General features: G+C 40.0%; 3 protein-coding genes across 5 annotated transcripts; 1 reads left to right on the forward strand and 2 right to left on the reverse strand.

The window, feature by feature from the left end:
- Positions 1–6,531: 6,531 nt before the first annotated feature.
- pou2f3 (POU class 2 homeobox 3) lies at positions 6,532–36,074 on the forward strand. The gene is made up of 13 exons (XM_047379454.1): positions 6,532–6,665; positions 6,843–6,899; positions 18,040–18,068; positions 21,818–21,919; positions 25,583–25,688; positions 26,010–26,098; positions 26,687–26,863; positions 27,173–27,314; positions 27,559–27,692; positions 31,145–31,309; positions 32,202–32,244; positions 32,404–32,512; positions 32,943–36,074. The coding sequence occupies exons 2-13, from the start codon at positions 6,851–6,853 to the stop codon at positions 32,983–32,985; spliced, it is 1,188 nt and encodes a 395-aa protein (XP_047235410.1). The 5' UTR covers positions 6,532–6,665; positions 6,843–6,850; the 3' UTR covers positions 32,986–36,074.
- A 459-nt stretch (positions 36,075–36,533) lies between these two features.
- slc37a2 (solute carrier family 37 member 2) lies at positions 36,534–50,590 on the reverse strand. The gene is made up of 18 exons (XM_047379917.1): positions 50,065–50,590; positions 48,165–48,246; positions 47,651–47,741; positions 47,279–47,357; positions 47,057–47,192; positions 45,567–45,643; positions 44,676–44,842; positions 44,549–44,586; positions 44,328–44,468; positions 43,168–43,258; positions 41,747–41,809; positions 41,221–41,306; positions 40,327–40,375; positions 39,421–39,494; positions 39,259–39,337; positions 38,852–38,949; positions 38,620–38,684; positions 36,534–36,930 (listed from the first exon to the last, which is right to left on the reverse strand). Exons 1-18 carry the CDS (start codon positions 50,121–50,123, stop codon positions 36,915–36,917), a joined length of 1,491 nt encoding a protein of 496 aa, XP_047235873.1. The 5' UTR covers positions 50,124–50,590; the 3' UTR covers positions 36,534–36,914.
- Positions 50,591–61,952: 11,362 nt separating this feature from the next.
- Positions 61,953–70,533, reverse strand: ccdc15 (coiled-coil domain containing 15). 3 transcript variants are annotated; one of them, XM_047378570.1, is made up of 10 exons: positions 70,122–70,526; positions 67,756–67,902; positions 65,786–65,896; positions 65,152–65,268; positions 64,910–65,029; positions 63,738–63,857; positions 63,558–63,661; positions 63,232–63,423; positions 62,396–62,544; positions 61,953–62,317 (listed from the first exon to the last, which is right to left on the reverse strand). In XM_047378570.1, exons 1-10 carry the CDS (start codon positions 70,296–70,298, stop codon positions 62,268–62,270), a joined length of 1,287 nt encoding a protein of 428 aa, XP_047234526.1. In that variant the 5' UTR covers positions 70,299–70,526; the 3' UTR covers positions 61,953–62,267. The 3 variants fall into 3 exon arrangements, with proteins under 3 accessions (XP_047234526.1, XP_047234527.1, XP_047234528.1); XM_047378571.1 differs by having other exon boundaries at positions 64,910–65,026; positions 70,122–70,524; XM_047378572.1 differs by lacking the exon at positions 67,756–67,902 and having other exon boundaries at positions 70,122–70,533.
- Between the last annotated feature and the right edge of the window lie 697 nt (positions 70,534–71,230).

Below are 71,230 nucleotides of genomic sequence, written 5' to 3' on the forward strand. Positions count from 1 at the left end.
CATTTTATCTTTTAACAACTGCTTCTATTTTTCTATTTAACATAAATTATTTACTGCCCATCCACAAGCCAGATAGTTTTTCTCTCAATTTCACTGAAGTTGTGACAATGACAACAAAAGTTTTTCTGTTCCTCAATTTCCTATAACGCAGGTGTCCTCAGTTTGCTTTCATACTTTTCTGTTGCCCTTTAAAACTGAATATACTCTTTCTTCATTTCCAACTCTCCTATGCAGAAAAACAAATAATACAGTTTGGTCCTCCACATATTTCTTCATATCCAAACATGTACCAATGCATAATTTTCTTGGAGTTTGATAAAAGTTGTGCTATTAAGACTGATGTGAGCAATATGAATCTCTGCTCCTTGATGCATCCTTTCTGTTTTTGTCTCATCAAATAATTTTTCCTTCTGATTTGATTAAAATTCAACTTGTATTTCTCTACTTTTTTATGTCTTGAGTGAATGTTTTATTTGTTTTTTTTTTTACTTTGTCAGAAAGGCTTTGTACTTTACTGCCACCTCCTAGACAGCACCTAGAATCACAGATAAAATAGTGGTCGTAATCTGGCTAGATTCTAAGTTATTTTACAAAGCTCACGTTACCAACAATTAGAGAAAATACAACAAGGATGTTACCAAAATGTTATACATATCCAAAACTGATTAAAAAAAGAGAAGAAAGAAATTGGTCTGTGAGGCTGCTAAGATCCTGACAGCAACACTGAAGGAGCTGCAGGGGTTTCTGGTTAGTCTCCTGTGTCCTTCATGTGTCTGGACTAAAGAGTAGGGTTGTAAGACACAATTATTTTCTTCCAGACCCGACCAAAATCTCCCAAAACATTGTGGTCTGATGAAACCAAACAGGAACTTCTGGGCCAAAGTTCTGCTAATGTATGTTTGGTGCAAAACAAAATGGTGGTTGTTTCATCATAGGGTTGGGGTTGCTTTTTTTTTTTTAGATGAAACTAAGGTTTTGTAAAGAAAGATGATATGTTTTCAGACATTTTTGCTCTAAAACCTTTTGTTTTCTGTCCAAAAGCTGAGAATGAAGAGGGGTTTCATTTTCAAGTCTCACAGTGAGTCCAAACATACCTCAAAACCAACAAGAATGGTTTCATGGGAAGCAAAAATAAGGTTTTGGATTGACTTATCCAGAGTCCAGAACTAAATCAGACAGAAGATCTGTGGGGTCACCTTAAGAGGGCTGTAGAAAAGAAATGTCTTTACAACCTGATAGATTTGGAGAACCTTTGCAAGGCAGAGTGAGCAAATATTGTCAGATCAAGATTTATGGTGCTGGCAGACTCCAACGAAGAAGACTGGATGCTGGTGATGAATAAATAAGTGCTTTAACATAGCTTAGGGTGTGCACACTTCTGTAGCTGAGTCATTGCACCTTGTTAATTTTTTCCATTTTCCAATTCAAACAGAGGTTTCTGTTTTTCAGTTGAATAAATAGAACATCTTTTTTTTTTGTGTGGTCTCTTATTTTAACGCCACATGAACCTGGCATTTTAACAGGGGTGTGCACACTGTGGGAGCCACTGTACACGCTCGTACTCGTACTTGTCGTCTTCTGCTTTATCCGGGACCGGGTCGCGGGGGCAGCAGACTCAGCAGACTCAGCAGAGACGCCCAGACGTCCCTCTCCCCAGACACCTCCTCCAGCTCCTCCGGGGGGAGCCCAAGGCGTTCCCAGGCCAGCCGGGAGACATAGTCCCTCCAGCGTGTCCTGGCCCTCCACCCGGTGGGACGTACCTGGAACACCTCCCAAGGAAGGCGTCCAGGAGGCATCCGGTATAGATGCCCGAGCCACCTCAACTGGCTCCTCTCGATGTGGAGGAGCAGCGGCTCTACTCCGAGCCCCTCCCGGATGGCCGAGCTCCTCACCCTATCTCTAAGGGAGTGCCCGGCCACCCTACGGAGGAAGCTCATTTCAGCCGCTTGTATCCGGGATCTCGTTCTTTCGGTCATGACCCAAAGTTCATGGCCATAGGTGAGGGTAGGAACGTAGACCGACCGGTAAATCGAGAGCTTCGCTTTTGGGCTCAGCTCTCTCTTCACCACAACGGACCGGCACAGCGCCCCCATTACTGCAGCAGCCGCACCGATCCGTCTGTCGATCTCCTGCTCCATTCTTCCCTCACTCGTGAACAAGACCCCGAGATACTTGAACTCCTCCACTTGAGACAGGAACTCCCCTCCAACCTGAAGAGGACAGGTCACCCTTTTCCGGTCGAGAACATTGGCCTCGGACTTGGAGGAGCTGATCTTCATCCCAGCCGCTTCACACTCGGCTGTGAACCGCCACAGCGCATGCTGTAGGTCTTGGTTAGAGGGGGCCAGCAGGACCACGTCATCCGCAAAAAGAAGAGACGAAATCCACTGGTCCCCAAACCCGACCCCCTCCGGCCCTTGGCTGCGTCTAGAAATCATGTCCATAAAAGTTATGAACAGGACCGGTGACAAAAGGCAGCCCTGCTGGAGTCCAACATGCACCGAGAACAGGTCCGACTTAGTGCCGGCAATGCGGACCAAACTCCTGCTCCACTTGTACAGAGACCGGATGGCCCCTAATAAAGGGCCCCTGATTCCATACTCCTGAAGCACCCCCCACAGGGCATCACGAGGGACACAGTCGAATGCTTTCTCCAGGTCCATAAAACACATGTGGACCGGTTGGGCAAACTCCCATGAACCCTCGAGTACCCTGTAGAGGGTATAGAGCTGGTCCAGTGTTCCACGGCCGGGACGAAAACAACACTGCTCCTCCTGAAGCCGAGGTTCGACTATCGGCCGGACTCTCCTCTCCAATACCCTGGCGTAGGCCTTACCAGGGAGGCTGAGGAGTGTGATCTCCCTGTAGTTGGAACACACCCTCCGGTCCCCCTTCTTATGACGGGGGACCACCACCCAGTCTGCCAGTCCAGAGACACTGTCCCCGACCGCCACCCAATGTTGAAGAGGTGTGTCAACAATGACAGCCCCACAACATCCAGAGATTTGAGGAACTCAGGGTGGATCTCCACGGTGGCCAGGCTATAAACAGCCTGGCCACCACGGAGCTTTTTAACCACCTCGGTGACTTCAGCCTGGGTGATGAAAGAGTCCAACCCCGAGTCCCCATCCTCTGTTTCCACCACGGAATGCGTGATGGCAGGATTGAGGAGATCCTCGAAGTACTCCTTCCACCGCCCGATAATGTCCTCAGTCGAGGTCAGCAGCCTCCCACCCCCACTATAAACAGTGTTGGCGAAGCACTGCTTCCCCCTTCTGAGGCGCCGGACGGTTTGCCAGAATCGCTTCAAGGCCAACTGGTAGTCCTTCTCCATGGCCTCACCGAACTCCTCCCAGGCCCAAGTTTTTGCCTCCACTGCACACTTGGCTTCACGGTACCCGTCAGGCACCTCAGGAGTCCCACAAGCCAACCACCGCCGATAGGTGTGGGTACACTGTACACGCTTATAGGTATTTATCCAGTACTTTAGATGTTTTTTGCACCGTTGTTAAGAAACGTTAAATGCAAAGTTCGACTCAATCTCCAAACAAGAACTAACATGTAAAACTGTCGTGAAATACACCAAATGAATCAAATCGCCATATATGAGATCTGGACACGACAAGATGTTAATGTGTATAGCCCTTTTCAGCAATGAGACAAGTCAAAGCGCTTTACATGATGAAAACATCAGAAAAATGCACATAAAAAGCACATTGCAGCAGTTGGATTAAAGACTGAAATTAATGATTAATGTTAGGTTCTGGAGATGCATACTTGAACCAGAAGACCTGAGTGGTCTGGAAAGTTCAAACAACAGCAATAGATCTCTAAAGTATTTTGGTGATAAGCCATTCAATGACTTACAGAAGTATTTTAATGTCTATTCTCTGAGACATAGGGAGCCAGTGTTAGGACTTTAGAACTGGGTTAATGTGCTCCGCTTTCTTAGTTCTAGTGAGGATGCAGGCAGCAGAGTTCTGGACCAGCTGCACCTGTCTGATTGACCTTTTTGACCTGTGAAAACACTGTTGCAGTAAATTTGACTAAATATAAACACGTGAATGACAGCCCAAAACAACTGTAGTATACTTAAAATTTCCGGTTTGACTCAACGTGTTAAACAGTCACTTCTCAAGAAAATGGTCAATAGTTACGTTAGACATGGATTCTCTCTAAAAATAAATCAGCAGTCTAGAGAAGAGTGATCTTTGGCGCAGGAGCCTTTTGAATTCATTTGTTTTTTAGATTTTTTTTTTGCTGTAGCTTCAACTCCAGTGTCCTTCTGATAGCAGGTATTATTATTATTGCTCTTTTGATGTCTGTTTTTTTTAATCATTTGAGTTCTTAACTTTATTTTAGACGTAGATACAGTTAAGCCCAAAATCAGTCCTGACTTGGATCTGATAGAGATTAGGGTGATGACAAGGAGGCATTCCAACGCTCAAAGGCCTGGCGTTTAACATCAAAGATAAGTAATCAAAAAGCTTGACGGTATTCATAAGAAGTGTTTAGTTTCTGTAATGCAAACAAAGACTTTTCCATTGATTATCAAGTATGTATAAAATGTAAATATGAACAGATAACTTTTACATTGTTTCATTGTCTTTTGAGAGATAACTGCCTCGTCTTTGTCAGAAACAAAATTGAATGAAAATGATTTTTAATGTAAATCCTTGTAAGGTTTCTTTATCATTTCAGATTTTACTTTATATGTTGACCCCAGGGAGCAAACCAAAACTGTATTATACAAGACAAAAAAACATCCAAAATCAGTCATAAAAAACCCACAACTCCACCCCTAACCCTAAAAGATTAATAAATAATAAAAAAGCGTAATTTAAGAAAGACAGAAACTACCTAGAAATTTACAGCAGACTGTGGTGAAACAGAAAAATATCTTGAAATTTTCCAAATTTAATGTGATCCGTCCTCTAGGCTGAAGAGAACAATAATATTTAAAGTCATAATCTGCAGTATTAGAGGTGTGCATATTACTGCAGAAGGCAGGGGGCTTCTGGGGCATCTTTACCAACATTTTGTCACACTGTTACAGAGGAAGACAAGAAAAAACATAAAAAACATAAAATGAACAAATGTCAGGAAAATCCTACCAGGAGCTGAACCTCATTTAGTGTTGGTCAGATTCTTGATAGTTGATGCAGGTGAATCAAAGGTATTCATTTAAGGGTATGCCCACTTATGTAACCTGGTTATTTTAGCTTTTATATGTTTCTACATTTTCCCCTTTTTCCACATGTGATTGTTTTTCAGTTGAATATCACATTAAAGGCAGAAACAAATTGGAAATAATTCATCATGGTCTCATTTTACCGGGGGTGTGTACACTTTCAGATCTACTGGAGCTGCTATAAGAAGCTGAAAAAGCAGCTGCTTAAAACACAATGATTGGTTATTTTAAAGGTCTTGTGGTTATTCATAATCTGTTAATCTGATTCTGCCATGAGGCAGCAGGTTAGGCAGATAGGTTCTTCCAAAGTTGATGCAGATGGAGACTTTTTATTTTGAATTAGGGGAACATTTTTACAGACAAATTGAAATCTTTTTACAGTAACTTCGAGGTAAATAGGACCAAATCGTTTAACTCAAGGTGCACCCAAATTGGCTTTCAATTAAAAGATTAAACTTGGCCAAAAACAGCAAGCATTTTCTAAGAAAGAGTGACCCAAAACCTGTTCTTATCTGTCTCATTTTTAACTCTAGTTTTCAGTCGAGCCCAAAAGAACTGGATCCCTTTCTTTTAATTAGGCAAACATACAAAACCCGATTTAACGATTTACATGTTGCATTCCAAAAAAAGAAATCTGACTACGTTATTTCTGTAATTAAAATGTTGCATGCTTAGATTATTGTTGAGCAGATTAAAAAAAAAATCCTAACATAATTTTTGTGATTTCTTTTTTATTAATTATATGTTTTCAGCCCGCAAAAGCTTTGGACCTGACGATTTCGGCCCACAGTCTAAAAAGCTTGGACACCCCTGTTCTAAATACTAACAAGGGTAAACATACTGATATAGCACAGTTCGTTAAGATGTCCAATTAAAAACCATCCTTTCAGATTTTTGTTTAAAAAAGTATATCTTTATGAAATTTTGAAATTTCACACTTTCAATAAAAAAAAGCCTAGACTATAATTATAAATCATTCTGTTGCCATTTACATGTTTACAGTGTCTGTAGTGTCCGACCTTCTTATTTGGAAAAAGGGTTGTATGGAAATCAGCACTGACAATTTTACAGAGATGAGCTGCTTCTCGCAATCACTGAGCTATCTCAGTTGGCAGGAATAATACAAACATCACCTTGTTATCCAAAGCACCCCGAGGATGACTCCACTCAGCCTTTTTTGGATGGACACACACACACACACTCACACACACACACATGAACGCTGTATATTTGCAGTAACCCTATTGTTGTTTTATGCAAACGGTCTGAAGCTGGATAGGACGCACAGAGGCATATGCAAATCGGCTTATCAGGCGGCGGAGGGTGCTCTGCAGAGTGAACGCTTCTCCACTTAGGAAAATGCTGATGAGCAGCTGTGGATTTCCAAAACTTTTTAACCCAACACTCTTGTCCTCTTGAATAAACTGAAGAAGACAGAAAGGTGCGACAGCAGCTCCAAAACTTTCTAGCCAAGGTAAGTCCTTCTTCAGAAAGTATGTTTATGAATATTACAAATAGGGTTTGTGCAGCAGTTTGGAGGGGAGGGCGCATTAGAATAAACTCAAGATCATTTTCCTGGGTGGCCTGAGTGCTTCATTGTCCAGGTAAAGTTCCAATCCTGTAGGAAAATCAGCTATATTTATCATTACAGATATTAAGATGAGCTCAGACCCGGTGGAGCAGTCAGAAGCTTCGGCTGACCAGACAGGTAAGGAAATTTCACCCTCAACAGAAGGTAAATCTGAATATCAACACACAGATGTGAGTCAGGAAAACTGCTGTGTTTGCTCTGAAACTGCTTGAGTTTCTGCACGAAGGCAACTTTGTTCATCACTGTTTACAAATCTGAAAAGTTATGTTTGGATTTATTCTCTTCAACTGGTCGCTAAGTTGTTTATTTTGAGGTGTAAAAAGTTTTTTTTTTATAGATGATCTGTGAGTACATCTGTCGGGAACGTTTTTGGTTTGATCTTTTGCTCTCTTCGGATCCTCACTGCTGAAATATTTGCAGTATTTCATATGCAAAAAGCCTGGCTTGTCAAGCAAAGCAGAAACGTTTAGGTGTTTTGGAAGGTTTTGTGTGCAGACACTTTGGCAGTTGGCTTCTGTTCGAGGATGGGCCTGAAGCTATTTTTCTCAGTAACACTAAATACCCAGAAGCTGAGGATGCCAGCCAGCCAAAAACTAGGAACAAGCAGTAGAAAAATGTGGAACTTTTATTTAAAACAATGGCCACATGAGAGAAGTGAATACCTCTGCTTCAATGAAGTGCTAAATGTCTCTGTTCTTTGTCTGTTTGGACCTTTAAAATCAAGTCTTGTAACATGCTTCCCTTGGAGTGTCTTTGTGACAAAAATGTCAGACAGAAACCTCTGAGATAATCCAAAACAAACAAAAGCACATGTGCCTCCAAGGCGAAACTGTGCAGATGGTGGTTTTCTTCATGGTTTGCATGAGGATTCACTGGGAGGCAAAGAAAACGTTTATCTCAGGTGGATCTCCACCTGCACCTGCTCCCTCTGTGCAAACCTGGACTCCTAGAAGTTTTGTTTACACGCAAGGTGGAGGTGAGACCTACAGCTGCACTGATGAAGCAGTCTCAAGGAATGATGGGCAAGTAGTTCACTCCTGGCACAATGCATGTAATTTAGTCCATATAAACAATGCTGTGAAAAAGAAAAATCAGGCGTGGCCAGAGTAAACACAAAAAGGCAGAGAAAAAAGCGAATCTGGCCTAGTATGAAAAAACAATTGCCGCTGGGAATTTTGGCCCACTCTTCCTTGCGAACTGCTTTAATTCAGTCTCCTTGGAGGGTTTCAGAGCATGAACGGCCTTTTAAGGGTCATACCACAGTATCTCGATCAGAATCAAGCCTAGACTTTGACTTAGCCACTCCAAATCCCACATCCTGTTTTTGTTTTTCAGAGGTGGACTTGCTGATGTGCTTTGAATCATTGTCCTTCTTCATAACCCAAGTTTGCTTGAGCTTAAGGGTATGAAAATATGGTTGGACATTCTGCTCCAGGATTTTCTGGTAGAGAGCTGAATTCATGGTTCTATCAATTTTGTTTAATGGGACACACAACTTCCAAAAAGTAAATTTTCTCTTGTCAATTCACAAAACATTTTCCACTTGGGATGTTTTTTTGTCAAATGTAAGACAGGCCTTTGTGATCTTCTTGATCTGTAGTGGCTGTGGCCTTCAAATTATCAAATGGATGCCTTTTCAGCCTCTTTCTTATTGTTGAATCACATAAACTGACCTTAACTGAGCCAAGGGAGGCCTGCAGTGCTTTAGACGTTATTCTGGGTTCTTTTGTGACCTCCTGGATGAGTTGTTATGTCAACTCTCTTGGAGTAATTTTGGCAGCCTCCATTTGAGGATAATAAATCTCACTGAATTTCACTGGAGTCCCAAAGCCTTAGAAATGACTTTATAATATTGTCTAAAATGACAGATGTCAATGACTTTCTTTTACATTTGTTCTTTCTATCAGGGCAAAATGTGCCTGCTTCATATTGTCAGGCAGGTTCTATTCAAACAATCATTTGCTGTTACTGGTCTGGTTAGTCATATTTCATTCAGCTTTCCCCAAAAATGTGCATAATCAGTAAATTCATGATTTAACAATGGGGATAATTTGTTTTTTACATACGGCCCAGTTGGTTTGAGTAGCTCTTTTCCCTTAATAAATTCATAATAAATTCATAATAAATCATTTAAAAACTGTTTTTTTAGTTTACTCAGCTTATCTTATCTTGGTTTGATATTAAAATGTGTTTGATGATTTGAAATATCTAAAGGTGACAATCCCTTAACAGCAAAAATCTGCATGGTAGCAAACATTTTCACAGAACTGAAACTCTACGGAATAAATCAGCTTCCTTTACAAGTTTCATTTTGTTCTGAGAGCGAAACGCCTGCTGGACTTTAAATCAGTTACCAGTACATCAAAGGTCAACTGACTGAGGCCCCCTGGGGCCAAATTAAAATCACCAGTACAGCAAGCGTTTTTGAACTGTGGCAGGAAGTAAAACACCTGGAGAAAACCAACCCAGCATGAAAATGGCACACTGGAAAAAAATAAGAACAAAATGGAAAAGTTATACTGTCACGCAACGTGACAATGTGTGTTATTCATACCCTTATACGAGGCAGCTGTGGCTCCTATCTAGGACCATGTACGAGGATGGTTTATTCAAATGACGTTAGTTGGTAGAGCTGAAACAAGTCCTGTTGCTTCTGATTATTCCAGAGAATTTTAACAGTATGTTTTCCAGCCTGAAAAACAAGACTGGATTGAACTGAGAGTACTCTTGTTTAGGTATCACATTCAGCTACAAACTGGTAACTTTCACTTCAACATCTACATCTGTTTATGTTTATTATAGGTTGCCCAGTCATCGTTCCCATTTTGTTCAGAAATTCTGAAATTGTTTAGCCCGTTTGTCGGGCCCAAATTTAGTATAAACAAAATAATACGACTGATGCCTGCTTGGCCAATCGGATCCACCCAAACAACTCTTCAACCATGTTTTAATACTTATAGACGTCTGCTTTCTGTAATCTATCACCTTTCATTTTTCATCCACATTGTCACTTTTGCCAAGACATAGAAAGCATCTTCAGTCTGTTTTCAGAGGAATTATGTTTGGGGAGCTTGTTAGTGTCCATCAAAATGCTGTATTATTAAAATAAATAGTGTAAAATGCTGACATAGCAGCAATATCTGTCGGTTTGGGACTCATAACTGTGGCGTCATTCAAGACGTTTGCTGGTTGGAGAATTTATGATGAAACAGCCTCAGTCTGAAAACAGTTTATTCAAACATTATAGTTGGTCTCTGTATATAGCAGAGCTGCTGGAGTCTTGACCTGGTTTATCTTACAGGATGGGGGATTGCTGCAAAGTCAATGGTTTGATGCAATAAGCTGGGCTTCGTATTTAGATAACCTTTGACTAACTGCTATCAAACACTCAATTGAATTTGACTGAATTCAGGGTTGTTTAAGATCTTTTTAAGGCAATAACTATTTCAATCAAATACTTACATGAATTATGTAAATTAACAAACAAGAGTTAACTTAATATTTTCCTGAATTATAATTGACTCACTTAACTTTAGGTTAATTTGCCTTTTTACAGTCTATAGTAAGCTTCAACAATTAAGCCAAACGTCATTATATTTACTTTCTTATGAGCTAATAGTGGATAATATACTAACAATATTTCATTGTAGTTGCCTAGACATGTTTCAGGATCATTAACTGGCCTATTATAAAGAAAAGTAAATAAAAAAGAACAATCATTAATGTAGATGGAAGAAGCAATAACTGAACAATTAAAAACATGAAGATGTAACTAGATCTAATTTAAGAACTAACAGGAAAAATCTGGACCTGTTTGAGACCTTGTAAGGCCTTCAGTTGAAATTAATTAGCAGAATTTGGCTACTTGTGGGGAAAAAAAGTGGATAGATGAAGCAATAAATGAACAAATATGCATATTTTAGATGTAATTTAGGACCTAGGATGGAAAATTTGAATTTATTTAAAATATGTTAAAAGCTTAAATTTGAGTTTAATAAGCATTAACTGGTTTACAGTGAAAAAAAAAAGTACTTGTAGATACCTTTTTAATTGGTGCTGAACAATCAAGGAACTGATTGACTGAAACTTTGTAGATACCTTTTATATGTAATTTAGGACCTAGTGTTGAAGAGCTGCAGGTATTAAAGCCCTTTTAAAACCTACCAAAACCCTGCGTTGTGTTGATGTTTTCATTTCTTTTCCAATGTGTATGTAAGCATATTTTAAACCTTGCAAAACAAATATACCTACGGATACAAATAAAGTAACTTTGAACCTTGATTAACTTCGGATTCAATTAGATTGCATGGACTTAGATCTGGATCTACGAGTACTGGATTGTACTGGAATGAGTTGGGACAAATTTTGCTTGTAAAATATGTTTATTGTGAATTGGAACTAATAAACTAAACTGAACTGAAATGAATAGAAATAAAATAAAGTTTTAATGTGCTGAAATAAGTAAAGGAGATACTCAGTCCCAATTCAATTTCATCCAGTTTAATTTATTCCTAAATCACAACAGCTATCATCTTAAAGCACTTCACAAAAGTTTTAGTCAACTTCCTATTTCATAAAAAGAGTCCAGTTAGATCTAATTGAAACTGTACGTACAAAAAGGGATTGAGTGTTGCCCTGCATGTTTTATATGTTTCTGCTTCAACACACCTGAATTACAGTACCTCTGCTAACCTCGACAACAGGCTGAGGAGATATTCGCACCGTTTAAATCAGCAAATCAGCCCCCGGGGACTGGAACTTCACAGGACTAATGAAAGCAAACAAGTAGATTGCATCAAATCTTGGCCTTGATGGAATTCCTTATCCAAAGCAAACACTGTGCAGCAATGTGCCCGACAGAACATCACTTTATTCCACAAGAGAAAACCTTGCAGTTCTGTGATCCGAGATATCAAATCTAATCAGGTGATGTTATCCTCCTAAATTTGAAGGATCATCAAACACTACATTTGAGAAAAGGTCTGGTTTAAAATTGCTCAATGCTTTTCTGAAAACATATACCTGTGCACAAATGCTTTTTCAGCTCATATTCAGTTAGGTTAAATTCAGTTTATCTTATTAGAGTCAGTTCACCACAAACGTGAATCTAAGGGCACTTCATTAAACAAACGGGTTCAATTCATATCCAGGTACAAAGAGTTTAATGCAGCTCTGCTTCCCTTCAGATCAGTCCGGTTCGTTTCAATCCAAGTGTGGAAACGAGCCCCTCCCTTTTAACAGGAAGAAACCTCTAGCACATCCAGGCTTAGTGTGAGCAGTCATTTACTGAAGAAAACTTCCAATTAAAACCCTCTGAGGGGTTTAACATTCATTTATGTTCAATAAACTGGTTATGATTCTAGTTATAATAATGGGTAATAAATGGGTCCAAACATACCTTTTGCAGAACCAGTCATTCCACGTCTAAAAAGTATGTTTGTTGCTTTTAATACTCCCCTGTTTTGTATAGTGCATGTGTATTGGGATGAATGGTGTAAAATCTACAGTCTTCTATTGCGTAAGGACTGTGCAGGTTACTCATTGTTTCCACTTCTAAAGATCACTTGACCATCTTGGGCTGAAAGTTCAATGCTCTATAGACAATTTACGAGTGCTCCCAAGCAATCAAAACATTATTAGGGGAAGTCCTCAGGAAATAAAGACAGCTCCCTTTCATTGTCAGAAGCTTCCTGCAATTAGCAATCTTCATTGACACAGACAGAGCATCTGCATAGTGTAGCATGGGATAAAGCCATATTATTATTGGCCATTCCAGCCAACATTTGAGCAGCACTTGTGTAATTTTTGCTCAGGCCACTGATTTTGTTGAAATGTCCCAAAGATCATTAGCTGGAGATCAAATTGTGTGCTATGCTACAGTATTATGTATGTAAAATGGTGATGTTGGAACATTTTTCATTCAAAGCCACATATTATTGTACAATAATCATCACATTATGTAGATCTTACTAAATATTCTGTCATCTTGCATCTTGTCACTTTTGTTTTACCTAATGTGAAAAATTTCAATAGTTCTGATGGTATTCACATTATTGAATTAGCTGTTAAATGTTGTTTCTACTTCTTAGTAAAATAATTGCCTTCCACTGAGTTACACCAACATACTTTCCGCTCTGTCTTGTTTGAAATCTGGCATCATTCCTGCAAGCTGAAACATTTTCAAGAAGTGCAGTCTACTTATTTGAGAAAAAGATAGAACTGCTCAACATCAGCCGCCACGACCCACAATCCTTATCATTCGTCATTGTGTTTTTAGATATACTTTGATCACATGATAGCTCAGAAAACATCCATTAAAATAGTGTGACGAATTAATCCAGATCAAATATTTTAAGTTAAACATACAGTCTAAACAAAACGTGAGTGACACTCTGCAAGTATGCTGAACATACAGAAGGTAGATGTCTATTAATTCTTCTCTCTGCCTCTGAAGTAATTTCTGCTCATTACAACTTTACGGCCAAAGATCAACAATAAATGTATCAGTGGAGGCAGATCCTAATGCATCTCCTAATATATCTGAGATATAGAGACCAGATGATGTTCAAAAGTGAAAAGATTTGTCCCAGATGGGGTAGAATGATTTTTAGACATGGTGGGAATATGATCTCCTTCCAGTACAAAATAAAAAATGTAAAAAACTGTTTCAATGCATCAATGGGACATATTCAGAATACTTCAAAATGTTTAAACCATCAAATATGTTTTTATTTATTTAACCTTTCCAAGAAGCCAGATTTTTCTTTTTTGTCTTCTTCTCCATACAGACACTGGTCATTTTATCTCTTCACCATTTCATTCTTATACAGTTTTGTTAGTTTCCTACAATCACTGACAACCAATGATTTAAAGTTATTATCAATATCTACTAATAGTCCACTGTAGAAATGTGGTTATGTGTCTCATTGTTATTTTGGTTTCATCAGGTGTCATAATCTGTCATATTTCATTTGAGTCAGCTGGCCCCAACTGGGATCAGAACCACAATAAATGGAAAGAGGGTGTAAATTAAAACCTGCACAAAATAATATACATTTTCTTTTATGGATTTTCAGTACCAAGTGGTTTATTTATGGATATTAAATTGAGGTCGGTTGAATAGGAATAACAATGTATGGGTACAAAATAGCTCTCTTGGGCCTTTAAACCTTTTCTTTGGACTTTTGCTGCTTTTTATTCAGTATTTGTTTATTCCTTTTACCTGGTAACACAAGAAACAAAAAGGAGATCTGAACTGATAGACAAAAGAAGAAGGGTCAGGTCTAAAAAACCTTCTTTATGAAATGTTTCTATTAATAGGTCTTCCACAACTGCTTTGTTGGTGTTAAAATAATATTACAGCATCATCATTCATGTTTTCATAAACACAAAGAAAGAAACTGGAACTAGCTGTGTCTCGCAACATGCTGCTGGTAACAAAGGGTCTAAAGTTCCTATTTAAAATTGGTTCTTTGGGGGTTTGACTGTTATACCTGACCCAACAATGGTTCGTTGAGATCGAGACTCTCTTTATGCCTGAATAATCCATAAATCAGAAGTAGTAACAAAACTCATTTGATAAATATGATCAAGACTAATTTGAAAGATTAAAAGAAACCTTTTAGAAGCAAAAGCTACAGGAAAGGGGAGACGTTTTGCACAGTAATTCATACATGTATGGAAGTAGAAAACATGACATTTTCAGAGATGATTATAGTTCCTTTTCTGGAACTGAAATCCAGAAAAGGTTTTAGATGGTTTGCCTGTTTGATATTTCACAACCAACAGATTTTTTCAGATATAACAAAATATTTATTTTGTTTTCTTACTGACTTTTTGTGTCTATGCACTGATGTGTAACTATCGTAAGTCGCATGCGTGTGTGCACACGTGTTCAGGCCGAGGCTTCCTGCACTCTGAGATGATTTGCATGTTCTGGTCATTTCCATACTGGAACCTTGGCTGTGAAGCTGGCTGTGCTGCAGGGGGGGAGAAGGGTTGGTTCGCAGAGGTGGGGGTGGGGGTTATAAGTGTATTTGCATTTTGTGTTTAAAGCAGCTCTATGGCTCTTTCGTTTTCTCTCTCTCTCTGTCTCTCATACACAGCCCAAAAGGCCCAATTTGACATTCAAATGATGCAAACCTATCCAGCAAACCTTTGGACCATCGTCCTCTGTGATCTGTCTCTTCACAAACATCTACCTGTAAATCTTCTTAAAAAAGCCCGTTTTATTATAAAGTATTTGTAACTTTTTCACAATTTACAAAAGTAATGCCACAATCCACAATTTTCAATGTATTTCCTGATGAATTATATACATTTTTCATAAATAAAAATCTGAAAAGCATAGCATGCATTTGTTTTCAGGCCCCTGAGTCAGTCCTTTTCAGCACAATCTTTCACTGCAGTTACAACTGCAAGTATTTTGGGCTAGGCTCTGCCAGCTTTGCACATCTAGAGAATAACTTTTCAGTCCATTCTTCTTAGCAAAACAGCTTAAGCTCAGATTGGATGGAGAGCATTTTTAATGGTCAATTTTTAAGTCTTCCCACAGATTCCCAATTTGATTTGGACTTTTACTGGGCCGTCCTAACACATGAAAATGCCTTGATCTAAGCTATCCCACTGCCGCTCAAGCTGTGTGTTTAGGGTCGTTGTTCTGCTGGAAATGAACCTCCACACCAGTCTCACCAGCCTTTTAAACAGGTTTTCTCCCAGGATCGCCTTATATTTAGCTCCATTCACCTTTTCGTCAGCTCTGACCAGCTTCCCTGAAAAGAAGCATACCCACAGCATGATGAGGTCACCACCATGTGTCACCGTGAGCTGATGTATTCAGGATAATGTGCTGCATTAGTTCACCTGGACACATGGTCTTATGTGACCAAAGCACCTTGTTCCACATGTTGACAGTGTCCCCTACATGGCTTAAGGGAAACTACAAATAAGACTTCTTGTGGCTTTCTTTCAGCAATTGCTTTCTTCTCACCACTCTTTCATAAAAGCCAGATATAAGGTGTGCACGGCTAATGGTTGTCACATGGACAGATTCTCCCACCTGAGCTGTGGATCTCTGCAGCTCCTCCAGAATTACACTAGGCCACTTGGCTGCTTCTCACCTTACCCAGACTATCACATTAGGTGAATGGCATGTCTTGGTGGGTTAGCTGCTGTGCCATAATATTTAAAATTGTTTAGCTGATTGACTTGAACAGAGCTCTGTGAGATGTTCAAAGCTTAGGAATATTGTTTTAGAACTTTTTCTCCTGTCTGCTGTGTTCCTTCATCTTCATGATGCTCTTTGTTCACTAATATTCGTTAACAAACCCCTGAGGCCTTCACACACCTCTATGCATTATACATTCATAACATATTAACTCCATTTACTATGTAGGTGGCATTTGAAGGTGTTTGGTTGCATTGGATTTAATTTAAGGGCATCAGATTGAAAGGGGCTGGATACAAACACATGCCACATAAAATCTAATCAAAATCCATTAGAGTGAAAATGATAAACAATTTAACAGTCAGTGAAGAAATCTTTAAGCAATAAAAAAAAACATTTAATATGTGAATCAATTGTGTAATTTTAGGCGGAAACAATATATTTATAAATAATTCTTATCTGTGCAGGCAAATTAATGTTTTTCTCATGAATTAAGTTTGTTACCGATTCTTATTTCTAATTGGGAATGTATGACAAAATTATCCCAAAATTAATCATTTCAAACCTCAAAGTTATTTATTTAACTGTAATTCAAAACAAAAAACTCTAAACCTGGTTTTAAACTATAACACAGAATGTGGTATTTTAATAATGTTATCATATTATTATACAATAACATTTAACACTGAGAATATCAGTTAGTGGTGGCAGTTAAAACACACTTAGGGATTTGACTACAGACCACAGTGTGTAAAGCTCTGAGGTTTGGATTCAGATCCATTAACCTGTTTTCTTCATTTTTGTGATCTAAGTCTGGTGACCATCTCCAGCAGTCATTGGGCTAGAGGAGGAATACACCCTGGACACGTTGCCTGTCCATCACAGGGCAACACAGAGACACACAACCATGCACACACACACTTACACCTAAGGGCAATTCAGAGAGAGCAATTAAGCTCAGTCATCTTTTTGGACTGTGGGAGGAAGCTGGAGTACCCAGAGAGAACCCAAGCATGCATGGTGAGAACATGCAAACTCCATGCAGAAAGAGATTGGGATTCAAACCAAGGATCTTCTTGCTGCAAAGTAACAGTGCTATAAACTGTGCCACTGTGCAGCACTCGGTCATAAATGTATAGAAAAAAAGTAATGGTTGGTTCTGTTTATCTGTGTAGTTTATTAGTGTTTTGTTCATTAATTAGGATACATATCAAGACATCTTGTTCAATGTTGATGCACTGAACTGCAAAACAGACTTACTTTATCTGTTTGTTTAGAATTTCAACTATGCATTATAATAGTGTAATGTTAGAAATGCACCGATTTATTGGCCAGGGACCAGAATTGCCCATTTATTGTTTAACAGCTCTGATCAGTGATCAAGTGATCAAATACAGAAAATTCTTACTACCTTTCCTATCCATACAATGCATTAAAACTCCCACCATGTTTGTTCTTTAAATGGATTAACTTTGATATACTTTAGGTTTAGTAAGAAAGAAAATAGATAAAGTTTATGAACACCTGCTTTATGCATACATGGAGGTAATCTTGCTTTTCCTTGACTTTCATTTGGAATCAAAACCAACATGCTCAAGGAACCTGCAGAACATGTTTTCTTATTCATGTGTTAAAGCACTGAGAATAAAACATCAGAATCAGTCATAATTGGAATTGGCAAGTCAGACCTTGAGAAGAAAGGAATCTGGATCAGCCACAAAAAGCCTGATCAGAGCATCTTTAATAAATATAATATTTAATGTCTCGAACTGCATGTTTTGAACTTGGAGCATCAAAATGAAACCAAAATCAAATAATGGTTTTGGTTAAATTTAGAAATACTTTGTTTCATCTTCAAATATCTTCCCTCTAAGTAATTAAAAAATGATTTTAAATGTCAATTATCTCAACAAAACTTTTGAAAAATGTTTATCAGATGCTTTTTTAGATTGTAACTGCATTAAAAGAGGAAACGCAATAAAAATTAAAATCAACCATTAAAAATCTTTGTATAGTATATTTGCTTAGAATTTCACTTTGCAGAAGAGAACATTTTTAAATTTGTTTTCTTTTTTCTCTTTCCACATCCAGAGCGAAACGGAATAGACTTTAACCGACAGGTGAGTACCTGACATCACTTCCAGTGTCCGAATTCCTTTGAATGAGCATTGTGTGAATGAGGCCTCTGTTTCCATTGGGATGACTCAGATTGATCTTTTTTTAAAACATGTGACCCCTTCCCGTTTGCTTGCATGCAATGACATTTTTGTTTCCTGCACTGTGGGTGAAACAAATGTGTCTCTGAATAAAAACGAAATGCAAGTGAAACATGAATTCATGCAACCCTGCAATGCTGCACAGTCTATGTCATTCAGTGTTCATTTTCTTTGGAAAAACCTTGTGTGGACAGTGGGAACACAATTTGATTTCTTCTGAATTTGAATATCAGAGAAAAAGAACCTGTAATTTATTAATTAAAAATCTATCCAACCAAGACTTTAAAAATGTGTTGTCCTCTAAACCTAATAACTGGTTGTGTCACCAGTTTGGCACACTATTCTCAGCAGAATGTTTTAAATTCAGTAAAACTGGAGAGATTTCAAGACTATGGAGCCTGTTTAGGTTCATACCACAGCATCTCAATCAGATCTAATTCTGGACTTTGACTTGGCAACTCAAAACCTTTATTTTGTATGTTTCAAGCCATTCAGCGATGGACTTGCTGCTGTACTTTGGATTATTCCCCAGCTGCATAATCCAAATGTGCTTGCGTTTGACAATCAGGCCTGGGTGTAGCTTTTGAAACTTGACTTCAAAAATGTGTTAATAATGCTTTAACAAGGAGGTCTGGCTGCTTTGGAAAGCCTTTTCTGCTTAGTTTATAAAATCATCACTTGAAAACTGCATTCGTATTTACTCAGGTTGTCTTTGTCTTATCTTAAAATCTGATCTTAAAATAATTCAGTGTGACAAAAGAGCAAATGCAACAAAAAAAAAACTGTAAGGGACACATCCTATGGAAAATTACCAATGCACTTGTGAGATCCATTAACTGGAATTTGATGCTAAATTTATTCTGACATGACTATACATATGAATGTGGAACTGTTATATAAATTCTCTCTTCAATCAATCAATCAATCAATCAATCAACGTTTATTTATTGAGCCCTTTACACACTTAAAGGTGATCAAAGTGCTGTACAGGTCCATAAATACAAAAACAAAACAATATAAACATAAAAATGACCAAAAAGAAACAAAGACCTACAACAAAACAAAGCAAAAAGAAACGAACAGAACAGCTAAAACTGTAAAAACAGTAAGAAAAAGAACATGAAACCGATTTCAATTCAATTCAATTCAGTTTTATTTATATAGCGCCAATTCACAACACATGTCGTCTCAAGGCTCTTCACAACAGTCAGGTTCATACATTCCAGTTAATCCTAACCATTGAACAGTTCAGTCAGATTCAGTTATTTATTCAAATTGGATAAAAAGTTTTTCTATCTAAGGAAACCCAGCAGATTGCATCCAGTCAGTGACTTGCAGCATTCACTCCTCCTGGATGAGCATGTAGAGACAGTGGACAGTCACTGGTGTTGACTTTGCAGCAATCCCTCATACTGAGCATGCATGTAGCGACAGTGGAGAGGAAAAACTCCCTTTTAACAGGAAGAAACCTAGAGCAGAACCAGAACCAGGCTCAGTGTGAGAACAGAGACACAAAGAAGCACTGATCCAGGAGTACTTTCTATGGTAAGGAAAAGTAAATGTTAATGGATGTAGCTCCTTAAGTGGTTTCATCTTGGAAGAAAGAACAGATAAACTCTGAGCCGGTTTTCAAGGTTAGAGTCTGAAAGAGAGAACATAGTTAGTTACAGTAAAAGCTCAGTCAATTGTCATGTCTAGAAGTGAGACAGGGTTAAACACTGAAAGACAGGGCCATGTGGATCATCTGTAGAGGGTGAGCATTAAGTTGTTGCCAGCAGAAGCTTGGACGATACATACAGTATTTCTTCTTAAAGCCATTAATGTTTGTTATTGTGGGATTTTTGGTAAGCCAACTTTCCATAAAGGTACATGCCCAGGACCACAGGAAAACACTGTGCTCATACCAGGACTACCATGAAACCACAAACAGCCAAGAACATGGTTTATAATCAGACATTTAAAAACTACAACCTAAACTTGTTTTTTCCGTATAGTGCATTGGTGTATGCTGGTACTTGTGAACCAATGGAGTCACTGTAGTAACGCCGCCCCAATCACTGACTGACAGTCTTCTGACATATTGTTTTCAGCCTGATTAGGCTTGCTTAGAACCGCTGCCAAAAAGGGGCTGGAACAACAACAGTTAGCAATATTTTTATTTAGCAACTCTTTACACATTCAGAGACTGTATAATACTGAGACTGACAAATGATTTACTGATACATAAAATGTCAGACGTTTAAAGGAGGACTTTGGTACTGCAGACGTCAGTATGTTTTTGCACCAATATTGTTGTTCAACCACTATGGGAAAAAACTTCATACAACCACATATGTACAAACAAAAGTGGCGTTAAAGGATATCATTGCAGCTTTTTTCTATTTTTTTCAGGAAGACTTCTCATATTTGAAGAAATAACTTTTGCATCCTTCCATCCCCCATGCCCGGCCTGAGGTGCCGTTTTCTGGTTTGCCGAAATGTAGAGCAAACCGGCTTCACCCACAGACCTTTGTTTTAAGTTACAAAAAGCTGAACCATGTATTGTTCCTGAGGACAAAGAGGCTGTGTTCCGACCAAGCAAAGCAGGACATACATGAAGTTCCCGTTGATAATTTTACCTCCTAAAAACTCTGCAAGATGTATGCTTTAAAACTTGTAAATGTATTTAAAAAAACTCAACATATTAGTACATTAAAATTCCTGATGTAAACAAGAGGGGAAAAATTCTGTAACTGCTGTTGATCGCTGTATATATTTTCTACAAGAATAAATGCCGGTGAGGTCATTTTAAATGTTTTATAAATATTAACTAAGTGAACCATATGTCTTTAGTTTGCATCAATCAATATCATCACAGCACATATGGTCTGAATGATCAGGGCAATTGTTCATTATAAACATTTATGGGTTATTGTCACAAGTATTTCTTTATTAAAATAGTATCCTAAAGGCTAATTTCAGACATTTTCCCTTTTTTGTACAACTGGATAAAAAAGATTCTGTTTGATTAGACTGACAAGCTTTCTTTGGACTGTAATGTAAGTTAATAAACCTACTTTTAGTTCCTTAAATATGAAGCTTTTTTTGTGGACATTTGGTTTAAAAGTGACACAAAGAACTAAATTAATAAAACTAATAGAAAATATAAGGTATGTCAGTTCTTTCCAAAAGGCTCAGTAACTTTTATCAGTGTTGTCTTTAGGATTTCAAGATTAGTTGATAGCAAGAATAGATGTGTGTTAATGTTTCCAAATAAAATGTTGACGCACTCTAAAAATGTCAGTGTGATTTATTAGAAAACCAATTGCAAAGTTTTCAGCGCTTGGACATTTTTTTTTTTTTCATTTAGTGCTTGTGCTTAGAGGAAGTGCCATAGATCTTAGGGATTAGTCAGTGGGGGGAGTGATATTTGCATACCAGTTTGCCAAAAGGGGAGGGTGACAGTCCATCATGCTTTGTATCGTGTTTCGCAACCAAACTGGTCAGGAAGCCTGTGAGAGAGCATGGTCTGCCTATATAGGCTGTGCACACTCATTCATTAACATGACTTTAGCCTCCTGTCTGCTCTGAAACATCTAATCAATGATTTTAATACCTCCATCCGTCAATGTGAAGCCTGACTTCATTGTTTGAATTTATTTCATGCATCTTAGATTAAAACAGAGGACCTCAACGACTCTCCTCAATCGGCCTCCTCAGTGAAGACATGTCACCTCACGCAGAGCTCTCCAGTGCATGGGGGTCAGCTGACAGGGGTAAGACAGAGTCCATTAAATGATGCACCCTTTTGTCAGTACGTTTCCACATGCTGCTTAAAGCTGATCTATCCTAAAAAGTCTAAAATGCCTTTTCTAAATAGTCTTTATTTGATGCAATGCAATCAATCAAAATTCATTAAAGTAACATCTTATGTAGCTTGCTGTCAAAAACAGCCCCTTTTATTGTGTTTTTTGTAAATAATGTCATATTTTACTAAATGGACACCACTTAGTAATGAGCATGACTTGAAACCAGAAACCAGGGGCATAAAGTCATTAGGAAAATCTATACCAAGGTAACAAAGGCAGGAGAAGTTTCCTCAGGGTTCAGATTTTTCTCTCTTCTTTTTGGAATCAGAGGCGTCGCCCCCTGCTGGTCATTCGGTACAAAGAAGCCTCATTTAATCACCTGGGGCCTCATGTACCAACGAGTGTGCAGCTTTCATACCAAAGCTTTGCGGTAGAGAGAAATTCTAAAACTTGAGGTGCACAAAAAAAATCAAATGCACGAAACTGTGCGTAGACACGTCACCGCACACGCCTTCATACGTCTGCGGTGAATTCTGCGCTGCTGCACATGGCGCTGGTCATGGTCTCTGCCCATAAGTACAGGGGTTGGACAATGAAAGTGAAACACCTGGTTTTAGACCACAATAATTTATTAGTATGGTGTAGGGCCTCCTTTTGCGGCCAATACAGCGTCAATTCGTCTTGGGAATGACATATACAAGTCCTGCACAGTGGTCAGAGGGATTTTAAGCCATTCTTCTTGCAGGATAGTGGCCAGGTCACTACGTGATACTGGTGGAGGAAAACGTTTCCTGACTCGCTCCTCCAAAACACCCCAAAGTGGCTCAATAATATTTAGATCTGGTGACTGTGCAGGCCATGGGAGATGTTCAACTTCACTTTCATGTCCATCAAACCAATCTTTCACCAGTCTTGCTGTGTGTATTGGTGCATTGTCATCCTGATACACGGCACCACCTTCAGGATACAATGTTTGAACCATTGGATGCACATGGTCCTCAAGAATGGCTTGGTAGTCCTTGGCAGTGACGCGCCCATCTAGCACAAGTATTGGGCCAAGGGAATGCCATGATATGGCAGCCCAAACCATCACTGATCCACCCTCATGCTTCACTCTGGGCATGCAACAGTCTGGGTGGTACGCTTCTTTGGGGCTTCTCCACACCGTAACTCTCCCGGATGTGGGGAAAACAGTAAAGGTGGACTCATCAGAGAACAATACATGTTTCACATTGTCCACAGCCCAAGATTTGCGCTCCTTGCACCATTGAAACCGACGTTTGGTATTGGCATAAGTGACCAAAGGTTTTGCTATAGCAGCCCGGCCGTGTATATTGACCCTGTGGAGCTCCTGACGGACAGTTCTGGTGGAAACAGGAGAGTTGAGGTGCACATTTAATTTTGCTATGATTTGGGCAGCCGTGGTTTTATGTTTTTTGGATACAATCCGGGTTAGCACCCGAACATCCCTTTCAGACAGCTTCCTCTTGCGTCCTCAGTTAATCCTGTTGGATGTGGTTCGTCCTTCTTGGTGGTATGCTGACATTACCCTGGATACCGTGGCTCTTGATACATCACAAAGACTTGCTGTCTTGGTCACAGATGCGCCAGCAAGACGTGCACCAACAATTTGTCCTCTTTTGAACTCTGGTATGTCACCCATAATGTTGTGTGCATTTCAATATTTTGAGCAAAACTGTGCTCTTACCCTGCTAATTGAACCTTCACACTCTGCTCTTACTGGTGCAATGTGCAATCAATGAAGACTGGCTACCAGGCTGGTCCAATTTAGCCATGAAACCTCCCACACTAAAATGACAAGTGTTTCAGTTTCATTGTCCAACCCCTGTACATATGCAAAGTAGTATAAATAGCACCTACCACGTATCCAAATAACCATGGCAAAGGGGGCGGTCAGTAAGGCAAGAAAGAGGAGATTCACTGAATATGATGAAGGCAAAAAGTTCAAGTTTATTTGGCAGTATTTCTCCTGGTATAATTAATACATTTAAAGGTTAAATGCCGTAACACGGTAGGAGCTGAATTACGATCCATGGGCGGAATAAAACTAACGCAGTCCATAGCTCTGATTACATTTAGAAACCGATAAATGGCTGCAAATTGCAATATAATGTTTACCATTTTTTGCCACAGTTTAGGGGAATTTAATCTGAACAACATACAGATGAGACCGTCCCATTATCCTGGCAGGGCCCGGCTCAATACATAACTTGTCAGTCAGCTCTCTTAGAAAAGCTCGCAGCGTAGTGAGAACTGGAACCGGCACTGGCGCCGCATGGTTCCTCCTGGTTTCCCTCCGTAACACTGAGGCCAGCTCCGTGCAGAGCTCCAAAAATAATTGCCCGGGGCAATCTAAAGCAGCTAATAAGACATGCATCATCATGTACCAGCAGATCAGTACGATCTCTGATAAAAAAATGCTCCCTCCGACTTCTTCCATTGGCGATGTCCTCCAGCTGTGCCAAAGTTGCCATCTTGCCACATTTACGCGCAACTTTACGCAGCTATTTATGGACATGTGTGATTGTCTACAGCTGTTCCACCTTATGAATCATCAAACCTGACTTGTTTGTGATTAATCTGCTAATCCGACACAGTTTTCTTTTTCACTGAGAATGAAAGTGCCCCTTCAGATGATTCACTCGCATGTCATGCTCCTCGACGCACAGGCCGATGCGCATTTCCATCTACAGATGTCAAAAACCGAGCAAGGTTTACAGTTTACATCCGACTGAGGTTGTTTCCATCATTTTCTGATGTGCGTTACGTGATTGCATGGGGCCAAATGTTATTCATATTATATCGCTTGGGTTTAAACCGTACCAGCTCACACTCATGAAAAAACATCAGGTTTGATGCTCCATGAATTTAATAAAACTGAACGGAGTCATATTTCAGTGTATTCATGTGAGTTTTAGTTCTCTGTAGTTCGTCTGCGTGGCTTCCGCACGTTTTCACGGCAGGTTAAAAGTTTGCGTGGAGTTCCGGACACTTTTACGCAACGTTTATTTTTACATGCCGAATTGTGCGTAAAACATTGCGCCGCAAGGTTTTTGTGCGTTAAGTACGTGAAACCACTGGAAGACCGAAGCGGCCATGGAAGAAGGTTGATATTTTGTAGGGAAAACTATTTCTGAGGAGGATAAAACATTTTAAATATTGTGGGAGAGGTCACCAGATTGTTTTTGGCATGCATTCTAATAAGATTCCCCGGGCTTTTGGAAGAGAAGCAGTCCCCCAGCATCACAGACCTTCCCCCATACTTGTTAGTAAGAATATGGTACTTATCGTTATTTGTTTAACACCATACTGATGGAAACCTTGGTCTCACCTGACCAAAGTACATGGGTCTAGTTAGATCTCCAGTAGATTTGAACAAACTCTGCACATTTACATTTGTGATGTTAGGACAAAAAGAGAAATTAGCCTTTGTTTTGTGTTGTATTTACCCCCAAGGGAAACGAAAGTCGTGGATCATTAATTAGAAGTTGCCAGAACTTTTGATCTATCTAAAAAGTTGAAGGATACAGATTTAAAATGTTTTTCTATTTTTTCCACCACTGTGTTGCTTTTCTAAAATAAACTCAACTCTACACATTGTAATTTCAGGAGCTAACCTCCCTCCATCCAATGCAGCAGCTGGTTCTGATGCCGCCCTCTCACCTGTCGACTCCCTCCCCCTTCCTCCTCTCCCAGAGTCCGTCCAGCCACCAAGGTGGAGTCTCATTGAGCTTCCTCTGTTTTCAGATGTGAACTAGGGCTTATAATGAATAAACATGAGAAGAAATATGACATCTGATATCATATAAACTTCTTTTTAAACTTTAACTTTGAAGAAACAACTTATGGTGGACATAAAGTGCATCATTAACTGTCACTAATTCACAAGTTATACATAGTTTAATGAATCTGCGTGAACAAGGAGATGTATAAACATGAAAGTTAATGTAAAGGTGCTCAAAAATGTGTGATTCTGTCCTGCTTCATGTTCACCCAAAGCAATTATTGATACGCGTCCTGCTGTTTGGCTTTGCAGCCCTCCTGCAGCCGAACCTGCTGTCTCTTCCTGGCCAGAGTCCACCGGGTCTTCTTCAGCATCAGTCTGGGTTAGCTCTGACTCCACAGGTGAGTCATACGTTTAATTCTAAGGTCAGAAGACGATGGAAATGCAATTGGCCAGTTGTCAATCTTAGTGCAGCCAAATATAGAAAAAGAGACTGAAAGTTTTCCTTGACCATGGCAGTTGCAATTTATTTTGTTTGTTTTGCAGCCATCCTATTCTAGATTTGCTGCTTTGTTCAAAACCAACTCACACTGTTTACTTACATGACCCTGACTGGTTCATGCTTTGGGTGTCACATACAATTATAACTCAGGAACACTTTAATAAGGGGAGAAATTCATGGCTTTCTCAAAGCTATGGTTGCTGTAGCGGCAAGACAAACCCAAATCATCAGCCTACCACCACCATGCTTAGGAGTTGGTACGAGTTGCTGATATGGGTTCCACCAAATGTGGCGCTGTGCACTGCCAAGCACTTCTACTTTGATCTTAGATAGAATTTTGCGGAGCAACCAGAGATGTCATTCAGTTTATAAAGTGAAAGTCTTTAAAGGATTTGTGGGTTCATGTCGATGCTGCATATTATTGAACCTTCTTTGTCACATCTTCCTAAAGCTGAAGATTTGTCTCTATGTTGGCTCTCCAATCCAGGCAATGAGTCGGTCTGGTTTGGCTGGACCTTCTATGGAAAACCACATGGACATGTCACACCTGCAAATGCCCAAACACATGTCTGTGGCACCACAGGAGGAACCAAATGATTTGGAGGAACTGGAGCAGTTTGCCAAAGCATTTAAGCAAAGACGCATCAAGCTGGGCTTCACTCAGGTATTTAAGAAGAAGAATATCACAGTGTTTTCCTTTGAAGACCCTGAAGAGAGTTCAAACTACTGAAAGCAACATGAGGCTGCACAGTTGCTTAGTGGCATAGTTGCTTGCACTGTTACCTGAGCAAAACGTTCTTGGGTTCAAATCCTGGCCAGAGCCTTTCTGCCTGAAGTTTGCATGTTCTCCTCATGCGTGGGTTTTCTCTCAGTTCTCCTTCTTCCAGTCTGGAGGTTTTGACTCTGTATCTATGTGGAGATTTCATTCTTGTGATTGCTTCATTTATCCTGCCGTGTTTTTTTCTCATCACAGGGAGATGTGGGCCTGGCGATGGGAAAACTCTACGGGAATGATTTCAGCCAGACAACAATATCTCGATTTGAGGCCCTCAACCTCAGCTTCAAAAATATGTGCAAGCTCAAACCTTTGCTGGAGAAATGGCTCAGTGATGCAGGTACACAGTCTTAAAGTACAGGTATACAATAAGTATGCTGTAGTAAGAGAGTTGTATTAAATACATTTCCTTTGAAAAAAAAAATCCTGAAAGGCACTCCAAAAAGAAAAGTCGTAAATAAAAGTCCCAATCTGCAAAACAAAAAACACAGGCAGAATCTTTTTATCATAAAACTCAATTCAAAAGGTTTTATAGACTGTTTTTCTGATTTGGGAAACAACATCTGTTTTTGTCTTTATTTTAGAGAACTCACCTTCTGACTCGATGAGCACTTCGACCACTCTGCCGCCTCTGATGGACGGCTATGGACGCAAACGGAAAAAGAGGACAAGCATAGAAACAAACATCAAGCTGACGTTGGAGAAACGTTTTCTTGACGTAAGATCCAGACAAATTAACTTTCAATTCAGTTATTCAGTAGTATAAGATATATAGTGAAAACTAAAGTATGAAAGTCAAGAGCAGTGATGCAGGAAATCTATTTTTAATGATGTTATCTTCACATGCCAGCTTACTTTTCTTATCAACTCAGGATGATGATGGCAATTTTGTCACAACAATGTTTATTAATCCCTTTATCTCAAAATCCCTAGGCTTGTTTTCTTGAGATGATGGGTTTATACACTTAATTATTTTGACCAAGAAAGAGATATAAGACATGACAAGCTCAAAGAAACTGTGTATTCCTGCAAATACAAATAGCTTCAACTCCGCCTAACCCTAACTGCTGGCGGTGTTGAAGCTCGAACCCAAGTTGGGTGGGGTTAAAGCTGGTTCTGCAGCGAGCACCACTTGAAAGGACTTTCCAAGTCCAAGTTCTAAGATCTTTTTTTTTTTTTGTACCTACTAGTGTTAGCGTCCAATGCTATGAAGCCGAATGCTTTCAGAAAATTGTATCAACTGCATAAAAAACACCAAATTGTGAATTTAATCTAAAAAAATATTTCAATTCTAACTACCGGTATAATCAGATTTGGTCCAATTAGCAATGTTTATAAAGGTAGCTTACAAGAACAAGGTGGTAGGATGCTAATGTTAGCATTTAGCTGACCTCTGAGCTTTTAATTCCGTTTTTAAGTACTGAATTTTGCCTTCCCTCCTCGTTAACATTCAAATTATGGCCAAATTGAACATAAAAAAATAAACATAAGCCAATTCTTTTGGGAGCTTAAAGAACTTTACCTTTTTCTGTCAGATAAAAATTCAACACTAAGGGCAGTTTATTTAAATTTCTACTCAATTGTGGTCCAATAGCAACCTTTACTATGGTAGCTTACTGTAACAAATTGTTAGCATAATGTTAGCTTTTATTTTCAAGTCATTCATTTTTTTTTTTTTACTTTTTTGTGGCATTAGTGGCCTTTCTAAAGTCGGCAGACAGGATGCGGGGTGGAGAGATTGGGAAAACATGTAGCAGTGGTCTAACAGTGTCATTTATTATGTTTCAGTTAACATCCTAATATTGGCATCTAGCTTACATTTGAGACTTAAACCATGTTTTGTCCTAGCAATTGTGCCTTCAGTCACTGTCATCCAAAATTATGCCCAATTTGGGTTTAGTTAATGGACACAACTCCTTCCTTTCGAGCACTTAACTGCTTAACGTCTTTTTTTTATCTGTGATAACATTTCTAACTGTTTGTTAGCATAAGATGTTATGATATTAAGTAGGGTTCAGAAACTTCTTTCCACTACGTAAGAAATACCAGATTATGTTTCATAAGCATTTAAATTCTACCTCGAAAATTGATTATGCTCCATTTAGCAATGCTTAGCATGCTAGCATACCAGAACAATTCAATCCAGTTTTATTTATATAGCGCCAATTCACAACACATGTCATCTCAAGGTTCTTCACAACAGTCAGGTTCATACATTCCAATTAATTCTAACCATTGAACAGTTCAGTCAGATTCAGTTATTTATTCAAACTGGATAAAAAGTTTTTCTATCTAAGGAAACCCAGCAGATTGCATCCAGTCAGTGACTTGCAGCATTCACTCCTCCTGGATGAGCATGTAGAGACAGTGAACAGTCACTGGTGTTGACTTTGCAGCAATCCCTCATACTGAGCATGCATGTAGCGACAGTGGAGAGGAAAAACTCCCTTTTAACAGGAAGAAACCTCCAGCAGAACCAGAACCAGGCTCGGTGTGAGCGACCATCTGCCACGACCGACTGGGGGTTTGAGAGAACAGAGCAGAGACACAAAGAGAACAAGGAAGCACTGATCCAGGAGTACTTTCTATGGGAAGGAAAAGTAAATGTTAATGGATGTAGCTCCTTTAGTCGTTTCATCTAGAAAGAAAGAACAGATAAACTCTGAGCCAGTTTTCAAGGTTAGAATCTGAAAGAGAGCACATAGAGTTAGTCACAGTAGAAGCTCAGTCAATCGCCATGTCTAGGAAAGAGAAAGGGTTAAACACTAAAAGACAGGGCCATGTGGATCATCTGTAGAAGGTGAGCATTAAGTTGTTGCCAGCAGAAGCTCGGACGATGCCCCTCTCCAGAAAGGTGTCACGGGTAGAAACAGAGCCAGGCCAGGTGTAGCTTCTAGGAAGAGAAAAGAGAGAACATTGTTATATCATTGTTATACTAAAAACCACAAGGATTGGGATACCTCTCTGTCAGACTGATTATAACCATTGGAAAAGAGAAGGGGTCATACAGGTAGCAGAAATGGAGGGTGTGTTTGCACCTCAACCATAACTGAGCCGGTTTAGGCTAAACCTGACTTCCCCTTACTCCAACCAACAGGGAGGGAAAAATAAGGAAGATAGCTCAGGATAACCTAAGACACTCTAACTATAAGCTTTATCAAAAAGGAAAGTTTTAAGCCTAGCCTTAAAAGTAGACAGGGTGTCTGCCTCACGGACTAAAACTGGGAGCTGGTTCCACAGGAGAGGAGCCTGATAACTAAAGGATCTTCCTCCCATTCTACTTCTAGAGACTCTAGGAACCACCAGTAAACCTGCAGTCTGAGAACGAAGTGCTCTGTTAGGAACATATGGACCAATCAGATCTCTGATGTATGATGGAGCTAGATCATTAAGGGCTTTATATGTGAGGAGGAGAATTTTAAATTATATTCTGGATTTAACAGGAAGCCAATGAAGAGAAGCTAAAATAGGAGAAATATGATCTCTCTTTTTAATTTTCATCAGAACTCTTGCTGCAGCATTTTGAATCAGCTGAAGGCTTTTAACTGCATTTTGTGGACATCCTGATAGTAAAGAATTACAATAGTCCAGCCTTGAAGTAACAAATGTATGGACTAGTTTTTCAGCGTCACTCCTGGACAGGATATTTCTAATTTTGGCAATGTTCCGGAGATGAAAGAAGGAAATCCTAGAAACCTGTTTAATATGGGATTTAAATGACATGTCCTGATCAAAAATAACACCAAGGTTTTTTACTTTATTACCGGAGGTCAAATTAATGCCATCCAGGTTAAATGATTGACTAAGTAGTTTCTTTTTTAAAGACTCCGGTCCAAAGACGACAACTTCTGTCTTGTCTGAATTTAGAAGCAAAAAATTTAAAGTCATCCAAAGTGTTAGCAAACTGCTTTTCTGTTAGACAAGTGGGCACCAAAAAAGCCTGACATGTTTTAATATTTACTGTTGGATATGGAAGCTTTTATAAACTGTTGCTTATTATTACTAATTTAATTATACACAAAAAGAGACAAACATGATCTATATTATTTCTTTCATCCTTCAATCTTGCAAAGTGACTATTAAGTAATTATTCTGGAATGTCTCAATAAGGTGTACTTTTCAAGGTAGCACAATTTTCTAAAATTAGATTTTGTCTTTGTTTGGTTCCAGAATCCCAAGCCTAACTCAGAGGAGATAACTATGATCTCTGAACAGCTTTCCATGGAGAAGGAGGTGGTTCGGGTTTGGTTCTGTAACCGTCGTCAGAAGGAGAAGAGGATCTACTGCCCTGTAGCTACTTTACCAGTCAAATCACACAGCTACAACTCCAGAATGGTTAGCTGTCAAATATATTCTTCTCTTGCTTAAATTTGATAACATGAAACCTTTTTAGGACAAACTGGTATTCATCGCCCTCGTCACTATTCATTTTGTAAAATCTAATTCTGCAGAATAATAGTGCGAAGACTGTCCATTTTGTAATCCATTTTTATTTTTTATTTATTTTCATCCTTTAGTCATGTAAATTGAATCTATTTTTGGATCAGTGAATTCAAGTAGACATTTTTACCTCAATTCCAAATTATTACGACCATACTGCAGTTTCACTTCCACCTTTTCCATTCTTATACACTGTACTGCAAAAAGTATTGGGTCACACCACCAAATCAATGAATTCTGATGTTCAATGACCTCCATGGCTGCAGGTGTAAAAGGTTTGATGTGTAGAAACTTGACTGGCCCGCACAGAGTCCTGCCCTTAATCTTCTTGTTACCGAGGCTGCAATTCTGGTTTTCTCCTCTAACTATGAACACACTCCTAAACCTAGTGGAAGACGTTTACAGAATAGTTAAAGTTGCTATTGCTGGTGACGGTGGGTCCATCAACAAATTGGACCTTATAGATTAAGAATAGGATGTCATCAAAGTTCATGTACATGTAAAAGTAGACAGACAGAAATACTTTTGGCCATATAGTTTATGTCCAACTCCTTAAACCGTGGCACCGTAAAATCCCACATTTTCTGACTGGCACTTTTAGAAACCTGAAAAGAGCAACACTGAAGTGTGAAAACCCTGTAAAGCTGTTTTTCTGGACATTTACAAACATGACTTAAAATAATAAAACGAGATCTGACCTTTCAAGTTATGCATCTTTATGTAACTTTTACATTTTTCATTCTGCATTATTCATATAATCCTAAAATCTGTTTTGCAACTGTTTCAGGCCTCAACTTCTAGGTCCTACAGCCCTTTGGCCTCAGGTGCAGGTAAGTACTATCTACCAGATAACTTTCCATAGTTCCCTGACAAAAAAAAAAACAGTCTGGGTAGTTTCCCTTAAAATTACAATAATTTAACTTTTTCAAACTAGTAAAAAGCATTTGACAATATATGTTTTTGAGAATGTTTGGATCTTTATCTTTCAGTTTCATCAAATTCATCCCCAAACAGTCGAGAACCGTCTCCCAACAGTCTATCTGCAGTCTCAATTGCTTTGGCCTCTCAGGTCAACCCAGCGTCCTACAGCGCACCGGGGTAAATGGATGCTATTAAAAATGCCTTGTTTTTATGACGTGAACCTCAATCGTGTCTGCTGTGAAACACCTAATTTACTCTTAGTTCCTAAAGTCAGGTTCTAGACCTCACTGGAGGTCACGAATGAACAAATGCGGGCTCTTGATCCACATTAGAAAACAAACAAAATAACAAAAATAATCATGTTAAAGTATATTTCTGCTAGTAATGTTTGAAGAGATCAAAAAACAGAATAGATAACAAAAACATATTGGCTGTTGATGCTATTTGTGTTATTTCACCCCTGTTTAACTGACTTAGTATTGTCAGCAAACAGTTGGGGTCGAGTCTCCTCCAATTAAGATTGCCCAGTATAACTATGAGGTGATTGTCTTGTCCATTTTATATGTCGAAGAGGATTTTCCTAATTAATCTTTCTTTGGTCTTTCAGTTCCTGGTACCGCACTTGGAATCCTGCCACTTATCATCACTGAGAAAACTGTATCATGTGAAACTTTTGAAGATTGTTTAAGAAGAATGAAGATTGGTTAACACACTCTCCCTGTTTTGAGCAGGGTTACAACTATATGCTATACCAACAAAACAGACACATAACACAAACCAGGACCATAAGCAGAGGACTTCAACACACAGATTTCCTGCCAGTTCATCATTCATGGAAGATCCAAGAAGCCTGGAGCTATTCGATTAGTACTGATGGGACTCTTTATTCGATTGAAAAATGAAGGATGAAGAAAAATAATCATCAAAAGCACCAGTGGGAAGTCTCAGGTTTGAGTTCTCATGCTCAAGACCCAATTAATTTATTTAAATTTTGAAGGATTCATGTGTATATTCACAAAAATTGTGTCAAACTGCCTATTTAGTCGGATTGTAAAAACCTGGTACATGCTGTTAACAATGCTTACTCTGTGTGCTCATATTTAACCTAAATGTTGTTTATATAGCTTCAATTCACAAGGAAATGATATTACATAATAGATACTACAGTCCAATTAGAGGGACTTGGGTTTCCCACTGCATGTTTATAATTACTTTAAAAAATGTAGTATTAAATATTTAGTGTACATGCACCCCCAGTAATGTTTGGATAAATGTCCCTTACCCCGTTGCAAGGTTCTGGCCTAATTCTAGTTTTATATTTGACCCTCTTATTTTCAGAATTATAAGAGCCCATTTAAACTGGTTCATTTCCTGGCACAGAGAACACTTTGAAGCATATTCCATACATTTTCAAGGTTTGGAGTCATTGTCCTTCCAGTAGTTTAGAATAGATCCGTAATTATCCCACAGTAGGAAAATTCAGGTGTGCCAGCAGCAAAGTGAAATGCAAATCGAAGCATGATGATTCACACAAACGTAAAAATCTAAAAAAAACTAAAAAATAAGAATAAGAGACTGTAGAGTAAAGGCAAATTTGGAGCATAAGAAAAATGATTTAGTTATAAAAAGAGCACTCTCAGATTACAAGAAATGTACAACCAAGTAGTTTAGTTTTAAAAATGTACAAAACGTGCATAATAAACAACAATAGACTATTTACAAGAAATGGACAAACTGTGCAGATAACAGCAGGGATCTTAATACTAGTTTGTTGGGAGCAGTGATGGTTATTAAGTCTAAGAGCTGCAGGGAGGGAGGATCTGTGATAACGTTATTTTGTGCACCTAGGATGCAGCTGTCTATCACTGAAGGAGCTCTCCAATTCTGCAACAGCGTGGAGTCGAAGACATTGTCCAACAGTGATGTTATTTTTGCTTGAGTCCTTCTGTCTCCCATTATCTGCAATGGGTTGAGGGTGCATCCTAGGACAGAGCTGGTCTTCTTAATGAGTTCATCTAGCCACTTCCATACAGCTGTCTAGATAAGCTGCTGGTCCAACAAACTACACCATAGAAGATGGCTAATTCCACCACAGAGTCAAAAACTCTTCAGGAACACCCCCCTATGCTCCAAAAGATCTCAGCCTGATTACCAGGCGGAGTCTCCTCTGACTCTTCCTTTAAAGAGTGTCAGTGTTGTGACTCAAGTTAATGTTAGCCTGCATTGTCCAGTCCAAAACCAGTTCTGATGTGCAAGTTTTAGCTGTCTGACCCAAATCATTAACTCAGAAAAAAATTAATTGGTTAGAACATTAAAGAACAACCCAAAACCTGTAAAGATCAAGGCTGCCAAGAACTGGAAACTGCTGGAACTCCAGTATCACTAACCTCTGACCAAGAAAATAAAATCCTGCTCCAAAATCAACATATGAAATGTAAACCACCCACAAAGATGTTATGGTCCATCACGAAAAAAGACTAAGCCAATTAACCACAGTGACGACAAGCATGTTTAAAGTTCAGGTGAGGCTTTAAAACCTAAGAACACCGTATCAGGTGTGAACATGGTGGTGGCAGTACCATGCTGTGGGGCTGCATTACCTCCAAATCTTTCAACTCCACCTCAAATCAACAGCAAAGTAGCTGGTAATGGGACACAGTTGGGTGTTCCAAGGGAACAATGACCCCAGAAACAGGTTTTGGACTGGATGAAGGATTTAAATAAGCCATCAATAAAAAGAGTGGTCAAATATCCAGACAGAATAATACCAGAAACTTATTAGTTGGGGTTTATATATATGAGATTGTATGTATACTCTAACTTTGATCTTGTATGGATTACAGAAAATGTACAGTAAGCTCCTTGTGCACCCACTTATTGTAATCGTTTGTTGACAAAAAAAATCTTCTAAATCAGCCAAAAAAAGCTGAAAATTATAACTGTATAACCGTAATATTTGGCAGATAACATCAACTAGCCCTGACATAAGGGTGCAATCATATTTTTACAAGTAAGAGCAACGTGTTTCACAGAGTTAAGCTAATTAAAAGTTACTACCACTGTTCCAGATATCTATTTTTTGGGGTAGAAACGATTCAAAGTTCTTCACAAACCTTCCATTTCGACTGTCCCACTGTACAGCATCCTGAAGCAATCCTTTATTTTTCAGAAAATGTAATATAATGTCTCCTGTATGTTTTACTCACTGCTTTAACGGTTGAACTTTAAGTGTTTTTACTTTTGACAAACCTAGAAGCCATGCAGGTAAAATGGAAACCGGCAAAGTTCATGTAGTTCTTTTCTCAAATAGGACTAATATATTTTGGGTCTATTTGGTATTAGTTAGTAATGGTTTCTGTATAACAATTGATCTTTTGGCTTGTAGAAAAATACCCTCCCATTTTTAAACTGGACGAGAACTTATGAGCAAGTGCTGCCCTCTGCTGGACGAAAATGAGGCTTCTGGCTACTTTATTTTCCACCGTATATTATTTTTCTGGGTAATTCCCAAAAAAACCTCCAGTCAGATTTCATCTGAAGGTCTGACATTTTTTTTACTCTGTTTGATGACTCTTGATTTTAATTTGTTTTTCATTGTTAATTGTATGTTTTATTTAACTGTATGGAAATGTTTCTGTGGTTTGGAAATCTTGAAAACCAACCCGTTTATGTTCTGTATCGTTACAGTAGGTTCTTTCTGACGAGGCTACAAATAAAGAGGTGTTTTCACTCAAATGTAACTGAACCTAAATTCAGTAAGAGAAATCATTCTGTCGTGTGATTGGCAGTCACAAGAAAAAGTTTGCATGACTGTGAATATTATGTGAAAAACTTAGTACACCCCTGCTGCTCCCATAGGATCTGGAGGGGATAGTAGAGGCAAGGTGTTGCTAATCAAATGCAACAAGTGTAATAACCTCTATAAAAGCAGGAGTTCTGGCAGTTTCGTTTACAGTGGTTTGAATACTTTGCCAAGGAAGAACGCCAACAACAGTTTTGGGGATGCAACTGTTGCAGCCAATAAATCTGGGAAGGGTAATACGGTAATACTATGACTGTCCAAGCTTGTCGTCACTAAAGCAGTAAGAGGTGTAGCTACTAACGTGGCTGTTTAAAGCAGTGATCAGTAGCAGGAATCTCAGCAAAGTTCACGTCTGAAATTCATATAGACTGAAAACACAAGGACGGAAAGCTCGACTGGATTTTTCAATTATTTTATATTTCACAATGAAATGAGCAGCAAAAAAGTGTTTTTACAGCATATCTGAACTCTCTCTCTCACGCAGTTCATCAGATTTCCTGAGGAATTACTTGCGAGGAGACAGAGAAACAAACACAAGATTAAGACAATTTAACGTATATACAGGTTTATGATAAAAAACATTAAAACAACTTAGATGAGGTGATTAAAACCCGTCTCCTCAAAGTGACATTTTCTTCTTCAATTTTCAATCATCAGCTTATTGACTTGAATCGTCCGGCTTGATTTCCTTTGACTGTACAGTGAGGTGAGGTCCGGTTCAGTTATGGTTCCCTGCTGTGATCCTTTGGGTTCTAGTTTGTTTTGATTGTGAGTACATCAGATTTCCCTAAGCCTGAAAAAACAAGAAATAAAACAAGAAATTACAGCTATGTTGACAGAATAACCATTTTACTTTTATTAGATGTGGAAAAAAGGTCTGCCTTTAGTGACGTTACATTAATCTCCTAATCTTTTTTCACTGGTTTTATGCAAAGTATCTCTCCATCTACAACTGGAGTGTCCAGACTATCAGTATTTACGTTTTACTTTTGACTAGGAGTGAACCGATTTCTCAGGATATGACCGGGATCGGCTGATTTTCAGTTTTGAACAAATTCTCCGATAGACATCTGATATTTTCTTTTCATTATTGTGGCGGAAAGAGAGGAAAACTCAAAGTTAGATATTTTGACTTTGTGAAATATGTTACATGAAAAGTAAGATTCAAGAGGGAAAAAGAAACTCAGAAACTCAGATTTAGTTTACGGAGGTTGTTCCTTCAATGCATGCAGCTCAGTAACATACAGTCTAATGGATTCGTTTCTTCTGGGTGACCACCAGAGTTAGACTGTGTTATGGTGTGAAAAGGTCAACCAGAAGGCTTATGGTCTTCAGAGTCTTAGTAAGGACTTGGGGTTTATTAGAAATGAACCGACTGATTCCAACATTTTTACTCCAAGCACTAGACCATGTGAAGGGGCTGCAGGTTCCTTGATAGATGCAGTAGCTTTGAATCCAATTGAGAAAAAAAAAAGGAATTACACGATTATCCAGCCTTATGTTTCACAGCATGTTATCTTAACTTTTATTAAACTGAAAAAATAACAAATTAGAGTTGGTAATAATTTTATATTATGCATAGAGGAAATAATTAAAGGAACAGGCTCCAAGCAGAGAATGTTTGAGGGCATTTTTTAATGCTTTAACCTCAAAACGTCTGGGTAATTCACCAAAAAACACAAAAAAACCTTTGAGAAACATGGAGATAATTCACCAACAAAGGTTATGCAATCTGACAATAAAGAAATGCGGAAGAATAGCGGCTATACGTAAAAATCCAACCCTAACAAATGCTATTTTGTAGCATTGCAATGTAAAATAAACCAGAGGTTGGCGTTTCTGGTCCTTTTGGACCGTTGTTCTGCATATCTCGCGGGTTTTTGAAGTTGAAGCGTCTCTTCAGCTCGTCACCAGGTTGTGCAGGAGCCTATTATCGACTCATTCATTTAAATTTGGTGTGTTCAACCAAATTTAAATGCAGGTAACGAGCCCTTGAGGACCAGGATGATCCACCCTGTCAGTACATAATATGAATTAGGTAAGAATCTAGACCTTTTCTTCAATCTAAGATATAGGTTTAGAGATTGTAAAACTGTCCTGTTATATAATGCTTTGATTATTGTAAAGAAACTGTGAAACGATTGAATTTTGTAAGGAGGAATTATAGTAATAAGTTTCAGTTTGATTTTATTTGTAAAAATCCAGTTTTAAGTTAGTTTTAAATCACTGAAAACAAAGCAACAGTTAGTCAGTTAAATTGCTGACCATAAATAAATAAAAATATGTATCCTCTGTGTGAGAGATTAGTTCTTAAAGTAAAATCTGTAGATAAGAGCTTAAAAACCAGATCCAGTGTTGCAGTTTTTAAGCTTAAATAAACCTGCTGTTCATGTGACACTGTCCTACTGGTTTAATCTTTAAATGAAATATTGAATATCATAGAATACTGCGCTACATATTTTTCAGATGATAAGTGACTCACCTTCTGGCTCGGGAGATCTGTCCACACCAGCCTTTAACTTCCTTAAAGACAAGTCGGGTCAAAAACTGTGAAAACAACGTGAAATGACCCAATAATCAGTCTGGGTTTGGTAAAACAACTGCAGGCCATCATCAGAGAACACAGTTAGCAACAACAATAGTCAGAACAAAGAGTTTCAAGCATCGCTATTAAAGATTTGATAAATTAGTGTTATTAAAGTGTTGGTTCTGACCAGGCAGGCTAGGATGTCAGCAGAGATCAGCATGTAGAAAACGTTGTTCCAGCCGGTGGGTGAAATCACACCAGCGAGCAGAGGACCCAATGCTGCACCTGCAAAAATCACATGCCTAATATGTTTGTCCACCAAAACATTTACTGCTGAAGGACCTTTAGATGCACACAAATATCTCCAGAAGGCTTCAGAAGTTAAAAAAAAACACAAGGCCACCTCGGCGACAACTTCAAAAACAAAAATCGGAGGACTGCTTAGTAAATATAGTTGCCCCATTTCTTTTATTTGACTGTTGCAGCTTTGAAAACCACATTATTTTTAGACATATTCACTGAAAACGTATTCAAAATGTATTTTATGTGGAGCAAATCTTAGTCTTAGGAGTAATATGAGTTTCCAATGCATACCTATTGATCCCGTTCCATCAATGATTGCAGTAACTGTTGATAAAGCTCTGGAGTTTCCTCTAAGACTCTCATGTGTTCCCTGCAATGAAACAGAAATATTTTCATCATATCGGCTTTTAAAGCCCAGAAATGAAATGAGGCAGACGATGTTTCAAGCCTCACCAGGTCAGCAGATACAGCTGTGGTGATCAGGGCGTAAGGGCCGTTCACCAGACCTCCACACAGCAGCAGCATACCTACAAATCAAACTCGAATGAATTGTCACGTAGAAATTCTTTTTCATACATCCATCTCTAAATATTTCGAAATGAAAGTCCTTCCATGTGTCTGAATGTTAACCCTGCACAGATTAAGTCTGCTGTTTGCTCCACTGATCCACCTCTTTTCAGTTCAAATTAGGATTACCTCTCCAGATTTGAATGTTTGGTAATCGGAGGCGCCCTTTCCCCTCTTTTAAAAGAACATATAGTTTTCTTTCATCTTTTGAGGAGTTAGAACTATGGACTAAATTAACACCATGAAGAAAGCACTTACAATCAATACATAAAATCCCAGAGAACCGTCTTATCTAACGGTCGATTTATAGTTGCTAAACACACACAAGCTTATCAAGTCTGATATTGCAGAATTTGCTGCTTCTCTCTGCTGCCGTTTCCTAAAAATTGTAGCACTTGGTTTTAAGATCGTTTATTTTAAGCTATGTCTTGCCAAATTAGCCTAAAAAAGTGTTTAAACTGAAACCTTTACACTAATTTGAGTAAGGGCAGCGCCTGTGAGTGGGCAGCAAAGCCTCGGTGACCCGTCCCCGCCTTTTGGATGGGTTGTACTGGAATTCTAATTTCCCCTCGGGGATCAATAAAGTATCTTTGAATTGAATTTAGCCTTGAAAACCAGTCAGAGTTTAGGTAAAACTGGGTAACTACTGTCATAGATCAGAGAGAAGTTGTTTTCACATCGAAGTTTTAAAGTTTCTTCATGTATTATATAGATGAGGCTGGTAAAAATTAAAAATGGGATGTGTTCTGTTTAAACATAAACAGATATATTGCTGAATTAAAAGTCTCTTACCGACGGTGATCCCGAGGCTCCTCTGTCCGATGTAATTATAGAGGAAGAGCTGGAAGCAGAACAAACAGAAGACGCAAGTAAAACTAGATTTCCACCATAATTTCAACATCACATATGGACCCTTTTGCATTTTCAGACCCTAATTTCTTTCCTGTAAACAAGCCAACTTGTACCCATGTACTAACCATCGGGTTTCAGTTTATTTAACTAAGTAGTTACATTTTTTAACAATAAAACGGATAAATAATGATAAAAACGATCAGTCTGTCATTTTCTATACTGCTTATTCCCAAACTTCTCAGGGAACTGGTGCCTATCTCCAGCAGTCTATGGGCGAGCAGCGGGGTACACCCTGGACGGGTCGCCAGTCCATCGCAGAGCAACACACAAACAACCAAGCACACACTCATTCACACACTTTAGAGAAATCAATTAACCTAACAGGACTGTCTTTGGGCTGTGGGAGGAGTACCCGGTGAGAACCCACGCAGGCATGGGGAGACGGAGAATATGCAAACTCCATGCAGAAAGAGTCGAACCCAGCACCACCGTGCAGCCCCAGATAAAAATGATCAAATCTCACTTATTTGATCCGTCGACTCTCATGAAATATTAAGGATTATAATCGCGGATCAACACAAAATAACTATCACTGATCTCCTGTTGGTTGTTACCATTTACTGCTGTCACATAACCACGTTTCCATGGAGTAGATGACAAAAATATCCCCTAGAAGGTATCAACGACTGTCTGGTGGACCACTGTCAAAAAAGGAACCTCAGAAAGCCGAGAGAAGTCCAGCAAAACTCACATGGAGAAGAAAAACCAAACGGATAAAAACCAGTAAGTCTCTGCCATTGAGTTGTCAATAATGTGAAGAAAGATATTTCTCACCATGGGCGCAGCAGCAATCAGCATGACGCAGCAGGTTGAGGCTCTTCCACCAGTGAAGTCAGACACCAGGCCGGCCATGATGCCTCCTGTGGACACAGAGAGGGGAGATCTTCATGGCTGCTTAAAAAACTGTTAGATCAGTTCAGTTTTATACGTCTAAACGAGCAACTTTCTAACTTAAATCTTCATGTAAGATTTTGGGAGCAAAAACCTGGTTTATTTTTCGGAAACAGCAGAACTTTAAACTACAGACTTTTAATGAAGGGTAATGAAATCATCTAAAGTGATGCAGATTTCTGAAAACGTCCTTTCTTTATTATTTAGACTTTAATAAAAGCTTAGCAGCATTTTACGTTATAGATGAAGCACACAGGATATCTGTTGGACATTCTTCGCATCCGTATAACGTATGCTGCCAAAATCCGTTTTTAGGTTCATATTTTGGATTTTTGAAGTCTTTCTTCTTCATGCTGTGAAACAAAATCTGAAATGATCAAACAATAAGACCAGATTAATAAAAACCTACCCAGGATCCCTCCGGCATCGAATAATGTCGACATATCTCCCGCCTCTTTAGCTTGAAAATGTGCTGAGGAAGAAAACAAAGCATCAGACATACAGCTGAAACCAGACATTACCAGATTATACACTGTATAGAGAGACAAGGTTGTGCATTGAGGAAAAATAATCTGAAAATATCTGAAATCTTAACATCTTAAACCAGATATTTACATACATTGTATAAAAACCACATGTACCTTTTTCTCAGTCTGACATTCAGACTAAACTATACGGATATTGTCAAATGTTTCGGGTTTCCTTCAACAAGTTTCTCACAATAGTTTGCTAGAAGTTTTTAGGCCACCTTTCTCACACACACCTTTTCAGCTGTGCATATAAAACATTTCTCTGGGGCTGAGACCAGCCCTATGTGAGGACCACTACAAAACAAAACCCTGATGTCCTAATGGTCGCTGCCCCCTGTGCCCTAACTTTAACTTTCAAATCTTGAGATGTTGCTTCACTATTTTCCACATAATGTTCTTTCCATCTGCCTTGTGATGTGGCACCAGTCTGTCTTACAAGAAAACCTCCCCACAGCATGATGCTGCCACCCTTTTACTTCACAAGGATGGCGTTATTAGAATTTCAAGCCTCCTCCTTCTTCTCCAAATGTAACTATGGTCATTTTGACCCAAACAGTTTCATTTTAGTTTCATCAGAACACAGGAAAGTTCTCCAAAAATTAAGGTCTCCATCTCTGTGCTTCTTCCTAACAGAGTGGTCTTTCAGGACTTGGTTCACTGAGGATAACGGCTCTTTCTTACCAGCTTCAGCCAGCATCTTAACAAGGTCTTTGCTTTTTTTTCCCCCTGGGGTTTGTTTGCACATTTCACACTTAAACATGTTTGCTTCAGGGACACAGAACCCACCCCCTTCCACAACATCTGGAAATTATAACCTAGGTGGAACCAGACTTGTGAAGGTCTACAGTTCTATTACTGATGCCTCAACTAATTTCTTTTGAATTTTCCATGATGTCACAAAAGGAAGCAGCGAGATTGCCATAAAATACATCCACAGCCACGAATCTATTTCATTAAAATGCTGTAAATTAACCCATCAGAAGGTTATGAAGCCATGACCTCATCCGTCGGGATTTCCACAATTGTTTACAGTATAGCAACTCTGGGTAAGGAGACCTCTGAACTTAAGGTCTCTATTATTCTGGCATTCAACAAATAGTGATAATTATGAAAATCTAATCTTTCCTAAAACAGGAAAGGTTTAGTCTGAAGTTATTTTGACAGTGGGGGAAGAAAACAGCCATGTGTCCTTTTATACGCCGTTTTAAATGTCTTGTTTTAACTTTAAAATCACATGAATAAAGATTTCTTGTGTAAGTAATGTTTGGGTCAAACTGTAAAATGTGTGAATAATACTGACCAACATTTGAGATGTAGAGAGGGAGCCAGTACAGGAAGGTGTAGCTGACCAGCTTAGCAAACAGCAGACAGAGAGAGAACTCCACCACTCCCTGTTGGAAACAGAAGGTCACATTAAACACTGCTGGAGGAATAATGATCGCTGTGCAGTAATGAACACGTGGGTTGATATTACAGTAGCAACTTCAACACCAGTAGCACAAATCGGACCAGAACCAGATTAACTAGGAAGTTCTCCAGTCGAGGATTTTTGAAATTGCTTTTAACTTTATCTGTAGATGTCATTCAAGTTGCATTTTTTTTGTAAAAAACAACAAATGGGGAAAAAGTTTTTTTGTTTTTACATTTTCTAAAGGTACTAACCACACTAACTTAATGAATCTTATTACTTCTCATCATAATTGTACTAGTTTGCTGGTAATTCTTGACTGTTTTAACCAATTTTCTGAGAAAGTAATCTGCTAATCTGAATTGAGTAGAGTGGGATTAAGACTCTAGAAGCGGTTTGGTTTAAAGACAATCATTTATACCCCTGGTAGACCTACGTTTCATTTGACCAACATGTTTTTTCTGACTGGAAGTAGAAATGGTTTGAAATGGACCAGCCAGAGTCCCAACTTGAATGTGATAAGAGAATCTGTGGAAGAAACTAAAGATTAGGGTGATGGCAAGGAGGCCCACCAACCTCAAACTCTTGGAGCTTATCACCAAAGATAAATCATCAAACATGGAAAAAAGCTCCTCAGCAATTATAAGAAGAGTTTGATAGCAGTAATGCCGATGAGGAATTGAACATTTATTGAAAAAGGGTATAAATAATTGAGATCCCTGTCTCATTCCCTATCAGAAAGAAACTTCTGGGCTGAATAACATTAGCTTTAAATCTAAATGTGCCAGGGGTATGAATAATTTTGTGATTGGTTCAACAACAAAAATGTAAAAGAGAAGAAGAAAAAGCACGGTTTAAAATCAGGCCATTAGGTTCTGGTCATCCCTTTTTCTGTTTGAGAATCACTAATGTGGTAATACTGCAACAGAGACAAAGGGTTTAAACACACTTCATTCTCAGACCACTAGATGGTCTGAAACGTTATAGTTGGAACCAATTCAAACAAGTCCAACGTTTCAGCAGTTAAAATGAAGCTGCTTCTGTCTGCTTACAGGTATACAGAGAGCCCCAAAGAAGCTTATGGCCTCAGAATGCTCCTCTACGATCTCTGGAGTCTCCGTGGAGACGGCGCCGTTGATGCTTCCGTTACCGTTCCGCAGCAGAGGCTCGGTCTCACCGTTCTCCTGAACGATCTGATGGACAAACAGCTGTGAGATCAGGGAGTAATGTTACAGGAGAAATGAGGAGGAGGAAGGTTTCTGTTAAAGCTCACATGATGCTGAGGAAGAGAGCAGTTCACATCTTGAGGTTCTGAAGTGGAAAGAGAGCAAGATGAGGTTTTCATTCATAAAGTCAGAAATAACAGCAAGATGGATCCGAAACAGCAAAATGAAACCAACTTTCAACCAGGAAGAAGAAACACAGGACCCCAGCACAGGCGATGATGAGTCCCGGGACGATGAAGGACATCCCCCACTCTGAGGAGACGAAGACTCCAGCGATGAGGGAGCCCAGGATGTTTCCCACAGAGGTGTGGGAGTTCCAAACACCCATGATGAACCCACGTCTGATGGTTTAAAAGATAAAAAAGATAAAGTTATCTTCACTATCCTGCGGCTGTTGTATGACTGTCTATATGTGATGCAACAAATTAAAGGCTATGAATCAGAAATTATAATTTTGCTTCTGGGTTTTTTAAAACAACTACTATTTTTGGATCAGCTAACTTTAAACGACAACTTCTGGTCAGGCATGAAGAGTTACACCTTCAGCCTTCAAAATAAGATGATTTTTTTGTTCTGTCTTAACAAATATGGGTAAAAATCTACATTTCAGGATGACCTGATTGATTCAGCAGAGCTATCAAAGGCATTTCTGTTTAACTTCTTTTTATAGCCTCCACAATATATCTGGAAATCTGGTTAAATAAAAGGAAAAACTCAGATTTGTTCTCCACTGTTCCATGTTTGGACTTTAACTCAGTTCAGAGTTCTTGAATTTATCTTCCAGCAGAAAAAGTCACACTGAGCAGCTCCAGTCCATGTGAAGCTGTCATGATTTCATGGGTCAGAAAGACATAATCTATAGCTGCACCTCTAAGAGACGTGAGACGCTTCTCATTCTGCTATTCGAGTTTTTATGTCATTATGACCAGTTTGACCAGTTTCTCCAGACATTTAACAGCAAGATGTTGTCTCTATCGGTGCTTGGTTTCACTGCGCTGTTAAAACGTGTGATTCAGTCGACTCCAGAACTCTGCAGAGTCAGCCGGACAGCCTCCCCATACTCACTTCCCCTTTCCGAACCAGTTGCCGACGCAAGCCACCACAGCTGGCCAACCGGTGGTCTGCACGATCCCGTTCATGACCTGCAGAGTGAAGCACGGAGAACGAGATGAGAGGGAGGCATTGCAAAGCTGCAGAGTATATGCCCAGACATGTATGTGCAGTCAGATGATGCAGCTGTAAGTCATATGATGGGTGTGAGTGAAGCTTTGGTAAAGACTCTTTAGATCTCTGCTGTTTATTCTAAGGAGAAGGAAGAACTACTAACCAACACTTAGAAAACCTGCAATGGAGTAAAATGCTCGTTAATCATTCCTAAAGTCGACGACATCATCGTTATTTAATGTTTTAAACACTTTTTAGGCATGGTTTTTTTTTTTTATGTCTTTGTAGTAAGAAGCCAAAAATCTGTTCAGTTTCTCCTTCTGGGAGGTCATGTGTTGGAGTGAAGCTCAACGGAGACTTCAAAGCGAATATCACTTCCCTACAAACAAGAAACAATGGATAGTTTCAATTCTCCAGTTCACATGACTGCATATTTACGCTCCCAGCAGACTCCTGAAGCAAAACTTCACAGGAGAAACATAACATCGGCTGCTGTGAAAAAGCATCTCTCCCTTTATGGATCTCGTCTTCTTCTGCTTTTCTGTCACACTTAAGTGTTTTAGATCAAAGATATTTCAACAATCAATCCAAAACATAATGACCCCTCGTTAAGCCATACCTTAACTGGGATTAAACACATTCTTTGGAAAGTTAAGTTAAAGCTATAAACTAGATTTAGGCCTGAAAACTGCCTGACATGTTGAATCAAGAAATTATTTAAATAGAAACTCTGTAGGGGTAAATACTTTTACACAGCACTTTACAATAAGTAACTGAATTAATTCAACTAGTTTATATTAGAAAAGATGACTAATGAAAAAAAGGAAGGTAGGAAACCAGTATAATTGGTTAAAAGTAAATCATTTCTGTTTTTTTTATCACAGTTAAACAGTTTAAGCAAAGCTAATAAGATTATTTCAAAATGAACAATAAGGACGTTTAGTATGTTTCTGACATGTTTCTGAGCTGCTGAATGTCTGACATGTGAGCTGGACTTGGTTTCTAAAGGACAAAGGCAATTTAAAGCGAAGTGAAACAAAGCTCTCCTGACAAAGTCCTTGTTTGCAGCGGCGCTCTGAGTGTCCGTCCACAGAGCAACAGTCCTGCCAAGCTGAGCAACAAATGAAACCTGACTGCTGGGTCCTGGTATGACTTCAGTCAGCAAAAAAAAGCAACAGCTCATCTGATCTTTGTGCTTCCCCTTACTAAAATGTAGTTTCTGCCACGCACCATGGAGACAGCTTTCTTTGTAGTTACATTTAATTCTTTAGAGGTTTAAAAGGCTCATCTTGTTTCCCAATGCGGTCTTAAAAGCAGCATTAAAGCTGATTTTTTATTCCCTTTCATACAAGACATTTCCAGGAGAGTCGGAGGTAGGTGTGTGTGCGTACCTGGATGAAAGCGTAGTACCCTAACGAGTGGATGTTCCAGTAGTAGCCGAGCCCAAACAGGCATGTGAACAATCCGCTCATCAGCATCCCAAAGCTCAGGTAGTACCGCAGAGGAAGGCGCTCTCCAAAGATCCCACTGGAGACAAAGAATATGACCTGGAGTGAGTAGGCTGAGAGGCCCACAACACCAAACCTGAGGAGCTAACTGCCGCAGCTACAAACCTGAAAAACATGCCGATGGCATAGGCGACGAGGAAGGAGTTATCCAGGACTCCAAAGAGGGTCTGATAGTTGTCCTGGTCTGCAGAAAGGACACACATGAAACAGGTATTAATCTTAATGATACTAAATAGGACAAGTATGTGGTCAAAATGCTAAAATATTTAAAGAAAGACTTCTTCGTAGTTTACTTAGTGGAACAGATGGTGTAATGCTAAATTATTCATAAAATCTTGAATTTCTTTTACAGCAAAACATCAGAGACCAAACTAGAACAAAGACGTTATACGCAGCATCCAGAAGCTTGCAAAAAGGAACTTGTCAATTCAATTCTTTTAAAATAAACAAATGAAGAAAGGTCAGTAAAGAACTTACCAAACGGCGTCCAGTCACACCAGGTATCATTATCGGTTACGTTGAGGTCTGCGGGTCGAATCACTAGAGAACAGTTTCTATGCAGCTGACTCTGAGTTTCAGACATAAAAAGAACAGAAATAGATGAAACAACTCAGATAAAACAGCAACAGATAAGCCACATGATGCTGCCTCCCTTATACTACATAGTGGTGCAAGTTTCCCTCTTTTTACCATCAAACGTAACAATGGTCATTATGGCCAAACGTTTACTTTTTAGTTTGATCAGACCTCTGGATGTGCCTCAAAAAATGTAGGTTTTTGCCTCTGTTCAACTGACTTGAGTCATTCAAACGCTGAATGCCTTTGAATAAAACTTATTAAGACAAAGTCCGGATTTTTTCTTCTTGTGAGTCAACTTCTCTCCACTTAGATAAGAAAATTCCACAACAACAGTTTTACAATCACAAATATTTCTGCAGATGAGCTACGACAGTTTAAGTCGAAGCAACACAAACAACATTTCTCTGGTCACCTTAACAATGCTGATGGGCTTCCTTGACAGGTGGTAGGCTGTGTAGAAGAGGAATGTGAGGAAGAGGATAAAACCACGGTACCTGCAACAGGAACATGAAAAGCTCATGTAAACAACAATTATTTAAACAAAGACTACCTTTATTGATTTGTTCTGATAAAATAACCAAGCAATAAAGAAGGGTGAGACAAGGACATAAATACATCAGCGGTTTAAAAAGGAGAACTACAAGTCTCCACTGATGCATCAACGCATGTTTGATGAACATACATGACATTCAGAGGAAGCAACACAGACCAGCCTGCTGTGGATGAACTGTTTCCATAATGGAGCTCCTATGTGATCATACAACAACGTGCATTTATATACTGATAAAAAACGGTTCAGTGTGCTGCGTGTTTTTACAAAATGCTTTGAATAAATCGGCCCAAGTAGTTTAACAGATATTAAAAATTTGAGTGCAATGATTTGACCTTGTTTCCACCCTGTGAGAAATGGAGTCTCATTTATCAGCGTATTTGAAACCGATTATGAATACGTGGAAAAACGCGAATAGTTCCAACAAAATGTGTGAACGCTGCCAACGTCTTGGTAAAAGGACTCAACAGAGGAGCTGCTTTGCAGTATAGAACTTTGAGATGCCCAAGCTCTCATTTCCCCACATAATTCCTTTCAGGGATGATAAAGTTGTTACTGACCATTCAGCCCTCCTGTCATGTTAAAGTCACAATGTTGGCACTTAAATGGTTTGCCTCATGATTAACGGTAAGATCTTTCTCCGTATTGATTGGTGTTCTTTCATCTTCTACTGCCCCCCTTTCCTGTGGCGTCCCACAAGGCTTTATCCTTGGCCCCTTCCTTTTCTTTCTTTTTACATGCTACCACTTGGGTTAATCGTTAATCAATGTCAAACACGACCGATTCTTTCACTACTATGCAGATGACATACAAATAGATCTATCAAGGATTAGTAGAAATATTGAAGGTTTTTTCATGATATATTTAATTTTTAATAGATTACTACTCACTTATCTTGGCTGATAACTGAAAGAACTTGGCAACCCTATTATTAGAAATGTATTTAATAATAAGCAAGATTCAACCCCACGTTCTAACCCTTCATGCTTTTGTTTGCAAGTAACTTATAAAACAATAATAATTTTAAAAAAACTCAGGCACTTTGGAAATTTTTTGTTACAAAGCAGAAGAAAATCCAGATTTCTGATGAGTCATGTTCTAGATAATTGGTAGAAACTGGAAATTTAGTTTGTAACGAAATGTTTCTAACTGCTCCTTATACGTTTTCTTGTCTTGTTTTTTTTTTTTTTTTTTTTTTTAAAGATAACAGGCAGAAGGCCGTATGCTTCTAATTGTTATACATTTTTAATTTACAAAAAACCATGAGAAAACACAGGTTTTCCATCTTTTCGACATTTTGTTAATGTAGAAATAAAACGTGATCCTAAAGTTTCTACAAACAGTAGTGGTTTGGAAAAGCTTTCATGCACCAGCTGTGTGATCAGGAGGTGGAGGCTCAAATGTTCAGCACCTTTGTTTTTCCCAATTCCTTGAGTCCTGGACGGCAGTATCGACCCGTTAAAGTGCAAATCTGAGTCGATAATTAGATGACAAAATGTACCTTTAAAAAGGAGCTAATTTAAAAAAAAAAAAAAAACTCTAAAGTCGTATTAAAAGCAAGTCATTAAATGCTTATACCGGGCAATGATATATTATAAACATGTATTAAAAGCTTTGGCGCCTTTTATGTTAACTAATTTAAAGAATCCATGTTTATCGACTGGACTGAGTAAATCATCTACAGCAGGGAGATAAAGTAGAAACAGATAAAGCTGCCCTGAAACCGAGTTGGCTCTGCCGAAAATAATACGTTGAAACTTACCAGCTGTCCCGAGAAAATGAGGTAACAAGTCGTATTCCAGGAGCCAGAGGAGACTTCATTGTTGGTTAAAGACCGGTTAAAACCTTACCCTGAAACTGTTACTACTTGATCATAAACATCATGTCCTCGAAGTAAAGATATATATCACTCAGATAAGGCTTGGTTGTGGATAACTACGGGTTTATAAACGACACAACCGTTAAGTCGTCGAGTGGAAAGATGAAAAAAAAAACAAAAAAACGGAAGAATGTTAAATGAAGCCGGATGATAAAAGCAGACGTTAGCTGCTACATGTGAAAAACGGCTGCTGCCCTGCTTCTAGTGCGGAGATAGAGTCTGTTAACATCCAGCGGAGCTCCATACTGTGCCTCTAAGTTTATATACACCGATGAGAAGAGCCAGCCTACCTCCCCGACCCTGAATTTAATGTTACAGCGTGGAAAAGCACTACAGAATTACTAATAATCTTCCGAGGAGATGCGATTGTCCACCAGATTTTCCAGGAGGAGCTTCCCGACGTCAGCTGCTGCCCTTACGTAATCGCGTCATTGTAAACAGAACCTAGTATGGCAAGTCCTTTTACCAAATAATCGAGCCACATTCCTACCCTGGTTACTGGTGGAGTACAAACTTTTTGCCAAATGGGTCATAATCATCAAATTTATTTTTCCATTTATATATATATATATAAAGTCTGATTGTTCTTAACCTGCTCAAAGCGACATTTTAGTGAAACAAATAAAGTAGTCAAGTAGAAAGATTTGTAAATCACTGTAGATCCAAAACATTAAAAGGGTTTTGCAGGTTTGTCTAATTAAGAGAAACAAAAACAGTTTCCATTTTTTTTGTGTGTGTGAAATGATTTTCTTGTCTATTCTCAACAAGACCAGAATATGGATCACTCTTTATTTTAAAACATTTGCTATATTTAGCCAAGTTTGCTAAATCAATCACATGCAGATTTGGGTGCTCAGCTCCAGATTACCTCAAGTAGATCAAAATACTCTGAAGGAACACGCTGTTGGTGGAGGTATCTGTAGTAAACACTACAGCATTCATGTGAAAGAAAGCTGTAAAAATGTCTTAGTTGTTCACTTAGTTGTGGCAGATATGTTGGCTACAGATAACAAAGGTTCTCTACTGGATCGAGTTTGGAGTGAACTCATTGGATCTAAGGTTTCAGGTTCACCATCTGAATGTTGCAAATGAAATCGATACTCCCATCTGTTATTACCCAGTGGTGAGGAGAGAGTGTACATTGTAGCCCTAGTTTTTTTTATTCTCAGCTGAAATAAATGTAATCCAGTGTGATCATCTTTGAGGTTCAATGTTGGGCCTTCAGAGATAACTATTCCCCATTCCTTGGAAACGACCCAAACAACAGACAGCATTGAGTGTTTAGGTCAGTGGATCATGTGACCTTAATGGTCCTAGTGGGCTCATTCTTATTTAAAACCTGTAAGCATTATACTTGTATCTCATGATAAGAAGTGACTACGTCCTTTGTTTGAGGGACAAAAGGTCTTTAGGAAACAAGAAAAGAACATCAACTGCTACTCCCTTGATATTTTCTGTGTCTTGGACGACTCTCTGTAAACCTGAGAGGTGATAATGTGTGAAATTCCCAGTAGATCAACAGTTTTTAAATTTCTTAAGACATGTCTGGCACCAACCATCCTGCCATGATCAAAGACACATCTTGTTTCTTCCTCATTCTGATGCTCGGTTTGAACTTCAGCAACTCATCTTCACCACATCTAGGTGCCTAAATCCATGCTATTGGCTGATTCACTATGCCTGTTGACAAGCAATTGGACATGTTTACCTAATTAAGTGATAAGTGAGTGTATTTTGATAACAGACTTTCTTTTAGTAAAAATTACATTTTTATCAATCTAAATTAAAATTAAAAAAACATACCTTACAAGGGGTGCTGGTCATTTGGCCCCTTCGGCACTTAGTACTTTTGGTCTTTTAGTACTTTTTGGGACATTTCTTACATGGATTAACAACCACTGATTTAAAACAATCTTCCATTCTTCTATTCATGTCTGCCTCCATTAAACATCAACCATAGACTCTTAGATCTTTTGGTTTGATCAACACGTCATACTTAACAAGAGTCTTGCCTCAACAGGAATCAGAACCATAATCAATGGAAATGAGATGCATTTACAAAATTATCAATAAATAATAGTTAAATTAAATTATAGCCCACATCTGAAAACCTTTACGTAAAATAGAATATAGGTTAGAATAAAATGGCAATGCGTGGGTACAACATGTGGATATGAACTAGGCGTAGTGATCCAGAGTCTATTTCAGACTCATAAAGCCCTTTCAAAAGTAAGTTTAAGGATCTTACCTTCTTGTTGATATCTGGAGCTGAAAGCCAAAAATGCATGAACAGGAAAGGAGGTGTTATGTGTCCGGAGGCAATTACATTTAAGACCTCTGAATGATTTGATTGAAAGCCCATCCGGACAGTTGAAAATGTGCACAGTTTTAAGTGAGTGAGATTAAATGTAGAGCAGTATAGTATGTGAGAGCAGTACAACAGTGCAGGTGATCATTGTGCAAGTATGGCAGTGCAAGTAAAGCAGGAGTCCAAGCTGAGCGTTAATGTAACGCATTGAGTTACAGGTTACAGGTGTGCTGTCTGCAAAAAAGGCGGGAGGGGGGAAAGGGAGAGTGTCAGGGTGGTTTCCGGGCTTTGTTAACCAGGCTGGTGGCAGATGGGAAAAAACTGTTCTTGTGGCGTGAGGTTTTGGTCCGGATGGACCGCAGCCTCCTGCCAGAGGGGAGAGTCTCAAAGAGTCTGTGACCGGGGTGGAAGGGATCAGCCAGAATCTTCCCTGCCCGCTTCAGGGTCCTGGAGGTGTACAGTTCCTGGAGCGACAGTAGACTGCAGCCAATCACCTTCTCAGCAGACCGAATGACACGCTGCAGCCTGCCCTTATCCTTTCAATTCAATTCAATTCAATTCAATTCAATTCAATTCAGTTTATGTATATAGCACCAATTCACAACACATGTTGTTCTCAAGGCACTTCACAACAGTCAGGTTCATACATTCCTATTAATCCTAACCATTGAACAGTGCAGTCGGAGTTAGTTATTTATCCAAATTGGATAAAAAGTATTTCTGTCTAAGGAAACCCAGCAGATTGCATCCAGTCAGAGACTTGCAGCATTCACTCCTCCTGGATGAGCATGTAGAGACAGTGGACAGTCACTGGCGTTGACTTTGCAGCAATCCCTCATACTGAGCATGCATGTAGCGACAGTGGAGAGGAAAAACTCCCTTTTAACAGGAAGAAACCTCCAGCAGAACCAGAAACAGGCTCAGTGTGAGCGGCCATCTGCCACGACCCACTGGGGGTTTGAGAGAACAGAGCAGAGACACAAAAAGAACAAAGAAGCACTGATCCAGGAGTACTTTCTATGGGAAGGAAAAGTAAATGTTAATGGATGTAGCTCCTTTAGTCGTTTCACCTAGAAAGAAAGAACAGATAAACTCTGATCCAGTTTTCAAGGTTAGAGTCTGAAAGAGAGCACATATAATTAGTCACAGTAAAAGCTCAGTCAGTAGCCATGTCTAGAAGAGAGAAAGGGTTAAACACTAAAAGACAGGGCTATGTGGATCATCTGTAGAGGGTGAGCATTAAGTTGTTGCCAGCAGAAGCTCGGACGATTCCCCTCTCCAGAAAGGTGTCACAGGTAGACACAGAGCCAGGCCAGGTGTAGCTTCTAGGAAGAGAATAGAGAGAACAAAGTTAAAAGCTGAAATAACAGCAAATAATGCAAAATTGGAGAGTAGTGTGAGAATGTAGCGAAGAGGGTGAAAGTGGTCATTATGTCCTCCAGCAGCCTAAGCCTATAGCAGCATAACTACACAGATAGTTTCAGTTCAGATTATTTAGTTAAACGGCGCTTATTTACAACAATGTCGTCTCAAGGAACCCCACAAAGGGTCCCACTGATGGTCATTGTTATACTAAAAACCACAAGGATTGGGATACCTCCCTCTGTCAGACTGATTATAACCATTGGAAAAGAGAAGGGGTCATACAGGTAGCAGAAATGGAGGGTGTGTTTGCACCTCAACCATAACTGAGCCGGTTTAGGCTAAACCTGACTCCCCCTTACTCCAACCAACAGGGACGGAAGAAGGCTCCCTCCCTGATAAACTAAGCCACTCTAACTATAAGCTTTATCAAAAAGGAAAGTTTTAAGCCTAGCCTTAAAAGTAGACAGGGTGTCTGCCTCACGGACTAAAACTGGGAGCTGGTTCCACAGGAGAGGAGCCTGATAACTAAAGGATCTGCCTCCCATTCTACTTCTAGAGACTCTAGGAACCACCGGTAAACCTGCAAATCCTTGGCTGTAGCAGCGGCGTACCAGATGGTGATGGAGGAGGTGAGGATGGACTCAATGATGGCTGTGTAGAAGTGCACCATCATAGTCTTTGACAGGTTGAATTTCTTCAGCTGCCGCAGGAAGAACATCCTCTGCTGGGCTTTCTTGATGAGGGAGCTGATGTTTGGCTCCCACTTGAGATCCTGGGAGATGATGGTTCCCAGGAAGCGGAAAGATTCCACAGTGTCAATTGTGGAGTCACAGAGGGTGATGGGGGCAGGTGGGGCTGGGTTCTGCCTGAAGTCCACAACCATCTCCACTGTCTTTAGAGCGTTGAGCTCAAGGTTGTTCTGGCTGCACCAGTCCAACAGATGGTCCTCCTCCCATCTGTACGCAGACTCATCACCATCAGAGATGAGTCCGATCAGAGTGGTGTCGTCCGCAAACTTCAGAAGCTTGACAGACTGGTGACTGGAGGTGCAGCTGTTGGTGTACAGGGAGAAGAGCAGAGGAGAGAGAACACAGCCTTGGTGGAACCGGTGCTGATGGTCAGGGAGTCAGAGACGTGCTTCCCCAGCCTCACGCGCTGCTTCCTGTCAGACAGGAAGTCAGTGATCCACCTGCAGGTGGAGTCGGGCACACTCAGCTGGGAGAGCTTCTCCTGTAGCAGAACTGGGACGATGGTGTTGAAGGCAGAGCTGAAATCCACAAGCAGGATCCTGGCATAGGTTCCTGTGGAGTCCAGGTGCCGGAGGATGAAGTAAAGGGCTAGGTTGACTGCATCATCTACAGACCTGTTGGCTCTGTAGGCAAACTGCAGGGGGTCCAGGAGGGGGTCGGTGATGTCTTTTAGGTGTGAGAGCACAAGGCGCTCAAAGGACTTCATCACCACAGAGGTCAGGACGGGTCTGAAGTCATTAAGCCCTGTGGTCCTTGGCTTCTTGGGAACAGGGACGATGGTGGAGGACTTGAAGCAGGCAGGCACATGACATGTCTCCAGTGAGGTGTTAAAAATGTCTGTGAAGACTGGAGACAGCTGATCAGCGCAGTGCTTCAGGCTGGCTGGTGAGACAGAATCCGGACCAGCAGCTTTCCGGGGGTTCTGTCTCCTGAAGAGTTTGTTGAGGTTGGGGAGGTGGAGGTGGTGGATTGTGGCTGCAGCTGTTGGGGGGCGTCGTGGGGGATGGTTGCAGGACTGTCCCTTTGTCTTTCAAAGCGGCAGTAGAACTCGTTCAGGTCGTTGGCGAGGCGTCGGTCGTTGATGGAGTGGGGGGCTTTCGGCTTGTAGTTGGTGATTTGCTTGAGCCCTTTCCAGACAGATGCAGAGTCGTTGGCTGAGAACTGGTTTTGGAGCTTCTCAGAATACAGTCGTTTGGCCTCTTTCACTGCCTTGCCAAACTTGTACTTCGCCTCTCTGTATATGTCTTTGTCCCCATTCCTGAAGGCCTCTTCCTTATCCAGTCTTAACTTTCTGAGTTTAGCTGTGAACCAGGGTTTGTCGTTGTTGTAACTCACCCTGGTGCATGATGGTACACAGCTGTCCTCACAGAAGCTGATGTAGGAAGTCACAGCCTCTGTGTACTCGTCCAGACTGTTGGTAGTAGTCCTGAACACATCCCAGTCTGTACAGCCTAAACACGCCTTGAGATTCTACACAGGCGACTGAGGCTCAGTAGGAAGAGTAGTCGTCTTGCAATCAGAAGGTTGTGGGTTCGATTCCAGCTTCCTCCTACCATATGTTGATGTGCCCCTGGGCAAGGCACTTAACCTCAAGTTACCTACTGATCTGCGTATCAGTGTATGAATGTGTGAGCGTTAGTGAGTGTGATTGGGTGAATGCGGCTCTAGTGTAAAGCGCTTTGAGCTTTGAGTATGACTGGAAAAGCGCTATATAAGTTCAGTCCATTTACCATTTACAGCCTCACTGCTCCACTTCCTTGTCGTCCTCACAACAGGTTTGCAGAGCTTTAGTTTCTGCCTGTATGCAGGAATCAGGTGGACCATGATGTGGTCGGATTGGCCCAGTGCAGCACGTGGGACGGCGTGATAAGCGTCTCAGATGGTGGTGTAACAGTGATCCAGAATGTTGTCCTCTCTGGTCGGACATTTTATAAACTGTCTATATTTGGGGAATTTGGGTGAGATTACCTTTGTTAAACTCGACAACGACGATAACTAAGGAGTCCGGGTTGGTCCGCTCCACACTCAGTATCTGGTCGGCGAGCATGCGCTGTGCGACCTGCACGTTAGCTTGCGGCGGGATGTAAACACCGACCAGGATGAACGAAGCGAACTCATCATTGAAGTGGTTGAAACTTGGAACATTTTACTATAAAGACGTGATTAGTATAAAAGGTGCTGGCAGTTTTTAATTAAAATAAATGAGACTACTTTTAAACCAATCTGACCAACTGGACCGCTTTCTGTCCTCAGTAAGGTTCTTCAGGATTACTTTGTTGTTCTTTGGTGCCATGTAATTACATCGATTTTGAACTGAAAAATCTGTCTCATAATACTGAGAACTACTCATTCTCAAGCGTTGTACTGACTAGAGGGTGACACGGGAGTGGATTTTCTCTCCTGTCCCATCCCGCTCCCACAGAAAAATGTCTTGTCCCATCCCAATCCCAGGCCAGCATAACGAAAAAAATCCTGTCCCGTCCGACTCCTGGTAAATTGATTCCCACTCCCATCCCGCTCCCATTCAGAACGACTCCCACTTCTGTGCCACTCCCATTTTTGTTTTCTTCATTTAGTCTTTTGGCAATTTCTTTCTTTGAAAGACCAATTAGGTCCCTGTTTTTAGTTGTAGTAAAGGCTAGTTAAAGTAAAAAGAATAATAATGAAGAAATAATCAAATATTAAACAAGGAAACAGACCATGCCTATCTTAGCTGAATAAACAAAATGTACATAGTTGTATTTTACTTATTTATTAAGTGACTGTTTCCTTTGAACAATGACATTATTTTTATGTTTCAAGTTGCTGAAACGAAAGAAAAATGCACCTAGCAAGAGAACTGTACTTGTTGAACAAAAGGCCAAAAAGGTATTACCTTCACAATTTAGAAACTGTAGCTCAATGGTTCACAGCCCTGGTCCTCAGGGACCCCTTCCCTGCTAGTTTTAGATGTTTGTCTGCTCCAGAACACCTGATTTAAATTCTAACATGACCTCCTATACAGGCATCAAGAATGGAGGGTCAAACTGGACAAAATTAAAACAATAAAATAATCATTAAATAAATAAATGTTGTCAATGTCCCATAAGTGAAGTAAATGTAACATGAAAGAAATGTAACATTAAATGTGCCATTAAATTAAAGGTACCATTTATTTATTTAATACATCATTAGAAACAATAAATGTACCATTATATCATGAAATGGACTATTATGCTATTAAATGTGCCACTTAATAATTAAGTATAATTTTAAAGACGACATGACGTAATTAGTGGTACACTTAATATTTAATGATGTATTAAATAAATTGTACATTTAATGGTACATTAAATTTTTTTCTATTTCACAACCTATTTATTTAATATCGTCTCTTGATGAAGCCTTTCTATACGGAGTCCACGGAGAATTGTTTTCTCTTTTTACGTTCTCACGCAATAGTCTTTGCGTTATTTCGCAATACTTTGTGGGATAGTTTCCAAACCAGATAACTGCAAAAATGAAACAAACACTACACCCGTTTTGAGATTTATTGAGTTTTATTTTGAAATCAGCCTTAAATAAAATTATCTTCAATCAGACTAAAAGACAGTTTTTATCCACAAGCTGTCAAACAAACTACTGAACAATAATACTGCATGAAACCACATCTGTGACACTTTATTTCTTTATTACTGCTGCATGATGTGTACTTTTTTTTTTGTACGCCATTAGTGTTTTTGTTTTTATCGTGATTTGAACGGTTCTTCTTATCCTAAGTATTTAATCGCATTGTTTACTGCGTGTTAACCTGCATATGACAAATAAACCATATCAATGACATATCAGTGTTTGTTTTATGAGCAGTTTGTCATCTGTGCTGCTGCTCCAAAATGCCGAACGCAAAAGTATTGCGTGGAGACGCAAAAGAAATAAATTTCCCCATGTCCCCTCACGGGCTTCCGTACCTTATCTCTTAAATCTTTAGTGCACATGCAGCAGTTTGTTGATCAGATAAGACTTGACACATGATGGTACTTTTGGTTTGATGAATGAAGAGATGCAGGGTTGATTTAATCCAGAATCTGTTTTATAAGTGTCCTTTAATCACTGGTGTCCTTGATTACGACTAAACACGTTTTACAAGCAGCAGACTGCGTGTTAAAACCGCTACATTCAACTCTCCTGAAGTTCGGTCATATTTGCGACTTTCCTGTCAGCTCTATGAGTTTAATAGATAAGTCCTTATTTCTGACTTTACGTTACAAATCCAATTTTACCACGTCCAGTTCTCCACCTGCGTTTGTTCCCTCCATCCTGAACGCAGGTGGAGAACATCGATCAGAAGCACTGTTGGCTTGTGGGTCGTGTAGTTCGTTTGACTCACATTATAGTCTAGGCTTCTTGGAAAAAAACTACAGGTCCTTCTCAAAAAATTAGCATATTGTGATGAAGTTCATTATTTTCCATAATGTCATGATGAAAATTTAACATTCATATATTTTAGATTCATTGCACATTAACTGAAATATTTCAGGTCTTTTATTGTCTTAATACGGATGATTTTGGCATACAGCTCATGAAAACCCAAAATTCCTATCTCACAAAATTAGCATATTTCATCCGACCAATAAAAGAAAAGTGTTTTTAATACAAAAAACGTCAACCTTCAAATAATCATGTACAGTTATGCACTCAATACTTGGTCGGGAATCCTTTGGCAGAAATGACTGCTTCAATGCGGCGTGGCATGGAGGCAATCAGCCTGTGGCTCTGCTGAGGTCTTATGGAGACCCAGGATGCTTCGATAGCGGCCTTTAGCTCATCCAGAGTGTTGGGTCTTGAGTCTCTCAACGTTCTCTTCACAATATCCCACAGATTCTCTATGGGGTTCAGGTCAGGAGAGTTGGCAGGCCAATTGAGCACAGTGATACCATGGTCAGTAAACCATTTACCAGTGGTTTTGGCACTGTGAGCAGGTGCCAGGTCGTGCTGAAAAATGAAATCTTCATCTCCATAAAGCTTTTCAGCAGATGGAAGCATGAAGTGCTCCAAAATCTCCTGATAGCTAGCTGCATTGACCCTGCCCTTGATAAAACACAGTGGACCAACACCAGCAGCTGACACGGCACCCCAGACCATCACTGACTGTGGGTACTTGACACTGGACTTCTGGCATTTTAGGCATTTCCTTCTCCCCAGTCTTCCTCCAGACTCTGGCACCTTGATTTCCTGAATGACATGCAGAATTTGCTTTCATCCTGAAAAAAGTACTTTGGACCACTGAGCAACAGTCCAGTGCTGCTTCTCTGTAGCCCAGGTCAGGCGCTTCTGCCGCTGTTTCTGGTTCAAAAGTGACTTGACCTGGGGAATGCGGCACCTGTAGCCCATTTCCTGCACACGCCTGTGCACGGTGGCTCTGGATGTTTCTACTCCAGACTCAGTCCACTGCTTCCGCAGGTCCCCCAAGGTCTGGAATCGGCCCTTCTTCCACAATCTTCCTCAGGGTCCGGTCACCTCTTCTCGTTGTGCAGCGTTTTCTGCCACACTTTTTCCTTCCCACAGACTTCCCACTGAGGTGCCTTGATACAGCACTCTGGGAACAGCCTATTCGTTCAGAAATGTCTTTCTGTGTCTTACCCTCTTGCTTGAGGGTGTCAATAGTGGCCTTCTGGACAGCAGTCAGGTCGGCAGTCTTACCCATGATTGGGGTTTTGAGTGATGAACCAGGCTGGGAGTTTTAAAGGCCTCAGGAATCTTTTGCAGGTGTTTAGAGTTAACTCGGTTGATTCAGATGATTAGGTTCATAGCTCGTTTAGAGATCCTTTTAATGATATGCTAATTTTGTGAGATAGGAATTTTGGGTTTTCATGAGCTGTATGCCAAAATCATCCGTATTAAGACAATAAAAGACCTGAAATATTTCAGTTAGTGTGCAATGAATCTAAAATATATGAATGTTAAATTTTCATCATGACATTATGGAAAATAATGAACTTTATCACAATATGCTAATTTTTTGAGAAGGACCTGTACACAATAACGGCGTCGATCCAAGTTTTTTTTTCTTAAAGTTTATAACAAAGTCTCAGTTTTACATTTCCAAGGACAATTGATCCTAGTTTATTTTCCCTCCTATTAGTTAGCTCCCGCTCCCGTCTGCTCCAGTTCATGTTTTATCCTGTACCGTCCCAATCACGTGATCTTTACTGATGCTGTCTCCCGTCCCCACGTGACCCGTGGGACTCCCGAAAAAATGTCAGCCTCTAGTACTGACCTAGTCCCTGTCTTGTCCAACCTGTTTTATTGGAGCTTTTAGAGACTAAAACTGTGGATGACATTTAAAATTATTCACAAGCTTCATTCAACCAATAAACAAATAATTGGAAGACACCAAAGTCTAATGACAAAATCAGAAACCTATGTGGACATCTATTACTGCTGTAATTGCACAGGCAAATCTGCACAAATTGAGTCTTACTCCTAATATCTATCCCCGGCTTAGAGATTAGATAGAAGTAAAAATGGATGAAAATATAGGAGTTATTTTATGAAAACAAATGAATGTATTACTTTTGCTGATTAAATCAGAAGTAGTATTTTATTTTATTTTATTTTTTTGCATAAGGTGACCTAATTACAGTGCATGGTGATGAGAAATTGTAATATTTACATATCCACAAGTGTTGGTGATTTTTGTTTCTGAGTAGCGAGCACATACAGGTGCAAAATATTAGGGATACAGATAATAAGTAATTAATATTTATTACAATTATTATTATTAATAATAATAGTAATAATAACAGATAGGCCAAAAAGGGAGTTAATGCCACATCTGGCAGGATGTGGCTCAAATGGCAGATATAAATAGTAGGCGTGTAACGTTTTCAGTTTAATTCAATTAAGAGAAACAAATAAACAGTGGCAAGTATAGAACTGACTGGAGATCTGGTTTGATTTTTTTAATTAATAAAGTATAAGAGGGTATAGCCACTGACTGGATGGATGGATGGAACAATAAAACCAGTTGAAAATGGTCAATGTTGTTTAGTCATTTTTAAATAGGACTGTGCATTTGAGAATAAAAGAGTTCACTCATAGCTGGGAGTCCCCTCGGTTTTGTTTTGGTGTCACTTTTTAAAGATGTCCTACTGATCATTGCACTGTGCACTTAGTTCCACACACAAACATTCTGCATGTAAACACTTTTTGGAGATTCTCTAAAAACATGGAATGGCTTTTTAATTTAATTTATTCTTAAAAAATAGTTGTGTTTAGGAGTTTGAAAAGACACTATAACTGACTGATATCAGGACATTCCTGTCTGACAGAGAGGCATCGATTCTGAAACTGTCATTGAAACCAGCAGGTGCACACAGAAACATCTGAGACTTTATTTTTAACACTTCCTTAAAAAATCATATATCAATCTATTCTCACAAACCCCACCCAACAAAAATGAGCAAAGTTCAAGTTTAAACAGGTACTTAATCTCTGATTGTTTACTGACTTAGTAAAATTGTCAATAATTACATGTACACAGTTCACACATGTACAAATTTTATAATTCGCAATAAATACAGTGAATAAAATAGTTAGCAAAATGTTTGCTAACAGACAGCATAATTAAACATTTGACAGACCAGAGAGCAAGATGCCAGTTCCATCCGACAACGCAGCTTCCTTTACTGTAAGTCCAAACTCACCATTGTTGACTGTAGAGCTTTAGCATACGCTGTGGAGGACAGAAACGTTTCAGAAAGAGGTTCAGAGGCGGCGTGTGTACGCAGGTGTGTATGTGTGCCGTCAGTACCTCTGGGATTGTTGTGGAAGATGCAGTTGTTGGCGCAGGTGTCAGGGTGGGAATCCCAAAAAGAGGAGGCGCAGCAGCAGAGCAGAGGGAGCTCCTGCTTCATCTGAGACAGGCGCTCCTTCATCTGAGCTCTGAGAGCCTCAACAAACCTGCCAGGAGTCGCCGACAGGTATTTTATTCAGGACAGGTACCGCAGCCCAGAACTGCCTACAGGCTTCTTTTTTTATAAACTCTAAGCAGTAATCTGGTTTGCTCGCACATTAACAGGAATTAAAATGAAACACTTTTAGTTCACATTCAAATGTTTTAAGTTTATATTGTTGTTTTTTTGTAAGCTGGTCTTAAATATAGCAAATAACTTATTTCATAAACCTGATGGTAGAAGGCTCATTTCTGAAACATTTCCAAATAAAATCAGTCCAGAACATCAGGGATCAGCTTTATTTTCTTCCACCAGAACTTTTTTTTAAAAATCACACTGTTTTATGTTCTGATCACTATTTGTTTTTTAAACTTTATCTTGTAACAATTTGAATTCTACTAGCCGCGGTATAGAGAATGAAAATAAAAGATTTAGCTTCATTTGTACCCCGCTTCTCGTCCGCTGACCACGTGAGAAAGGCGCCAGGCCCGTCACCACGCGACCCAGCAAGGATAAGCAGATATAGACGATGTATAATGTTGTCCCTTTAACCATCATCTTTGTATTTTGTGTCTATGTTCACCGTTATGTGACAACAGTACATTTGCTCCACAGATAAAAGATATTTATAACAGCACCATCAGAGTCAGAATGATCCAGTAGGTCAAACACTAGTTTATAAACAGCAGATTACCTTGCAGAGTTGTTCCCCTTCTCCTCCCTGTTCCTCCTCTGCAGCTGCATAGCTCCCTCCTCCTCTAGCTTCAGTTGCTCCAGAATCAGCAGCTCTCGCTCCTCCAGCCTCTGTTTGGCCTCTGCAAGCATCCGAGTTCTCTCTAGCTTCATCTCCTCTTCCTGACGAAGCTTTTCCTTCTCTGCTTTGATCCTTTAATGATAAACATTAAAAAGAAAATTTGACCAAGATATTTTTTGTCCTGTTGTGAAGGTTTATCAACACTACTGGTGGTCGTGAACAACAGCAGGAAATGATACAGAAGGAACAGTTGTGGTCTGATCCACCTTGCAGTCCTCTTCAGGTGTTTCCTGAGTTGTTTGTTCTCCTTCACCTGCTCCCGTTCTGTGTTCATGGCCAGACGGCGATGCAGCAAGAACTGAGACTGCCGCTGCAGAGAAAGACACAATCATCTGTGATATTAACCCATAACTGGAGAAAAACAAGTTGATGAGATCTTCATCTACCTGCTTTTTCATTTTTTCTTGATCTGTCATCGGCCAGAGAACCCTTGGGACTCTAAGGTTCAGGTTAGAACTGAGATCCGAGTGTGAATTATTGAGATCCAACAGGGCAAGTCCGCCTATCTGAAACATACAGACACAGAAGAGTGAGTAGGGATGCAGTGACCTGCAAAGGTATTCAGACCTCTTCAACTTTTCCACATTTTTCTCTGTCAAGTATAAATATTATTAGAATCAGCGCTATTGGCCAAGATTGTGAACACAGCAAATAATTTCACTTTGGTTCCACTTTCTCTCAAAGTTCAGAAATTTTTTATGTGAATGGTTTTGAAAGAGCCTGGGGAAGAAACTGTCTCTCCGGCAGCTTGTTACTTAAATTTAGGCGGAATTTTCCTGCTGTGGTTACGTTTTAATATGGAAATACAGAAAAAAATGGAGGGATGCAGGAAGAAAGGAAAAAACAGATCGGTGCACAGATGACCTCCCCACACTCTGACAGGATGGCTAATGAAATAAACAGGATGGCAAACAAAGATAAGTGTATCTAGAATGATAAACTCCAGGTCGGCTGTTGAAGATTAATGAGATAAAGGACATTATGAGAACTATTTACATTTTTAAAATAAAAATCATAAAACCCCCATAAATATTCCTCATGTAGACAATGGGATGGAGAAAAACTCTGGAAATAGAAATATTTTTCCATACTGATAAATAGTAGAATCAATTCGTTTTCCAGAGTTTTTCAGACCACGTAGGAACCCTGCTGTAGATCAAGTAAAGCAGACAATAACTGCCACAACACGTAGTCCATCACAGCAGGTTTGAGGGAGAGTTTGACTTTACCCTCCTGAATATCTTTCATGACACGATTAACACTTGATGAAGTTAAACATGAATCCTGTATTTGCACAACAAGTTACTGGTGCAGAGGAATGACCTTTCAGCATCTTAAGGTTCTTTGTTCAACTGATTTTTATCAGGAGGAAAATGTTTACTTGTTAAAAAGGCCCAAATAATTTGCTCTCATGTGTTTAGAGCACCCTGCCAAATTATTCATACCTGTTGGGTTTTTCACATTTCATCACATTTTAACCACAAACTTCACTGTTAATTTATTGACATGTTATGTTATAAAGCTGCACAAAGTAGCTGCATGCTTGGAAGTCAGTCACCTTCTGCTGAACAAGAGGACATTCATGTTGACTACCAAAGAGAGGAACATGGCTCGTTTCCTGTTCTTCCTCTTCCAGAACATCCTCCTCTGTTCTTTGCACATGAGCATCAGCTCTCTGCTGGGTGTAGAGATAAAAGTCTTCAGTTATTCCTGGACCTTGCAGGAAAAAAACCAAACACAATCATAGGAAGTGTGTTAAAAAAAAAAAAGCAGAACAAAGTGTCAGACACAGACACTCACGTGTCTGCTTGGAGAGATGTTCCATCTGCCTCCTGGGAGATCTGACGCCGTTTTCTCCTGCTGGATCAGCCGACAGGCAGCCAGTCTGAGTCTGACCTGCCTCATGGGCTCGCTCGACTGGAAAATCGTGAGAGGAGATTATGTTCCACATTAATCATAGTCACATTATCTGATAAGTCACACAAAAGAAAACATGTTGATCCTTCTGAATGTCAAAAACATGACATTAATACCATCAAAAAGGAAAGCTTGAATTGAGACCTAAACATAACTTATTTACTAGCTGGAACAAACTTTTTAGTGCTCTTTGGTGGGTAAACTATCACATTACATTTTGCACCCATAAATGACTCAATGTTTATATAGGATTGTGCAGATATGCCTTCATCTGTCTAGGTTTAGGCACCGAATAATCACCTTGACTTAAGAATAAACCTTTCCTTTTGTTGAATAACGAGAACTTTAATTCAGCAGAAAACCTAAAAATAAAAGCTGAGTTTATAATGTGTGGAGAAAGCAATAAAGAAAAAGAAAAATACAGAGAAAGGCTAAACAACATATTAAAAGTCAGGAAGAAATCTGTCAGGGCTTGTTGCTCCTCTAGTTCCTCTCTTATACTGAACCTGTGTCTCACCTCCGGAGAGCTGCTGTGCTGCGCAGCAGTTCCTGAGGGGATGTTCTCCTCATTGGTAGACATGTGGTGGGTCATGACTTGATAATGTGGGGTTCCTCTGTGAGGTATTATCTAGACAAAGACACACAGGTCTGAATGAAAGGATCAGTCCGACAGCCGTATCAGAAACATGAGAGAAAGGAGGCTAAACTACATCTGGCTTTTCAGGAATTTGAATGTTTAGCAGAGAAACATGACTGTTGCTATGAACCTCTTGGGGTGCCCTGATGAACCTCTGCAGTACCTTCTTGTGTGCCACGGTGCAGCTTGTGATCCATACAGATTGTTAACAAAGTACCAGCGTGAAACGTCATGAAGATCTAACTAGTGAGTCACATTTTCCAACAACAAAATGTTCACATTTTCTAAACCTAATTTGTTTCCATTTTTTAAGTTCCAGGTATTAAAAATACCTACAAAAACTAATGCAGGATGGGTGTTTGTTGGCATTCTGCACAGGGCACACCTGACAAGTGGAGAATAAAAGAGTTCAGCGAGGCTAAAAGCAATAAAAAATTTTTTATTAATTTTCAGAATTGAGTTGTAACAGGGCTGCCCTTTGTCACCGGTCCTGTTCATAACTTTTATGGACAGGATTTCTAGACGCAGCCAAGGGCCGGAGGGGGTCTGGTTTGGGGACCAGTGGATTTCGTCTCTTCTTTTTGCAGATGACGTGGTCCTGCTGGCCCCCTCTAGCCAAGACCTACAGCACGCGCTGTGGCGGTTCGCAGCCAAGTGTGAAGCGGCTGGGATGAGGATCAGCTCCTCCAAGTCCAAGGCCATGGTTCTCGACCGGAAAAGGGTGGCTTGTCCTCTTCAGGTAGGAGGGGAGTTCCTGCATCAAGTGGAGGAGTTCAAGTATCTCGGGGTCTTGTTCACGAGTGAGGGAAGAATGGAGCGGGAGATCGACAGACGGATCGGTGCGGCTGCCGCAGTAATGGGGGCGCTGTGCCGGTCCGTTGTGGTGAAGAGAGAACTGAGTCGAAAAGCAAAGCTCTCAATTTACTGGTCGGTCTACGTTCCTACCCTCACCTACGGCCATGAACTTTGGGACATGACCGAAAGAACGAGATCACGGATACAAGCGGCTGAAATGAGCTTCCTCCGTAGGGTGGCCGGGCACTCCCTTAGAGATAGGGTGAGGAGCTCGGCCATCCGGGAGGAGCTCGGAGTAGAGCTGCTGCTCCTCCACATCGAGAGGAGCCAGTTGAGGTGGCTCGGGCATCTATACCAGATGCCTCCTGGACGCCTTCCTCGGGAGGTGTTCCAGGTACGTCCCACCAGGAGGAGGCCCAGGACACACTGGAGGGACTATGTCTCTCGGCTGGCCTGGGAACGCCTTGGGCTCCCCCTGGAGGAGCTGGAGGAGGTGTCTGGAGAGAGGGACGTCTGGGTGTCTCTGCTGAGTCTGCTGCGAACCGGTCCCGGATAAAGCGGAAGACGACGAGTACGAGTTGTAACATTTGTTTCCACGAAAAGGGATCGTTTTTCTGGGGCCCATTTGCCAGGTTATGATCAGATTACCTGGGTCAAAATGATCATTCAGGAGTGATGGCTGCAGAACAGCTGGTTGCAATCCTGATTGCAGCTCCTGTTGTCTCTCCTCTTCCACAAACGCAATGAAGGTGGACTTTTGCATCCGAGTGACGTTACGTATGTTACTGAGTTAAGATGCTTTGAAAGCGTCATCAGTTATAGTTTTTTTCCTGTCTCGCACACACGGCGACGGGAGCAAACATACAGAGACGTTCCGCCATGACGTTTAGGTGCTTAAAAAATGTGCTTTTATACTTTACAGTGACAACAAAAATATGTAGGTCATTTTATATTCTAAATAACTGATAGATGGATGTCATTGTGTGTTCAACTGAAGGTAACAATGAAGTGTTACACTTTTTTGCAGGTCTTCACTGTCAGTGGAAATACTTTACCGAGGGATGTGTGCGAGGCTGCTGCCTGCTGCGAATGTGAGCTCGATGTGCGACTCGCTGTCGTACTACATCCTGAAACCGCCTGAGGTTGTCCTCATTCTCCCTTCTCTTTTGTGCCTGCAGCTCCTCGGTTAGCAAGGCGAGGTCCTAAAACAAAGCACGCAGCTTTGAGTGGAAAAAAACCCTAAACTCTCCAACTATACAAAACATAATCAATAACCATTCGGCCAAAATGTTTTAGGATTAGCCCATTACACATTTCCAAACTCTAAACAAAGCTGTGGAGTTTCCAATCTTAGCTAGTTATGGAATTTTACTTGAATTAGTTAAGTTGAACTTTGTTTTCCATATTGAACTTTTTTCTCAAATACACAATCATAAGGAAATATAATATGATATTCTACGTAGGTCTACGTTCCTACCCTCACCTATGGTCATGACCGAAAGAACGAGATCCCGGATACAAGCGGCTGAAATGAGCTTCCTCCGTAGGGTGGCCGGACACTCCCTTAGAGATAGGGTGAGGAGCTCGGAGTAGAGCCGCTGCTCCTCCACATCGAGAGGAGCCAGTTGAGGTGGCTCGGGCATCTATACCGGATGCCTCCTGGACGCCTTCCTCGGGAGGTGTTCCAGGCACGTCCCACCGGGAGGAGGCCCAGGACACGCTGGAGGGACTATGTCTCTCGGCTGGCCCGGGAACGCCTTGGACTCCCCCTGGAGGAACTGGAGGAGGTGTCTGGAGAGAGGGACGTCTGGGTGTCTCTGCTGAGTCTGCTGCGAACCGGTCCCGGATAAAGCGGAAGACGAGTACGAATAGAAATAACCTTTGTTTGTCATTTTCTGTGTGACGTTATCTGTCTCTTCCATCATTCTGGAGGAATTTTGGGCCACTCTTGCGCTGCGCTTCACTTCATCAAGGTTTGTAGATATTTGTTTCTGCTGAATTTTCAGATGGTCCTATATGACATCATTTAAAACAGGCTGAGGATTTTTACTGTGATATTACCTCATTGTCTTTTTTTTTTTTTCCCATTCACTCTGTTGTAGATTTGCCACTGTCCCACTGATGACCCAGTTTGGCCCAAGCTTCAGAAGATCTGTCATTTAACTCTGGAATCCTGGTCGTCCAAATGACTACAAGGTGACCAAACGAGCCCAAATCATCATATTTCCACTGCCCTATTTAACAGTTTTTATGGGGTGTTTGTACTGCTATGCTTTCTTTGGTTTTCTCCAAACATGGCGGTGTGCATTATGTTCTCTACTTTGGTCTCACTTCTCAAAACAACATTGTTCCACAAGTCTTAATATTTTTCAGATGCAACTTTGCAAACTTAAATCTGGCTTTCTCCTGGCAACCATTCCAAACAAGCCTGGCTTCATCAGTCTTTTTCAAATTCTTCTGTCTTGAACTGTAACACGCTAACGGCCTACAAATACTCCGCAAGAACATCGGATATTTTTTTATTTTATCAGAGGTAACAAGAATATTCTGGCAAGGATATTTTATATTTCACAAAAACCTGGAACTTGGCTGCAGAACTCATAAAACGTCCACATAGAGCCATCCCACTGCAGCATTTGTGTATAATAGCTGTTGGAAAAAGGCTCTGCCCAAATGATGTGTCAAAAACATGCTACATGAACTTCCAAACCAGGGTTACATAAAAAGAATGGCATCGTTTTGTTCTGGCAACCCTGGGTGACCCTTTGTTCCTGAGGGAAATGTATAGACCATTACTCAGGCCTTCAGATTATCTTGGGTTGAGATGGTGCTCTTGGGTTTCTGGCAATTTCTCTCAGCTTGGGGTTGTTTTGCTCGGATGTCCACCTCTTGGAAGATTGAGAAGTGTCAAATGTTTTCCTCTGGTGAATAATGTTCACATTTTTTGAAAATAGTCTAAAACCCTTTAAAAGCTTGATAGATGGCAGGAGTTACTTCTTTGAATTCATTTCTAATGTATTTCCTCGCTGGTATTGTAGTAACACACACATAAGACCAACTAACTAACAGAGCTTTACCAGAGGTGGTCACTGTTGATCAGTTAGTCAGATGTTTTTGTTTTGTAGGGCCTGGCTGCTTCTTTTACTCCTAAATCCCATGCAGCAAGGGCGCTTTTCCGATTACACTAAATATCAAATATATGACTTGTTTTCAGTTATATAATGATTTTAATGGTGTCAAACTACAAGTTTGGGTTAAATAAGTAATCCGTTGTTAATGTTAATGGCTACAAACTGTGATGATAGTATGGGGATCGGTCAAAACAAGAGAAATCCTTATAAATGGGACACCTGACAGACCCCAACGGTCACACGGTAGCCTAGTAACGGTTAACCTGAGCTAGCTAGACGGGTAAACTTACAGCCGGGTGCTCCAAGAAATTCTGTCCGCTCTCCACCCAGGCTCCAACCGCCACCACCGCCTGGTTCCTTTCAGCCAATACTTTACTGGCTCTCGAGGGTCCATGCTGACCGGTTCTGTTCCCTGGAGATTTATTCCTGCGGTTGGTCGGAGCTGTGACACGGTTGGCGCTCATCATAACAGTAAACACAGCTGCTAACGTTAATGTTGACTGGAAGTGGAAGGTAAATTGGACGAGAAACTACCTTGGTTGACACAAATAAAAAAGGAAACAAACCCCTACAACACTTGGGAGTAGGGAACAAAGGAAAATAAGTAAGCAGCAACAGGTTTGTTTGAGTTTCGCTCTATTCGTCTTGTTTTAGTCCGGAGTTTGTCACACGCCTCACTACTGCCCCCATCTGGACAGGAGGAGATACGGAACATCTACAGGTCCTTCTCAAAATATTAGCATATTGTGATAAAGTTCATTATTTTCCATAATGTCATGATGAAAATTTAACATTCATATATTTATGAACCTAATCATCTGAATCAACGAGTTAACTCTAAACACCTGCAAAAGATTCCTGAGGCCTTTAAAACTCCCAGCCTGGTTCATCACTCAAAACCCCAATCATGGGTAAGACTGCCGACCTGACTGCTGTCCAGAAGGCCACTATTGACACCCTCAAGCAAGAGGGTAAGACACAGAAAGACATTTCTGAACGAATAGGCTGTTCTCAGAGTGCTGTATCAAGGCACCTCAGTGGGAAGTCTGTGGGAAGGAAAAAGTGTGGCAGAAAACGCTGCACAACGAGAAGAGGTGACCGGACCCTGAGGAAGATTGTGGAGAAGGGCCGATTCCAGACCTTGGGGGACCTGCGGAAGCAGTGGACTGAGTCTGGAGTAGAAACATCCAGAGCCACCGTGCACAGGCGTGTGCAGGAAATGGGCTACAGGTGCCGCATTCCCCAGGTCAAGCCACTTTTGAACCAGAAACAGCGGCAGAAGCGTCTGACCTGGGCTACAGAGAAGCAGCACTGGACTGTTGCTCAGTGGTCCAAAGTACTTTTTTCGGATGAAAGCAAATTCTGCATGTCATTCAGAAATCAAGGTGCCAGAGTCTGG

The sequence above is a fragment of the Girardinichthys multiradiatus genome, chromosome 11, assembly GCF_021462225.1.
Source record: "Girardinichthys multiradiatus isolate DD_20200921_A chromosome 11, DD_fGirMul_XY1, whole genome shotgun sequence".
Classification (NCBI taxonomy): Eukaryota; Metazoa; Chordata; class Actinopteri; order Cyprinodontiformes; family Goodeidae; genus Girardinichthys; species Girardinichthys multiradiatus.

What these genes read in the sequence shown, in the direction of transcription:
- pou2f3 (XM_047379454.1), top strand. Translation starts at nt 6,851, where the DNA reads ATGAGCTCAGACCCGGTGGAGCAGTCAGAAGCTTCGGCTGACCAGACA. An exon ending in GAATAGACTTTAACCGACAG is followed by an intron (nt 18,069 to 21,817) that starts GTGAGTACCTGA and finishes CATGCATCTTAG; the next exon opens with ATTAAAACAGAGGACCTCAA. An exon ending in ACAGCTACAACTCCAGAATG is followed by an intron (nt 31,310 to 32,201) that starts GTTAGCTGTCAA and finishes CAACTGTTTCAG; the next exon opens with GCCTCAACTTCTAGGTCCTA.
- slc37a2 (XM_047379917.1), bottom strand. Translation starts at nt 50,123, where the DNA reads ATGAAGTCTCCTCTGGCTCCTGGAATACGACTTGTTACCTCATTTTCT. An exon ending in TTTCTTCTTCCTGGTTGAAA is followed by an intron (nt 44,587 to 44,675) that starts GTTGGTTTCATT and finishes TTTCCACTTCAG; the next exon opens with AACCTCAAGATGTGAACTGC. An exon ending in CGATGCCGGAGGGATCCTGG is followed by an intron (nt 41,307 to 41,746) that starts GTAGGTTTTTAT and finishes CTGTGTCCACAG; the next exon opens with GAGGCATCATGGCCGGCCTG.
- ccdc15 (XM_047378570.1), bottom strand. Translation starts at nt 70,298, where the DNA reads ATGATGAGCGCCAACCGTGTCACAGCTCCGACCAACCGCAGGAATAAA. An exon ending in AGCACAGCAGCTCTCCGGAG is followed by an intron (nt 65,269 to 65,785) that starts GTGAGACACAGG and finishes ACGATTTTCCAG; the next exon opens with TCGAGCGAGCCCATGAGGCA. An exon ending in AAGGGGAACAACTCTGCAAG is followed by an intron (nt 62,545 to 63,231) that starts GTAATCTGCTGT and finishes GACTCCTGGCAG; the next exon opens with GTTTGTTGAGGCTCTCAGAG.